The sequence below is a fragment of the Oncorhynchus gorbuscha genome, linkage group LG11 (genome assembly GCF_021184085.1).
Source record: "Oncorhynchus gorbuscha isolate QuinsamMale2020 ecotype Even-year linkage group LG11, OgorEven_v1.0, whole genome shotgun sequence".
NCBI classification, from domain to species: Eukaryota; Metazoa; Chordata; class Actinopteri; order Salmoniformes; family Salmonidae; genus Oncorhynchus; species Oncorhynchus gorbuscha.
Window position 1 is genome coordinate 22,333,442 of NC_060183.1, and position 72,089 is coordinate 22,405,530.

Sequence of the window (72,089 nt, forward strand, 5' to 3'; positions counted from 1 at the left end):
CTCTTTCATACCCATCAATCTAGACTGGGAGTTGATGGCTGGGCTGCTCTGTCAGAAAAGGCTTGTTCAGACCTAGAACACCCCCCCCCCCACTTCCCTCTTTGAAGGAACAGTGAGGTGAGGTGATACGTTCTGAATCCTCTGAACTAGCACGTTTTATTTGATTTGTATTTATTTATTTATTTAACCTTTTATTTAACAACAAATGGTGTTGATCCCAAGTACATAGAATGATAATCAGATGCAACTTAGCTGTTAGTCATGCTTTTCGTGGGAGAGAATGTTTTAGACGGCTCCAAAAATGGGTTTGTGAGAGCTTGTTCAAAAGACAAAGTACACACTTTGCTTCAAGCCCACTATGTAATATAATAATAATAATAATAATAATAATAATAATAATAATATATGCCATTTAGCAGACGCTTTTATCCAAAGCGATTTACAGTCATGTGTGCATACATTCTACGTATGGGTGGTCCCGGGGATCGAACCCACTACCCTGGCGTTACAAGCGCCATGCTCTACCAACTGAGCTACAATTAAGAACAATTAAGAACATAGTACGGGCCTACAATAGTGAACATCATGAAAGAAAAACAACAACTGACGTAGGTCAAGAATGCAGGAAGGGAAAACGAGAGGGCGTGTTTTTGAGGTTCAAAGATGGTATAAGCGAATGACTGTGCCTTTGATGTCTTCTGGCAACTAGACCTCAGACAGACCGACGTAGACAATCTGAGCACCACAGCCCTTTTAAATCTCTCCTTCGTCCTGGCCCCAGTAGTCTCTCCCCCTCCAGTGACAAGCACTTTAATATGACAAGGTTAAACACCTGAAGCAGTTCAGCAAAATGGCTGCTGCGGAGCAAGGGTTAGAGGTCAGGAGGGCAGCTTTTAACACTGTGCTTCTTGGCATTTCGTTATGGCCGTTATGGACCTTTTATGGTCATGGGTCTAAGTGGTTTCGCTTTTCATCTATGTGGGGAATATTTGATATTATTATAAAGTACACAAACACATATGCGCATATAATATAGAGATATTGAGCCATAACAACTATCAGAATTTCAATATTTGCTCTGTAGTAGATAATTTAGATGATTAGAACATTTTTGTAGTGTTTTTCCGGTAGTGCAAGACAGCAGATATCATTCCACCTGTTATTATAATTTTATTCACCATGGTTATATAACATAGTAGACACGATTGTATCGTGGTTTATCATTTATGTTGACCAAAGTGACATTTGGTTCTTGAGTTCACAGTAACTTACCTTCCTGTTGCTTATCACACATACCATATAAGTGACAATGACATGACTACCATGCAGAAACCCTTTTGATATCAGTTTGACACGTTTCCTTGTCTCCTTGCCGGGCAACGATGTGTGTTATTCAATAGGCAGTAAGGACAGGCCGTGTGCTGTGGAGACTATTGTGTGGAACTTAACACTTGACGTAGCTGGGGCTTCTTGTCAGCAGCGGAACTTGATCCTGTTGGTTTGTTCCCAGTGAAGAGCTAAAATTAAGCAATAAGGCCTGAGGAGGTGTGGTATATGGCCAATATACCACAGCTATGGGCTGTTCTTGGATACAGCCCTAAACCGTGGTACACTATATATACAAAACTATGTGGACACCTCTTCAAATTAGTGGATTCAGCTATTTCAGCCATACCCGTTGCTGACAGTTGTATAAAATAGAGCACACTACCATGCAATCTCCATAGACAAACATTGGCAGTAGAATGGCCTTACTGAAGAGCTCTGTGACTTTCAATGTGGCACCGTCATAGGATGCCACCTTTCCAAAAAGTCAGTTTGTCAAATTCTGTCCTGCTTTAGCTGCCCCGGTCTACTGTAAGTGCTGCTATTGTGAAGTGGAAATGTCTAGGAGCAACAACGGCTCAGCCGCGATGTGGTAGGCTACACAAACTCACAGAACGGGACCGGCGAGTGCTGAAGCGCGTCTGACCTGAGTTGCAACACTCACTACCGAGTTCCAAACTGCCTCTGGAAGCAACGTCAGCACAAGAACTGTTCGTCGGGAGCTTCATGAAATGGGTTTCCATGGCCGAGCAGCCGCACACAAGCCATGCGCAATGCCAAGCGTTGGCTGGAGTAGTGTAAAGCTATTGGACTCTGGAGCAGTGGAAATGGGTTTGGCAAATGCCAGGAGAATGCTACCTGTCCAAATGCATAGTGCCAACTGTAAATTTTGGTGGATGAGGAATAATGGACTGGGGCTGTTTTTCATGGTTTGGGCTAGGCCCCTTATTTCTAGTGAAGGGAAATCTTAACGCTACACCATACAATGACATTCTAGATGATTCTGTGCTTCCAACAGTTTGGGGAAGGCCTTTTCCTGTTTCAGCACGAAAATGCCCCTGTGCACAAAGCGAGGTCCATACAGAAATGGTTTGTCGAGATCGGTGTGGAAGAACTTGACTGGCCTCAACTCCATCGAACACCTATGGGATGAATTGGAAAGCCGAATGTGAGCCAGGTCTAATCGCCCAACATCAGTGCCTGACCTCACTACTGCTCTTATGGCTGGATTTCAAGCAAGTCCCTGCAGCAATGTTCCACCATCTAGTGGAAAGGCTTCACAGAAGAGTGGAGGCTGTTATAGCAGCAAAGGGGGTACCAACTCCATATTAATGCCCATGACTTTGGAATGAAATGTTTGACGAGCAGGTGTCCACATACTTTATGTCATTTTGTGGATATTGGCCATATACCACAAACCCCTGAGGTGTCTTATTGCTAGAAACTTGTTACAAATGTAATTAGAACAGTAAACATACATTTTTTGTCATACCCATGGTATACGGTCTGATATACCACAGCTTTCAGCCAATCAGCACTCAGGGTTCGAACCACACAGTTTATAAAGAGAGGGATTTGACCCTGGGGCAGGCAATTAGTCTTCATATCACATTGACTCTAAACACACAGATAGTAATACTGCATATAGCTACAGTAAGAAAGATTAAAACATGTAGAAGATCTTAAAGAGTTGTCTTACTAGGCCACTGCATACATCGGTCTTAAACACAGGAAGTGGGAATTTCCAACGTAACTTGATTTAGCATCATTTCACATACTATAGTTCTGGATGGCTTGATAGAACTTCATGTATTTGAGGAACATACATTTTTTTCTGGTGCTATCATCCATCCCCATAGCCAGCAGTCCTTGAGGTGAGACAGGTTGACTTGTCCTGTCCTTGTCATCCAGACAGATGTCTTCCTCCATCTTCAAAGACCCCATCACCACAGACGCTTAAACCAACGCTTATGGAACCCCTACTGTGCCCTGTGGACCACAAAGGGGGACGGTCACATTACCAGTAGCTAGCTAGGTAACCTCAGAAGGATAATCCCGTGGACCTGGTAAACCGGTCTTAACAGAGCCTACTGTCTTTACCTGGCAACCTCAAGCCGCGCGGTATTGTCTGTTGATTGGGTCTGCACGTGTTCCCTCAGTCCAAGTCCCCTGGGCCATTCATCGTTCTCCAGCTGGAGTGTGTTCATCTCCGTCTGTTGTCTCAACTGCTCTGTAACGAGGATACAAACAAGGGAGAATGAAAAATGGGGAAAGTTATGAAATACTGTGTGTTTTAGTGTACAGTATGCTCTGCTTGTGCTACCTAATACCAGTAGCTAAATACTGATATACTGATATAAACCGCTATAATGATATATAATGATTAGTTAAAAACGGTCTGTTGTCCTCTTTGTTTGCCTTCTCATTGTCCTGGAGGACTGGGATTCTTCACATGTATCTTGTAGGCTGCGTAGATGCCTCCTCGATGTCTATAAACAAACAGTTAACAGACATGCCACCCTTCCTGCTGGCGTGACCTCAGCTGAACCACTTTGCAACCTCAGAGTCACAGAGCCTGGATTGATTCTCAGTTTCTCAGACAGACACCCCACTGATCCAAGCCAGACACCCAGGCCACTACCTCTCCTCCTTATATTAAAACATACCAGCCGCCACTGGCACGGGGCTGGATTTAAGATTTACAGTGGAAAAAGTGTTGAGCTGGTGTGTCTGGAATGTGTGTTGGATCTGGAGTTTTGCGAGGAGTGTGAGAAAACAACAGAGTGTTGTAAATACTGAGGGTAGTCCCAGCCCCAGATGTGATGCAGGCATGGAGAGAGATGGCTGCTGCAACCCAACCCAGTGCTAATGGTATCCCAATGGCAGTCCATCACCCGCTCTCTCTCGCTTTCCAGCTCTTCCTCCTCTCTGTTTGGATTTACCGAGACAGACTTCTGACGCTCTGATTTATTAGTTCTGATTCATCATTTGTCTTGATTTCACCTTTCGTTTGTATTTGTGGGGTTTATAAAGGCCCTATGATAACATGAAACGAATGACGTATTCGGAAAAATTCCAATTAATTTGCAATTCTCTGTAGCCTTATTTTACATCATTTAGGGTATTGTCCTTCTGTAGCTCAGTTGGTAGAGCATGGCGCTTGTAACGCCAGGGTAGTGGGTTCGATCCCCGGGACCACCCATACGTAGAATGTATGCACACATGACTGTAAGTCGCTTTGGATAAAAGCGTCTGCTAAATGGCATATTTTTTTATTTTATTTTTATCTCCCGGAAACAGGATTATCTATAGTGTGGCTATTCTATAATGCAATTAGTTATTTCATTATGGCTATTCAGTAGATTATAGATTTATTAGATTATGTGCATGCGTTTGTATATGCGCTTGTGTATTGTAGATGTTTGGCCTCTGCATGCCATTGTGCCTAACAGAATCCAGAAGGATATTCGGGTAGGCTATAAGCTGCGGGCCTTTACGCAGCCAATCAATTACAAATGTAAGTCCGTCAGTGGGGAGGTGCGTTGCTTAAGCGCTCTCCTCCCTCTGTTTTCTGGCAACAATTACTCCAATGATGAATTCAAAGGTTTGGCCAAAAACCAGACGCGCATGTTTTTTTCCCAGTCACGTAGAGCGGTATTCAGCCACTCGTCAGTCAGTTAGGTTTGTAGGCTAATTATAGGTCTATTTCCCCCTCTTTCTCTCGATGCAGGTGCTTGGTCGGGGTCCTGCTGTTGGTAGCGAGCTCCGAACCGAATCCGTCATGTTGCTGTGCGTATAATTATGCCATGTTAGGTCTATTTGGTCCAGGCCGCATGAGTTAGTCGTTCATGAACAATGGAAGGTTGATTTATTCGACTTCAACAGGTTACATTATTCCTTTTGGTCATAAATCTCAATAATGTCAAGTTTGAATCATTGAATTAATTAATCCTAATATTCATTAATGTATTTTATTAATAATAGCTGGGTACGACTCCCTGATAAAATAAGGCTAAATCTTTTATATATATATATATATATATATATATATATATATATATATATATATATATATATATATATATATATATATATATATATATATATATATATATATATATATATATATATATATATATATATATATATATATATATATACAAATAATCAATTTAATATAGCATATTTCTGAAAGCTAAAATTAGCCTTTGCGTGTTCTGTGTATTTGTTTCTGTCTGGTTATGACTTTGTTTCTTTTTGAGATTATTTTCTGCATTTATTATTTTATCTAATGTTTCGTGTTGTATAAATGTAGATTTGTATATTATGCCTACAAAATAATAACGCTGTATCAAATTAAAGGGCAATAATTGCACTACTGGAACTACAATAAATCCTGAAATTATGTTTACATGTCTTTTCATTTGAACACACATTTTACCTTAGTTTTGAGTGCACAAAAACTATGTGAATATGTGCTTGCGTTCATAATACACAAGTTCTACTGGTTATTACACAAGTTATAGGCTACTATCCCACTGGGCACAGAAGTCAATTCAAAGTCTATTCCACGTTGGTTCAACATTTAATTGAAATTCCGTGGAAACAACGTTGATTCAACCAGTGTGTACCCAGTGGGATGTATACTTTATAGGAATACTTTTTATTAGTTGATCAAACCATATATTTTCTAAAATAAATAAAAAGATTGTTTCCCATCAGCTTGGGCCACTTTTTCTTATTAGCCAAATAATAGTCCTTTCAATTGATGTGTCCAATGAGTCATACTGTAGGTTGTAGTAACATGATATGAGTATGTTAAGTGTTACTTATAAATGGCTTAGGACTTTGAATGGCTCTGTAAGAGAGAAAGAACAATGCACACCAGAGAGATTCATTGTTCACAGCCCTCAAACAGCCTCAGAGGAAGGACCTTAGAGATAGATAGAGGATTCTAAGTCCCAAAATCCAGTATTTGCATGGGCAGCGCCATTGGAGACTTTCACCATTTTGAAGTAGTTAACTTGGTGTGACTTCCTATGGGTTAAGGAAGGATGACATAATATATATTTTTTTAATGTATTTTCACACACACTGGAAAGGCGTAGTGAAATGTGTTGTTTTTGTGCCTTGCTCAAGGACACATCAACACATTTTTCACCATGTCGGCTCACGTATTCAAACCAGCGACATTTCGCTTACTGGCCCAATGCTCTAAATGCTAGGCTACCTGCCAACCAACCAGGTAATCAGGAGTGATCAGCCAATGAAAACATTCCACAACTGCAGGTGGCAGTAAATCGCCAACCTTGGCTTTATAACTGTTCAGACAACACACTATGGGTAGCAGTATGCACCCTTTCAGTTTGTTTATTAACTCATTGAAGTAGTAGAAGAAGAAAATGGACTACTTAAAAAATGGAGATGGTCTTAATGGCGCTGCCCTTGCTCTCAGAGACACCATAATGGGACATATACATACGAATGTCTATGGGAAGGACCCATCAGAAACAACATGGCTGCACTGCTGGAATGACAGTGATGGGCTAAGCACACAGACATTAGTGTTGTTCTCAGTCAAGTGGTGCCAGAAGGAGAGATTATGGCATTCATCCTCTGTGGCATTAACTCTTCTTCTGTTTTGTTTTCTTTCGTTGGGCGAGAAAATGAAAGGAAAATAGCAAATCCACCTGTCTACAGTGGTATGTGCACTGTAACATGTACTGTACAGTATGTCAAATAGTCCAGTTCTGTGATAGACGTTCCGATATCCCTGCCTCAAGTATAACTACAAAAACACAATATTACCTGTTCAAATTAAATCAAATATTTTACATAGATTTTCTATAATTGCAAATGTATTTTGGTTGCCATTCAACCATATGAGAATATACAAAAACTCAAAAGCTTTTATTTTCCACAATAATTAGCATTATAACATCATGTGGAAAGCGGATACAGGTGACGCGGATCATCTCCATTTTCTTTGTTGCTCTGATTGGATCCCATGCGTCCATGATGTTCTGTCAGGGGCAGTGGAGTGTCAGTCACTCTAACACCAACTAGGCCTCAGTCCTCTAACAGAGCCCTGCTTGTAAAACATGACGTGCCCACGGGGGAGATCAGAGCATTGCATGAGAACGCGCACTTGATTTTGTAAATGGGTACTGCTGTCACTATGTATCAGTGCAGCGTGATGGACGAAACGGACTGACACACACACCCATGCCCGTGCGCACCATGTGGGCTAGGAAGACGCCAGTGAGTCTGGGCCTTGCTCAGGAGTATTGTTATTAAAATGTTCCATTGCGTGTATTAAGACAGCCACAGCGAGGACACGTTCCAGTGCTATGACTGCAGGGCTCGCCTTTGTTCTTCTCCCCTAATGCAGACATAATTACAAGCCTTAAAGAGCGTCTACCTTTCCTTTTCTCTCTCTCACACGTCCGCCCCACACCCTGGCCCTCACCCTGCCAGATTACGACAGACATTCAGATCAGGGTTTAGCCATTGATTGAGCAACTACGTGCCTTATAATCAGCGAGGTACATGTCCATAGGCCTTTATTTTCTGTTTCTGTTCATTGGGCCTATTGATTCATTCATGTGTCAAGCTGTCAGTTTCATGTGCAGGAGTACCATATTGGTTGTTCTCCTGTTTAGAGAATCCAGAGTCTAGGAGTAACACATAGTCTAGGAGTAACACATAGTCTAGGAGTAGCACATGCTCATCTACCTAATGTGTACTGATCCCACAGTCTATCATTGTCTTAGCTATTGTTTTAGTCGCAGGAAAACTCTTGCACTATTTTAATTAACAGACTGAACAGATACTGTAGATAATTTGCCATGTTATTGCTCCATTTTAGTGATGCCACAGGTCATTCTCAGGTCAATTCACCAAGGTTTCCTATTCGGAGGCCTTGTGTGGAGCTATAGCAGTGCTCGGTAACAAAGCCCCATGAATTTCAGCTTTGCTGTAATTTTTCTGACTTTAATTTTTCTATGATTTAATTTGTGACTTTGTTCAGGCTGTTTGGCTGAAGGCTGTGTCAGAAGGAAAGGAGGAGACAAAGTCATTCCAGACCTACCCCAGTGGTGGTGTACTCTACTCCAAGTAGGCCTAGGGAGGGATAGCACTGGGTAAGACATGGCCTAAATGAATGGGTCGTACACCAGCTTCACACTATATTTTACCAACACCCTTTGTTAAAATTTTCACTATAATTAAGTTCAGGTACAGGCCAAATGTAAACTTTTAGTTTTGCTGTAATGAAAAAATATATACACCTCTCATCAACAGGGATTTAAAAAAAAACATTGATGAAGCATGTGTTGAAATTTTAACATTGTAAATCTCTCTCGGACAAGGTGACTTTTGTCAATATATTCGCCTGTATTTACCCCCCCAAAAAGTATATGCTAATTAGCCACTAATGTGGCCATCATACAGAACTACAGTACACACATCTGTCGCAAACTTCACGTCAATCACCAGGGCCATGATGATCTGGACGAAACTACAGAATAGAGGCAAAGGTAATGATCTCAGGATTAACCTTCTAATGTTAGCTACATTTGTTCATGAATAAATGGGCTAATTTTGTTTAATTTGACAATTCTGTGAACTGTCTTGGGCAAGTTTAGAAATGTACACAATACCTGTGTACAGTCGTTCCCAAACTGTGGTGCGAGGGGTCGGCAGGGGGGCCTTGGGGAACTCAGTCCGGCTTTAAACTCGCTCTTGAAAGTTGTAATAGTAGAATGCACAAGGTGCAATTTCGAAAATGGGTAGTGCATCGTCAGTTCATTGCATACCTTAAAGAGCTATTTATAACTTATCAGAAATGTCTCGATCAACTAGCCAATGTCAGCTAACGTTTTTTATTTTTATTTTTGCCCATAGATATTGTTGTCATTTTTTAGTCACTCAAATATCACATGAATACACATTAGACATGGCAATATGTATAGAATGGCAAGAAAATGTACTTTAAAACTGCAACATTTCCTTTGTACTCGATGACAAAATGTGTTGAACTGCAAGATATAAGCTTTAAACCTGAAAGAAAAACTGAACAATTTGTGTCATGAACAGTGCTTGACCCCCTAGAATTAGGGGTTAAATGAATTGGTATTCACACATTTGTTTTTGAGGTAGAATTGCTGTCATGTTATTGATTCCACATTACAAACCTTATTTGCTCCTTCTCTCTTCCAGTGTGCCGAGTCTTATCACCTCTCAACTAGGTAAGCTGTTTCAACCTGGAACACTATTCTCCTGCTTTGGTCTGTTTCAGTCAATTCAAAAAGTCCTGAAGATCATAAGTGTGTGAAGGGTTTTGTCCCAGTCCAGCTCTAACACATGACTTAAATAATCAACTTAATGAATCACAATGATAGGCTATGATTTGTTATCAGGTATGAGATGAGCTGGAACAAAAGCTTAAACACACTCCTGACATTCAGATCTGGATTTAGGGGAGTATTAGATTGTATTGACATACAATGCATGCTCCACTCTCAAGTTGAAATTGAACTTGTTCAAGGTGGCGGCTGCTAAGAAGAAGGGAGCAACAGGCCAGAAGACTGCAGCCAAGGCAGCACTGGTCCACACCTTCCCTGTCTGTCGGGTCAGTGAGTAGTATTGATTGGCACTGTATGTGCCTTTAGACTATTGTACTGGCCTGTGTGGTACAGTATTTCATATGTGTAGTAGTTTGTCACATTGTATTGCTTAACGTATTAATTGTGTCAACTTTAAATGTAATCTAAGCCACAGGTTGATCATGTCCTCCATTGACCTTTATAGATGCAGACCCCAAAGATATTCAAGCAGCATTTTGAGAGCAAGCATCCCAAGTCTCCAATGGTCGTTTTACTGGTTGATGTGCAGACCTACAGCTGCGGTAAGACTCATTCGCACACAGTATAGTGTAAACCACAATGCTGTCAGCAAAATGCTGTCCTCACTGTTTAAATTGTATTGTGTATGTCTCAATGCTCTGATCACTCATCGTCTTTGATGTTGTGATTCACAGACACACGATGACCACGATTTGAATGCTGCAACTGAGACGGAATGACGTCGAGGGACACACGCTGAGACCCTGAGTATGACTGGACATGGGAGGGCCAGATATTTGTGACAACGATCTAAAATGGGTGCAGAAGCACACCATAACCCTATTTTATGTTTTGTTATGGCCAACCACCCCTTTAGCTACCCCTTATTCCACACCAGGGGCGCAACTTTCACTGGAGACGGGGGGGCTGGGAGGACATCCCCCCCCCCCCTCTACACACACACAATTCTGAAATTGCACCCCCCCCAGTTTTATAATTGGGATGGGATACAAAATGTATGTGCTACACATCTTATCTCTATAAAGCCACCCTACCCTCATCCATTTTCCATATGCTATGTTTCCTTCAGTTGTTCTTCTCCTGATTTGATAACATCTAGACTCAGTTACACTCTTCTAAGTGTTGTGGTGTGCTGTTTTTGCTACCTTTTTTTTCCACCTGTGTAGTGCTTATTCTGGGGTTCAGACTGTATGCAGCGGTAAATGTGCTGCTTATAATTGTGGCAACATGGACCTAAATTGACAAGATGGGTGTTGATATAGCTGCATATAGGCATGGCATCCTTGTTTAAAATCTGCTAAGTGTGCATTTCTGTTTCCAATTCTTCTGGAGTTGACCCAGTATTTTGTATTAAACCTACCTTAACACATCCAGTTGATTGTCCACTTGTAACTCACACAACAAAAATCAAGATATGCTGTTTTACATGTGTTATTTGTGCTGGTCTAATTAATGTCATGGAAAAGCAGAAGAATCTGTGCTCTCTTAGATAGTCGGCCAATAATAGTTAATATGACGCTCTTCGATGTCCCAGGTTTGTGGCATTGACGAAGAAATTGTTTCATCTTTACTTCACGTCAGATGTTTACACTTTAATGTATATTAGATTTGAAAATAAAAGAGAGCCGCACACTCTAGGAGCTCAGATGCAAAAATGTAATTACCAATGTTTCGACAGCCAAGCTGTCTTCATCAGGGTATATCATCTTCATCGGGGTATTAGATTTAAAATATTTATTTAAAACAATGCAATTGTTGGAGTTCATTGTGTTTGATGTGATTGATGGATGACAAGGTTCATTCTTGTCAAATAAATATTCTTATTAATTTATGAATAAGGAGACATTCTTCAATGAGTTCATCTCTGGCTTTGAATCTGCAGCAGAACAAGTTGCTGATTAAATTGGTTTAATACAGCAATGCATCCTGACACCATGAATTGAAATAGATTTCACCTCTTTCCTATAGTTGGCAGAAATGGTATCGGATTAAATATTAGACCTCCACAAGCTGAAGGAGAAGAGAATCTAATAAAATAAGGGCATGTTGCTAATATCATCTATGTAGGTAGCTAGTTAGCTAGCTAGCTTCTTTGCAGAAAACTAGACTATTCATTGTAAATATCTGACTTATACAGGTATTCTGTACAAGACATAAAACCAAATAGATAAATAAGCCAACAAATACGAGTTAAATTAAATTAAATATGGAACAGTACATTAAAATGTTTAAAATATATTTCGTTTTGGATCAAGGCAACTAGTAGCTAGCTAGCTGACAGCAAATGTGTCATGTGGGAGCTTGCAAGGATTTGTAGTCTCCCATGATGTCTACTTTGATGCTAATTAGCATTTTCGAGGTTGAGAGCAAATAGAGCTGACTATATTGATAAAGTTCACCTTACCCGGGAAAGCCTACACAAAACACAGACCTTGTTTGAAGTGGTTCTAAAATTACCTATAGGAAAAATGAATGGTGACAAAACGATTGGAACCATCTCCATGTTTGACTGCTAGATTGTATGAGTATGACAACAACACTGTGGTACTCTATTAGTCTATGTCCTGTTTGGTAATATGTTAGATATGTTGTGTATGTTTGTTATAGTAATGTTGATATCACACAAAAATGTTTACAGACAGACATCATCATTTTATTCCTTAATATAGTATTGGGGCCAAGCAAAGAAAAAATACAACAAATCATGTATGTCTACTTAGATCATTATTTTATTTTTGAATTGCGTGACAATAGACTACTTAAAGAATCTGGAACTGTTGACAATAAAGTAGAAAAGTTATATAGAGAAAGTCAGAATTTCCCAAATAAAGTCAAAATTGTGAGAATAAAGTCGGTTATATTTCAAGATTCCAGTAGGAAATGTTGGTTAATTGCTTGCATCCCTGGCTGCATTATATGACCTGGCTCTAGTAAGAAGGAAATCGTTGCTCTTTTAACACAAAATAACCATATTATTATAGTATTAGGATGAAGATGTTATGCTGCAGATTGGGTCTTTTCAGGAGGGGCCACACAGACTTGGATGACGTTTTTGGCGTTTGTGCAAAGTGAAATCAACACTAAAGTACGAAATACATATTAGGAACTTAATCATTCCTACTCTTCAGACCTCACCCCTCCCCTAGTCAAGTATTAGACCTGCGCTGGTCAAGTATCACTACTCCTTTTCAACCATCACCCCTCCCTTAGTCAAGTACAACATTGTAATGGGTTTAGCCCAGATCCAGGAAGTGAAGTGGTTGTGTTTACATGTGGCGAGTTGAGTGCCAATGACATCCGTATTAACTAACAACAGTGTCATTGAAATGAATGTAATCATAGCTAATTATGACGATGACCATTCATAATTGCCAGCTACATTTTCCCAGTCTTGTACCTCCACGTGTTGTTGTCGGCTCTTATGTTGTTATTGTTGTTGTCGATTCTTAGCATGCATTTCGGCCAATGGAGAAGCTCATTATTGTAAATAAATTAGTTCAAAGGTGGGCGGTGAGGAGGATAACTGACGCTTGATGAGAGCAGGCATGATAACTGACCAATGCAGAAGTGAGGAGGTTTGAAGAGGAGTGGTGACGCTTGACTAGTGCAGGATAATGCTTGACTAAGTGAGGGGGTGAGGTCTGAAGGGAAGGAACGACCGAATCCTATCGCATGGCATTATGGATGAGAAAAATATCCTGCTGTACGCTACTAAAAATCTAAAAAGTTTTTGACTTTATTCTCGAAATATTATTTCTACTTCATTCTCGGAATTGAATTTCGATTTTATTCTGGAAATATTGCGACTTTCTACTGGAAATGTAGTAACTTTCGAAATGTAATTTTGACTTTATTTTCAGAAATGAATAAAGGAGACACCCTTTATTTTGGAAGTATTTTGAGTTTTTGAAATACTACAGTGCAAAACCCCTCAAAAAAGTCGAAGTACCACACAGCACGTTTTTTTCCCTTCTCTTCACCTGGCACTTAAAGGCTACTCTTCCATACCAATAACTTATGAAAGTAATTCCATAATAATGTCAACATTATACAAAATAACCTATAAGCTTATTTCCAATGGATTTCAGTGTTGGCTCAGTAAAGGGTAGGATAATCTTGGCACTTGATAAAAGGGTGCAAAACGTATCCTTAATGACACGCGTTGCCTCTCATTAACAGCGTTAACAACGGTTAACAGTGGTTAGCAGCGAGTGGGCCTTTACCTTGTAGGCAACATAGGCCTACAGAGCCAAACGGTTTTTATGATGGTTAATATCTAGGCCTAATGATGAAATTTGTGCATGCATCACGGTGCTGTCAAGTTGCGAGCTTTGCTGTGAGAGATGACAGAGGGACGTTCTGGGATATTTTATTCTTCCGCCACCATGATGCTATCATGCTGACAACATTATTAATAGGAGGACAAAACATAGCCTATAGGTAAATCTAGCCTATGGATAGTAGGTAACTAGGCGATTTTCAATGTCACCTTGATGTGCATGAAAGGCTTTGCTAATACATAAGTTGGTTTTCAAACTTTACCTGGCGCCACGGTGAGAATTCCAGCGGACTGACATATTCAAAGAGCTGTCAAACTGCTGAGATGGGATTAAGAAGATGGTTTGCCTAGGGGGCAGGTAAATTCACCAGGATCAGATATTTATATCGTTCATTCGATTGAGTTTGAATTGGTCGTTCTTATTGGAATTATATCCTTTAAAAAAACAGGTATTGGCCTCTTAGGATAACATTTCCATGACTGAATATATTATAGTTATAACGTTTATTATTAGGGGTTATTTATAGCCAACTGTTGGTTATAATTTCGTAAAATACAGGATAACGAACCATACTCTGAAATATGGTTGATAACGCATGTGCCATTTTATATGATTAAGATCAACAATGCACCTGCCATGTTTTCATTAACATGTTATAACTGTCTATACTTTTTTTTAAATAGCCCATGGTTTAGGTTTATAATTTGACTGCCAGAAAGTTTTTTACATTTAATAGCCTACATGGAAAATGCCAAATCCCATTGCAGGCCTGTAATGTCAAAATAAAAATAAACAAATAACCTATATCTGCATCTACTCGAATGAGAGTAAAATATAAATATCCCTAGGCCTATACTACTCGTTGTTTTTGGTGTTTTTGGTGATGCAGTTTGCGGGCTTTACGCCTATTGGCAACAAGTGACCCCTCAAACCCAAAATCCCTGCTTGTCTCAGGGCCTGCATGCACCAACTTCATTAGGTGTCCATTTTCCATTATACTTCTAAAACGTTGTGCTGTTTATGCATTGGACAGTTTTGGAAGCCTAATCTAAACCAATCGTATACCAAAGAATGGCTAATTACACATCATTTTACATAGGAGGTCACCTAATTGATTTGCAAAACATATATTATTGCAAACCATTTTTCATTAAAACTATGCGATTAATGAATAGCATTTCCACTTTGAGTTTACATGGAACGGACCTTTTACGGTAAAAATGGTTCTAAATGCCAATTAGGCTATATTTAAATTATTCATTAAATATAATTCTGAACTTTCTGTTTAAAATAAGTTGTTTATTATGTTATGTAAATCAAGCCACGCACAGTGCATAAAATATTGTTTATCAAATCGTTTAGTGACATTACATCCGTAGCTGAAGGAGTGCATTCAAAAACATATGTTAATGACCTTAATGAGTTTTTCCCGCATGCTCGAGTGACATCGTAGGTGCTCCAGACCAATCAGAGCGCGCGCTGATGGAAGGTAGTGGGTTTGAGGCACACCGGGTCTACATGCAGGAGGTGTCTGGAGAATATTGTGAGGTGTAACCTACAAATGATGTGAAGAAGGATTGCCTTTTATTTCGTTTTTATTTCGTTTCATAGAGCCCTGGATAAACATTTTCTTCGTTTGGAATACATTTTTAATACAGTCAATGTTATTGACTTGATGTTGGATCCAGTTAAACTTTTCTTCGCTATCCGACATTGCTCAATGCATTCCTCTTTAGACCGACGGTTTTATGGACTTCTGTATTAGCTAATGATGTCTATGGGTTTCATGCCTGATCGTTTGAATGCTTCAGACCCCCTCCAAATCCGCATTTTTAGAGTTTGGGTACGAGCACCCTGCGCACCAGCAGCATTCCCAAGGAATCTCTCACATCTACCCCGTTAATGGCTTACATTCTGCCGGACATTCTCAACACGGTAGTCCCTTCTCTCCCAGCGCGTCCTCTTATGGCCGCTCCCTGGGCTACGCCTACCCCAGCGCGGTGAACACTCATCCCCCAAGTGCCTACATGTCCTACCAGCACAACAATCACAGTTTGGCGCACTCCAGATTAGAGGAGACAGGTACGTGTAACATCAATATCTGCTTGTTCGTCATAGGCCTATAACATGTTGTGTCTACAACGCCAGTGTGCAAATGCTGCGCGTGCAATTTTTCGGTTAACGGTAAAAGGAGTATGGAACTGTTCTTTAAAATGTATTGAAATTGTAGGCTGCATATTTTCAGACAATTCTTTGTAGGCTACGGTAGGCCTATAGCCTACCCAGATGTAGATCCTACGTACATTATAAAGCTGTGAGTCTGTACATATTTGAAGTTGACAAAAATGTCAGACTGTCCTAATCAAAGTTGGGTTAAAAGGCAATACATTTAAAAAGCTATTTACAGTCAGTGTTACGGTAATCAAAATGTTTTCTAAATTTAAATGCATTTTTCAGGCATTTGGGGTTGTCTTTAGGCCTATTACTAATGTTCCATAATGAACACAGATGGTGTCATTAATTTTATTGACCATAATTTTCTGCGGGTTAGCCCGATTATGGATGAGTAGCCTAGCTCAGAAACAGACGTTCGTTTTTACTTACATTATTAGTCCAGATTAACAAAACAATTCCCGAAAAAAAAACCTTTCATCTATGCCCAGCACTATGGGGTTGGTCTTTATTTAACACTTAAAAACCATGTATTCTATGTCAGTGGCCTTTGTAGTTTATATTTGTATTGCCTGTATATTGTTAAACGCTGGCGTTTTCATTAAATAGCCTATCTGACATTTGGGCATGCAGCCAGAATTCCAGGCCTGAATTTCTGTGTTGATAGAAATTGTGTACAGCGAATAGGCTTAGAACAAAATATAACAATATATTACATTCAATCTATTCTGAAACCACATAGGTTTCCTGATGTGCAGGTGGGCCTTTATATCTTACCCAGAGATAGGCCTTATCATGAAGTTGTTTGTAAGGCTATAGGCAATGGGTTTGGCTAGGCCTACATTTGAAATTGACCATTTCAGACTAGACTAGCCTATATAAACAAACATCTGAGTCCCTGTGATATAAATATGTCTTCCTCATTATATGTTTGAAATATAGCCTATATCTAATTTTATGATTATACGAGTTGGCTTTCTGTCGCAGTCGAAAGGAAGTTCAAGCGTGCGATAACAACTCTCCTGTAAATCGTTTCTTCTGCGCTGATGTAAAGTGGAAAGTTGTAAATCAAAGTGAGTAGGCTACGACAGACTAGGTCATACTAGGCTACTCTTCAGTGCAGCTAGACTGAAATTTTCTTTTCTATCCACAGACCATGAGAAGTCTACAGTGATTGAGAATGGGGAAATTCGCCTGAATGGTAAAGGAAAGAAAATACGCAAACCTCGGACCATCTACTCCAGTCTGCAGCTACAGGCGCTCCACCAGAGGTTTCAGCAGACACAATACTTGGCCTTACCCGAGCGCGCGGATTTGGCGGCAAAATTAGGGCTGACCCAAACACAGGTGGGCTAAATTAAACGCCGTAGTCAACATCAAGAGTAGGACATTTGCTTTCAAAACGGTATCTTATTTCAGTAGGCTAATTACCAAATTAGAATACATTTGTTTTGCAGTGTTCTATTTCCAGGCCATCCTTACCTTCAGGCCTTGTGCTTTTATTTATTTTTTATTTAACCTTTATTTAATATGGAAAGTCAGTTAAAGAACAAATTCTTATTTACAATAACAGCCTGCCAAAAGGCAAAAGACCTCCTGCGGGGACAGGGGCTGGGATAAAAAAAACAAAGGAAAAAAACATAAATATAGGACAAAACATACATCACGACAAGAGAGACAACACACTACTACATAAAGATGGTTGCATGGTTGCAACACAACATGGTAGCAGCACAAAACATGGTACAAACATTATTGGGCACAGACAACAGCACAATGGGTAAGAAGGTAGAGACAACAATACATCACGCAAAGCAGCCACAACTGTCGCTAGCTGCAGCGAACTGAAAAGAGGAGCGACCCAGGGATATGTGTACTTTGGGGACCTTTAACAGAATGTGACTGGCAGAACGGGTGTTGTGGGGGGAGTGAGGCCTAAGAGGGTTTTATAAATAAGCATAAACCAGTGAGTCTTGCGACGGGTATACAGAGATGACAAGTTTACAGAGGAGTATAGAGTGCAGTGATGTGTCCTATAAGGAGCATTGGTGACAAATCTGATGGCCGAATGGCAAAGAACATCTAGCCCCTCGAGAGCACCCTTACCTGCTGATCTATAAAGTATGGCTTCAGCCTAATCTACATTTTATTAAGTAGGCCTAACAAACCAAATTGTTTTTAACGATTAAAGTGCAGTGCCGACAAGCTATAGGTACCAAACAGCTTATAAATAGTTTTTAAATAAAACATGTATTTGTTTAACTTTTTCCTTATTAATTTCAATCTTGGAATATCCATTGTTCAAATTTGCTTCAAATAAAATCAAAGATCTAAAAACCCTCACATACTTTAACTATGCTGCGAGGCTAGACTATGCGTACATTTGTGCACATATTCAATTAATATCCTTGTTGACAGAAGTGACAGAGAATGAAATATTATGCAAAGCTGTCTAAAATCCTTATGACAAAATGTTTCAGAAATGTTGACATTAAACCTTACAGACAGGTTAACTTTTGAAAATGTAACACTAATACTTCCACAAGTTCATGTTTGTGGTTGATTGAAGAAAAACACAAAAACAACCTTTCCCCTTGGTTGAATGGGGATGGGGGTTAAGATGGATCACGGATCCGTGGGTATTATTGCGGCTTTCTCCACTGCAAGACCAAATTAAACGGCTAATTGGAGAGCTTTGCTGCGTCAATCTCTTAATGCAGCTTTATTCTCTACACATATTCCTAGTCTTATATTACCATTGTGGCTAAAACCTTCCATGAGAGCTGTCTGTGGCTTTTAGCAAATATAACTCAAATTGCAATATTGCGTCTACAAATTGGTCTCATAGAGTGTCAGCACGACATAAATACATTTTGCCACTCTAAAGTATAGGCTTGTGTGTTGCCTTTCTAAACAACAGTGTCTCGCAATGTTTTTCTACAATTCCCACCAATATTTTCGTTAAACTAATGTTAAAACACACTTACATACATTTCCGCAGAAATGCATATACAGTAGTACAATGAGGGCAGTGGCCACATACACACACGGACATTTGTTGTCATTATTCATTTATGTCAGGTGAAATTATGACATCTAAGGAGGAAGTCATGGCAACCATTTCCCTTGGATCGGTAAACATAATGGAAGGCACATAAAACAGGTGGTGAGCATAATGTTTTCCGTCCAACATCTCACCATGCACATCTGTCTCTTATGGAATCAATCTTCAAGCCTTAAAACATTGTTTTGCTCAATATATTTTATAGGCCAATCTTCTCTTCCAGATCTAAATCAATAGCGTTTATATGTAAAAAAAAAAAAAAAGATAGGCAATCCCAGGTTGGCTGAATTAAGCTGTCATTCAAAATCTCTGAAACACACCATCCTATCTGGGTCTGATTTGGATTTGTGTCCTGGTGCCATGTTTGCGAATGGTTTGACCACCTCGGGCTCTGTGGCTTTTATTAATATTTTATACAGTCGTAAAATCGATCAAAATTGCATGTTGTTCTGACTCAGCACAATAAATAGAAATGCAACTGACGTCCCTCCTTTTTACAGCGCTGTATTAAAGCTCTTCAGTGGCTTTTTTAAATTTACTATATTTTTAGCATGGGATTGTTGTTGTCAGACTCATCCATCATTGGCCTCATAAAATGTTGAACAATGGGGGTGCTAGCATTTAATGAACTAGTGAAGTGTCGCTCATCCATTTAGCTGAATTGCAAAATGTGTTCAAATTATAAGACGTTTCAAGAACGAACGCCATCTTGAAACAGGGCCATTTTCCTTTCAAGTAATTATGGACCAAATGTCAATGTAATTTCGAAGTGATAAAATGTGAATATAAATATAACAAGTGCCCTTCAAATAAAAATACTTTCTATTGTGAAGAGAATTGTTTAATGATTGCGTTGGTGGTGGCAGTGGAGTGTGATAGCGTAGGCTGTAAAGTGCGGCTTCCCCCTTCATATTTTATTTTTTCTCATTTTAGGTGAAAATATGGTTTCAAAACAAGCGCTCGAAATATAAGAAAATAATGAAGCACGGCAGCGGACCGGAGGGTGAACATCTCCACAGTACGTCATCTATCTCTCCCTGTTCACCCGGCATGCCCCAACTTTGGGAGGTGTCAATGGCAAACAAAGGGACCCCTATGCACCCCAACAATTACATGAACAATTTTGGTCACTGGTACCCAAACCATCACCAGGATCCTATGTGCAGACCTCAAATGTTATGAGCGAACCATCATAACACATTGCGCGGTGCTGTAAAACACCACACACACAGCCATTTAGAACATTTTAAAGGCCTAAAGGCCTATAGGCTGCCTATACCCAAACGCAAACGTGTTTCGTCTATCAAGTTTGAATTGTGTGTATACGTGTGTTAAATGGAAATTGTATTTTTTTTCTTTTATTGCAGTGTATGTTTTTGGATGAAGATTTGTTATGTAGGCCTATGGTTATTTCGTATGTGTCCACTTTACGCACTGTTCTTTAGATTGGAACGGCTTTCGTGAGAATTGTGCTGGCAGGTGGAAACATGCGTATGATATGATTCCAGCAGGGTACATGCACCTGAATATGTGTGTCGACTGGTTATGACCGTTTTATTGATGTGATTAACAGGAGTGCCCCAGTCCACGTTTGGATCGCTAGTCTCAGCAATTATGAACTCATTATGCATAATAAATGTCAGATTTGTTTGATAAAAACTGTATTGATTCACCGCGTCAATTTTTCTGAAGGTGTCAATAGTTTTTGATCATTTTAAAGTGCTTTGTGTGACATATATAGCCTGTTTGCAATACACCTCAAATTAAATGATGTATGGTGAAAATCTTATAATGCAAACCTATGAAAATATGTAATTTAATAAAATGCACGAGTATAATCACTACGATATTACAGTTATTATAAAACCGCAGGCCAAAGAGAAGTAATAGCATACTGTACTAAATAGTTTACTTCTGCTGTGACATTGTCTTGGCAACGCCGTGACCAGGAGTTGAACTGAGGTTGCTGTGGTCACAAAGTACTAACCACTATACGATCACCGCGAGCTACCAAGGCTGGTACGTCTGCAGGAGATAGTGGGATTTTAACTCCAGCCTGCAGTGACATGGACAAACATGTAAAATAACGGCAGCTGTTCGAGTCAAGTTGGAATGATTCTGTCTTGATATTCTATCGAAAATCTACTCTTTGCATAGTAGCATATATTTCTTAACACTATAGAACCCAAAATGTCTTCATTTGGTAGAGTATTCGAAATACATTATGATTACACTCGTGGTTAGGCCCATAGGCCTACCCGTCAACAACGATATAAGGGCTAGACTTCTTTTAGATTAGTTACGCCTACAATATTGGAAGCCATATTCAATATTGGAAGCCAAGTTCAGTATAATGTATTATGTTCGATTTTTATTTGATTGACATTATGAATATGACAAGAGCCGTGGCATTGGGCTTTAATCTGAATTGCACATTGACTATCAACAATTCGAATATCAAATATTCGTTTTTAAACGTCATAAATTCATAATTGTGTTTCTTATTAATGTAGATTATGCTTGTTTTGCTTGCACGGAATTTCAAAATGCGAGCCCCTCTCCGTACAATTAAGGAGGTCAAAGCTTTACTGTCAGAACATCTGGATGAGTGTGAAATCGTCAGTGCTTCGTTGAATGGACACACCTATTAAGGTCATTTCGACAGTGCTTGTTGAAGAAAGCTTTCATTCGTGCGGGATAATTACCAGCTATTCAAAGTCTACAAAATAGCTCTCTTCATAAGTGGAAGAAAGGACGAAAGTCCACGACGAGAAATAGCCCTTGTCCTAGAGTGGGGACATGGAACATTTACCACCATTGGTACGAGACAGGTGTTCGGCTATACCAGCAGGACCGTGCTAACATGTCACATTAGATGTTTTCTTAATTGATTATGAATAGTAATTAGCCGACATAGTCATGACACCAGTAAATACAACTTTTCCAATAAGGTGAGGACATTTTCACGCAGCCTACGAGAAAATAGACAATTGAAGCATGTTCATTCAATTACAATGGAGAGGGAATATTTTTCTGCATATTTTTGTTTACACCGTGAAATTATAAGAGAACCCTTCCCGTTTTGCAAGGGACGTACAAGGATATGAGGTTTTCCTCACTTTTTCCCCCTCACTTTTTGCCCTGTTTGCCTTTTTGTATAACAAAACAAGATGTATTGAGTAAACGGGAGCAGGCATTGCCACATTTCTAACGGAAGTTTCCCCCTCTGCCTCTCTCTGGTTAAATCCAGGAAGAAAACTGTCTTTGTCATAATAAAATGATAAAATAGGGCATCATTCTATCACGAAGCAGTGGCTGATTAATAGTACTTTGTACTGATTTGTACATTCTGGCGTTTAAACTGTTTAAACATCGGGAACAAGCTATTTATATTGATTCAAACAGTATCCACTGGAGCGAACTGATGTTAATTCAGTATGGTGCAGATTGCGTCGTGGTGAGCTTGATTAATGATATCGAATGCTTACGTTTTGGAAGCAAATAAGTATTTTCTTATTTTTCACTCACCACCTCTTGTTTTCAGGGTCTTGTCAAAAATAACGTCAGTTATGTAAAATCCATCATGAACATTTTAATTTAATTGTAGCGTAAAAATGTAAGATTACTTGAATTAATAATGGCATTCAGGGTTGTTTTTATTCTAACAATATCATATGGTGGTTGTTTTTCAGCGTTTTTTTGTTGTTGATAGGTTTAAGATAAAATAGCTTGTCGAGTCTCTTTGAATGTGATGTCATTTTGGGGCCAAGGCAACGATGACCTTCTGTGACCTTGTTCAGTTCACAGAACACGGCATACTTGAATCATCCTTTAAAGGTTATATGTAAATTAACAATATTGCTCAATTATTAATACAACATTTGATTAAATACAACACGATTTGTTTGCAGAGAATTTTATGAATACCTTTTGAATAACTTTTGTTTTTAGTCTTAAACTTCATTTTCTAATTTTAGCACTATTGGAATCCAATGCTTGATTATAGTTCGTTTTGAACAAACAATATGGAAATATAGAAATATAATAACACAGGATGAAACACTGACTTACTGTTAATTTCCTCAAACTCATACCACCACTGCCTCAGCGATTATTATAGACATAGACTTACCTTTCACAGGAGTCTCCCGATGCCATACAGTAGAAAAAGGGGAAAAAACAAATAGCCTTATGTACCCCCTCCTGCAACAAGAGGAAGAGAACTATTGTGTTTCATTTAAATTTCCTCGCCCTGCATTCTTTCTTTATATACACCCCACTTTCCCTTTATCCGTGTGCCCTGGGTAGAAGAAGAGGAGGCAAGTGTTGCTGAATGAAGTGACGGGGCACCAGACAAAATTATAGGCAATTTCACATCTCAAGATTAGAATAATGGGTGCTCAAATTGGACAGACAGAGTAGGGCCTTTCAAACAGGGCAATTATCAGGCAGATTCAAGGGAGACTCAAAAGACTGTTCATGCGAATGACATTGTAGGTTACAGAAGGGGAAGGGAGAGTGGGAGATGGGTAATGATATGGATAAAATAAGTTATAATGGATCAAAGGCCTGGCTGGCTTATCAGGATCGGAGGTTGCACTGTAAACGCCAATGTGATGTCATTACTAAAACAATTATGATACCCCTTGCACTTATATCTGAGTACAGTTACATAAACTTTTTTAAAACTCAAACCATAGTCACTGTGACCCTGTAGGAGGTCCAGATTCGACTTGTATCAGCTTGAACATGTTAAGTAACGCCCCCCACCAAGCCACGCCCCCAATATAATTTCCCAGTGTGCCTTGCATTTTTGAGTGAATTGTGAAGTTATCAGCCATGACTGCTTGTGTTAGTGACAGAGACATGCAGTACATGGTTGTTTAATTCATTAACTTTCAGTCCTGTGGCCTTCATCAAGTGAGTTCCTAAGCAAATCTTATCATTATAATTATACTCTGTATGACAATACATATCTTTTAAGGCCTTATTTTGAGGCCTAGCAAATTTCTGGTAACTTTCCCCAAATTCCTAGATTTTAAAAAACATTCTGGTTGAAAGATTTCCAGGAATCTTCCAACCAGGATTTCTGGAAAACCTGGAAAATATACACAAATTCTGTAACCAGAACTGCAAGTCACATTCTGCTGGTTTGCAAAGTTATGTGTAATTCCTTTTAGAATCCAGCCAGTTAGGATATCCAACATTTGGAATTTCTATTCACCTGCAACCTGCATTCATAATGGTTGCCAGGATTAGGAACAGTGTGAAGAAACGACCTAAACCATTTAAACTGGAAAAAACATTTCAGTAACGGATACAAAACATCAAAGTAAATTATTGTGTTGGTGTTGTTATTTATCTTTCAGTAGCATAAGATTAATCAATCAATCACTCAATGTACATGAAAAACCAAGATATTAAAAACAAGATATTAAAAACAAATCTACCTGCAGTAGAGCAAGCTGGAAAAAAAGTGAATTTGTTGTCATTAATAAAAAAAAATAGAGTTGATGTGACTTCTCATTGAGTTTTGAGTCCTTACCACCATTTGTTTTGAAGTAACAATGACATTTCATTGACTTTGAGTTCAACTTACTACAAGTATTTGAGTTAAAAATGCCTTGGGGTTTACAGTGTGTCTGGTGGATTTTAATTGCAGGATAGCAATGAGAAGGAAAATGGGGATGTTATTACAGTCAATCCCAGTTGCTTCGGCGGCAGCTGAATAGCAAAGCTGCTTTATGGTGATTATTGTTATTAACTTGAGTGATCTGACATCTAGTGTAATTGTGTGCAGCTTCCAGTTTGGAGAGAATGACCAGGTTTGGTTTCATTTGAGGGAATGGTTGACTCCTGGGCACAATGCTACACTTTGGAGGGATTAGATTTATGACACACACGCGCGCGACACACACATCCATCCCATTGGTCACAAACTGGTTGAATCAAAATAATTTCACACACACACACACACACACACACACACACACACACACACACACACACACACACACACACACACACACACACACACACACACACACACACACACACACACACACACACACACACACACACACACACACACACACACACACACACACACAGAGAGAGAGAGAGAGTGACAAACATCAACCTTTGCACATAACAAAAAGTAAATAAATATGATGAAACTCCCATCAATGTCTGTGCTGGCAGCCTCCCAAATAAATACCACAATCACGGTTTATCAAATCCACCAATAATCACGATCTAACTGGCTTTGGTATCACCACCTTCCATAGCCCTGAGGTCAACTGGGGTTCAGGAGTCCGCAGCTGTCAAGAATGGCTTTCTCATTTAATTTACATTTTCAGCAAAATTGTGCTGGTGAGTGATTCCAATGCAAGGGGGAGATATCAGGATTTGAATACGTGTGGGCAGCTGCAAACAGTCTTTCCATGGCTACATTTGCCATCCTGACTACATGTCAACCCCTAGTTCAACCCATTCCCTGGAACCCCAGAGACCTCTGTGACACTGTGCTGTTGACTGTTACTGTGCTAGGGGAGGAGAAGAGCTCAGGATCCTTGGCACAATTCCTAATGATGGCTGTTCTGATGTGTTGCCATGCGGTGTCACATTCAAGTTCAACAGTTCACGAGCAGCCAGGGCACTTATACTTGCTCAAGTTTTGAAATGATATGGACACCTTTGTCAAAGCTTCGGCCCACACACACCAGCCCAGAGCCAGAAGCCACCCGGTGCATTTGTCTTCAGCAGAAATAGATCCCCTCCCTGATGACATATAAGCAAATAGTGTGTCCATGGGCCACACATGGTGAGGGAGGCACAGAGGGAAGGTCATGTGTGTATATCTGAGATGTCAAAGATAGCAGATACACATGATACACACACACACTATATATAGTGTGTATCATGTCAGCCATTTTGGATCATGAGACTTACAGTAATAACCTAAAGTAAATTAATGTTGCTGTAATTACAAGCAAATATAGTCAGTGATCCTATATGGCTTGACATTGGATGGTAATGACTAAAGTGCTATATGTGGCACTGATTTCAAACTGATTTTGAAAGTGAATAGTTTGTCAAGTGTGTTATGTTGCATAGTGAAATCAATTGAATTTCTGTATTTAAATTATGGCATTTATTCTTATTACAAATTTCAAACAATTGTATTGTGTAAACAACTGTATCGGGGACCCAACATGCAACAGTTAAATAAATATATTTGATTTATTCTAAGCTTACAGAATTATCAAATCTCTCCCAAGTTAAATTCCTTTTGTCTGAACATTCAATATCACATACAAATTCAGTAGGTTCCTTTACAATGAACATAAAATTGTTATACATCTCAAAACGACATAAGGTTGGGGTTAAGCGCAAGGAAAGTATCACTCAAGCCGATTACTGTAGCCTATCCATGCGAATGGAGAAACGGAGCTTCACAATGGAGAAAAAACATCGGTCCTTATGTGAGCAAAGCATAGCATGGCAGATAGGTAAAAACACTGTACTTTGTAAAGCAATTGTCTTCTGAATCTGATTGAAGAAAGCAACGTTCAAAAACCTGTTAATAATCGCTCTATTTTGAATACAGTTCAAGCAAGCCTTGACATATGCAATATGCTGCCATTGGCAACACTTCCTGCTGAAATTATTGCGCTGGCTTAGATTTAGGTTACATAAAATACATCATTAATTTAAATTTACCATAATATCCAAATAGTCAACATATTATGTCCTTCAGATTCCACAGAATGAATTTGCTGTACTCGTAAATAATTTTTGTGCGCAATGGCGCCCATGCGCGGTTTGTATATCGTATGATTTTAGCAAGATACTTGATAATCTTGAGGTTATGTGGTCAGTGTTAGGGCATGCGAATTTAAAAAACAATGAAATAGAGACATCAATTATTGTAGTTTGTGATATGAAGTCAAATTCTTATTATGTAAAAGACGAAATGTTATCTATTGCACAAGTTATGTTATGAAATATCTCTGACACCACCAATATATTACATTGGTGACAGTTTTATTTAAGAAATGTGATAATTGATGTTGAATTTTGCTTATGAGATAATCAAGTCCTCATCTTTTTTTCTCAAAATGTAATAATTCAAGATGTAATTGGTTTAATTTCCTATAGGTCTGTGTACACACTGACGCAATGCAAACACGCACGCACGCACGCACGCACACGCACACACGCACACACACACACACACACACACACACACACACACACACACACACACACACACACACACACACACACACACACACACACACTGAATTACTCCAGCACATAATGGGTAAAAAATATTTGCCGCATTTTCTATCCTCTGATGCTCTTGTTTTGGGTCCATGAGTGTGTCGGTGTTTGTGTGTGTGTATCCCTGAGGCACCCCCCCCCCTCCCCGCCGGCTGTATTCTTCCCTGTTATCTGGCAAAGGTAACACTAGTAAAATCAAGCGACTCCATCATGTCTGCTTGCCTTTCGCCTCCTACAGCCTCTTTGCACGCAGACTAAAAAACCAAACCTGGACCTATACAGACTGCATCAAGCTTCAGGGAGGCAGGCAAGCTGTCACACCGACAGATTTAACTCTTTCCGGATGTTGGCCATAAAATATTTGGGGCAACACTCAGCAAAGAAGAAAACAATTATATAAATTAAACATTTACGGTATATATCAACAAATCTCAGATAAGCAGATAAGCTGCCATGTTTTTCTATTTTGTGTCTGTTAATTATTTTCGACTGGACCAGCGAAATACAGAAGAAACATAATGTATTTATTTGTAGTGATTCAAGTGAGTAAAAACATAAGTTAAAAACACAATATTCAATCGATATCTTTATTCGTTTTGACAGAAAGGCAATAATAACATACTAATTACAACATTAATATAAAAAGGTTCGCAGCACCACAGTGCGGTATTTCTACTCCAAACAAATATGATCTTAGTGGTTCTGCTTTCTATTAACACCTATGTACAGCCTTCGACATTTTGTACAAATCGATATAAATTATGACCTGAGTTTCTGACGCATGCTCTGCAAACTCATATCCACGATTTAATATGGATCAACTCCACGATTTAATATGGATCAACTCCACGATTTAATATGGATCAACTGAACAGTTTTGCCATTACTCTTCCCGTGTTAGTAGGTAAGCTAGCCTACAGAAAAAATGGTTTACCGCGCTTTTCAGGGAAATACCTACTTTCACTTTTGTCAGGTCTACGTCCAAAACAAGCCAGCGCCAGTTTATACTTTTTAGAGCTCTGGTAAGTTCAGTTGATGTGGAAGGGCCTCGTATTAAAACTCTATGTTTAGTCTTTGTTAATAAACAGCCCCAACGCTTTGCTGTGGTACTGGGTGATGCACTGCGCCGGGGTGCTGTAGATGCGATCCCTGTTGGTACCAGTGGTTATTATAATCCTCCAGGTAGGGGGGCGACGAGTTGAGGGGCGGCTGCGGGACTTGGGGCCTGCTGGCGGGTGTGGTGAGAGAGTTATTGTCCCAGACCGTCGGCGATGACGGGGAGTTGCACGCCATGGAATCGCTGGCATTTGGACTGTGGTCAAGGGGAATCTCGCCGTTCTTGTAAAGCTTCTTGAATTTGGACCTCCGGTTTTGGAACCAAATCTTGACCTGTTAGGAAGGAGATGAATGTTATTAGTCTAAAAGTCATGTTCAAACAATGAACATCGTAATTTTGCTAAAGGTAGGCCTCCAGGTCTACGTTATAATGATACCTGGCTCAAGAACATACAACCAAAACGTTTTTTGTGTGAGCCTTTGTTGTAGTTGTCAATATTCAAATGCAATATTTTAATAAACTATGCTTTTTAAATTTTTATTTTATTTTTTACAATACATTGAAACAATAGCGTAGGCTTCCTATTAATCATTTGATATTTACCTGTGTTTGTGTCAGACCGAGTTGAGCCGCAAGTTCGGCTCTCTCGGGGAGGGCGAGGTACTGCGCTTTCTGAAAACGTCTCTGCAACGCTGCTAGTTGGTAGCTGGAGTAAATCGTTCTCGGTTTGCGGATTTTTTTGGGTTTTCCATTCACCATACGAACTTCAGGCTCGGGTTCTTCTTTCACTATAAAGAAAGAAGCAAAAATTGTATCATTAGTTCTCAGTATCAGTTTATGAAAAACATTTAACACCGCCAAAACAATGTAATAATAATAATAATAGTAAGTTATAATCAATAGAAATGGCATGTTATACGTGTAATAATATAGTATTACTATTATCATTATTACATTGGTATATGCTAGTTGAAGTAGCAATAGCAATATTTCCATGTTGCAATGCTAAAATGGAAAAAGTCTCGGTCATGCTCAACCTGCTATAATAACCTCAATAGTCGGTCAATATTTTATATAATATCCCAAAATATCTGGCAAGTGATTCACATACAGTTACTATCACTATAATTACTAACCATAATGGTTTATGACTAGCTGTTAATAACTGGCTATATTCTTCATCAAAGGCTATCAATTAGCACCTTGGTCTCAACTTCAGTATTGTGTTTTACTCTATAGTAACTTGTAATAAATCCCACCTATACAAAATCTGATTTTAACAGTTGAAATGAATTATATGTGTGAAAGCCAAATATGACAGGGCAGGACGCCATTGAATTGTTTTCGCTATCTCTGCTATTTCCTTCTATTTCGTTTAACAGGAATAGTCAACCAATATATGCAAGATGGTTCTCAGGTAGAGCAGACCTATACCACACAAAACTACCCAAGAGACTACCTGAATGTTTTTTTTCTTCACAGTATGTATGTAGCCTATCTCTCCTCTCTCTATTTACGCAAACACGGAAACGATTCAGTTGTTAAACTCCGAAATGAGGCAAAATATAACACAGAAATAATTCAAATATTTTTCAGTATTTACCTGAGCTTTGAGGTGAAGCCTGCAGATGATCTCTGTTGTAATGTCCATATTGTCTGTAGGCATTTGTGTAAGGGTATTCACACTTGGTGGGATAAACTCCAGCACCACCCATTCCATTCAGATTGAATTGGTGATGGTATGCATTCATTTGTTGCCCGTATGTTTGACTCTGATAATATTCGTGATGGCTGTGAGCCGTTTGTCCACTGTAGTAACCCATGTCCGTGACTGACGACTCGGGAAGAGTCGGGGAGTCCTTGGAGCTCGGATGGCAACTCATAGATCCGGGGAGATCGGTCAAAATGCTCGCTATCTTCTTTTCATAAATCTGCCCACTCATCATGGGTAGACAAGAAAGTCCACGATAATTCGTAAATACAGAACGTTTGTTCGGTAGTGTTAAAATAAATCGCAATGAAGAGATATAGTCAGTAGCGCGTCCTAAACGCAAGTCCTTGGAGAGCAAGTCCTCAAACTCTCCTAGCTGTAGTAAGTCCGTTGTGGCAGCGCTCCCCCCCGGTGAAAATGAATTATAGAGCGCTGGGATAGATACTGCGTTTTCATTGGCTCCAGTCAATATTTTTTTCTCTCCCTCTTGGCCTCAAGGCGAAATAGTTGCGCTCAGTATGAAAAACCTACACTTGGCCAAAAGTGCCTAAACACGCATGCCTTTTGGCGAGTCAGGTCTGGCTTTTTGAGGCAAGTTAGAGTTATTTAGCTGTTGACAACATCACTCCAAAGCATAGCAAAAAAAGCTATAAACAAAATTTGCATGGCTTTGCATGATCCTGTGCTTTGGTTGAAATGGAGCTCAAAGAGTACTGGCACTCTTGTGGCCTACTACGTATCCCACTGTAGCCAGAACGTCTGTCTCATTACTTGTCCTTGTTCTTAAGAAGAGCTAAGATACAGAATTAAGACATCGTATTTACTTATTCAAAGGGGGGACAAACGGTGCCCCTAGCCTATCCATTCTCATTCAAAATTAGAAGAGATCAAACGGATAAGGAAACCATTCCATTGATGTCTTTGGGGAAATTATTTTGTTGTGTGTGTGTGTGTGTTTGTGTGTGTGTGTGCATGCGTGCGTGCCTGTGTGTGTGTGTGTGTGTGTGTGTGCGTGTTCCAAAATCTATGTAAATCTCCAAAAACAACAAACTGTTACTGTTATTGTCATTCTGTGAAAGGAGTGCTCATTGATTCGGTCTCAAAAATGACGCGAAGTAAGATGCATGAAGTAACATTACATCCAGGTTCTGTAGTTTTTTTTGGTGATATTATCATCATCCAGGCTTTAGACTATCTTAAGGTTCTAGTCATTTTAAAAACCTTCCATGATATTCTATGCCATTATTTTTTTTAAACAAAAAACACACAAAAAAATGTCTTGTTGAAAGCACGGGCAACACTGCTCCCTAGTGTATGGTTGAATGATTGTGGAGAAAGGTGCTCATATATATGGTACCAGTCAAAAGTTTGGGCACACCTACTCATTCAAGGGTTTTTGTTTATTTGTACTATTTTCTACATTGTAAAATAATAGTGAAGATATCAAAACTATGAAATAACCAAGTAACCAAAAAAGTGTGAAACAAATCCAAATGTATTTCATATTTGAGATTCATGAAAGTAGCAACCCTTTGCCTTGACGACAGCTTTGCACATTCTTGGCATTCTCTCAACCAGCTTCATGAGGAATGCTTTTCCAACAGTCTTGAAGGAGTTCCTACATATGCTGAGCACTTGTTGGCTGCTTTTCCTTCACTCTGCGGTCCAACTCATCCCAAACCATCTCAATTGGGTTGATGTCGGGTGATTGTGGAGGCCAGGTCATCTGATGCAGCACTCCATCACTCTCCTTGGTCAAGTAGCCCTTACACAGCCTGGAGGTGTGTTTTGGGACATTGTCCTGTTAAAAAAACAAATGATAGTCGTACTAAGCACCATCCAGATGGAATGGCGTATCGCTGCAGAATGCTGTGGTAGCCATGTTGGTTAAGTGTGCCTTGAATTCTAAATAAATCACTGACATTGTCACCAGCAGGGCACCCCCACACCATCACACTTCCTCCTCCATGCAGTTAACTCTGATGAACTTATCCTCTGCAGCAGAGGTAACTCTGGGTCTTCCTTTCCTGAGGCAGTCCTCATGAGAGCCAGTTTCATCATAGCCATTGATGGTTTTTGCGGATTGACTGACCTTCATGTATTAAAGTAATGATGGACTGTCTTTTCTCTTTCCTCATTTCAGCTGTTCTTGCCATAATACGGACTTGGTCTTTTACCAAATTGGGCTATCTCTGTATTTTTTAATATTTTTATTTCACCTTTATTTAACCAGGTAGGCCAGTTGAGAACAAGTTCTCATTTACAACTGCGACTTGGCCAAGATAAAGCAAAGCAGTGCGACACAAACAACAACACAGAGTTACACATGGAATAAACAAACATACAGTCAATAACACAATATAAAATTATATATACAGTGTGTGCAAATGAGATTAGATAAGGGAGGTAAGGCAATAGGCCATAGTGGCGAAATATTACAATTTTGCAATTAAACACTGGAGTGATAGATGTGCAGAAGATGAATGTGCAAGTAGGGATACTGGGGTGCAAAGGAGCAAAAAAATAAACAACAGTATGGGGATGAGGTAGTTGGATGGGATATTTACAGATGGGCTATTTACAGTTGGATGGGCTATGTACAGGTGCAGTGATCTGTGAGCTGCTCTGACCGCTGGTGCTTAAAGTTAGAAAGGGAGATATGAGTCTCCAGCTTCAGTGATTATTGCAATTTGTTCCCGTCATTGGCAGCAGAGAACTGGAAGGAAAGGCGGCCAAAGGAGGAATTGGCTTTGGGGGTGAAATATACCTGCTGGAGCGAGTGCTATGGGTGGGTGCTGCTATGGTGACCAGTGAGCTGAGATAAGGCAGGGCTTTACCTAGCAAAGACTTATAGATGACCTGGAGCCAGTGGTTTTAGCGACGAATATGAAGCAAGGGCCAGCCAACGAAAGCATACAGGTCGCAATGGTGGGTAGTATATGGGACTTTGGTGACAAAACGGATGGCATTGTGATAGACTGCATCCAATTTGCTGAGTAGAGTGTTGGAGGCTATTTTGTAAATTACATCTCCGAATCAAGGATCAAGGATCGGTAGGATAGTCAGTTTTACGAGGGTATGTTTGGCAGCATGAGTGAAGGATGCTTTGTTGCAAAATAGGAAGCCGATTCTAGATTGAATTTAGGATTGGAGATGCTTAATGTGAGTCTGGAAGGAGAGTTTACAATCTAACCAGACACCTAGGTATTTGTAGTTGTCCACATATTATAAGTCAGAACTGTCCAGAGTAGTGATGCTGGATGGGCAGGCAGGTGTGAGCAGCGATCGGTTGAAAGAGCATGCATAGTTTTACTTGCATTTAAGAGCAGTTGGAGGCCACGGAAGGAAAGTTGTATGGCATTGAAGCTCGCCTGGAGGTTAGTTAACACAGTGTCCACAGAAGGGCCAGAAGTATACAGAATGGTTTCGTCTGCGTAGAGGTGGATCAGAGAATCACCAGCAGCAAGAGTGACATCATTGATGTATACAGAGAAGAGAGTCGGTCCAAGAATTGAACCCTGTGACACCCCCATAGAGACTGCCAGAGGTCCGGACAACAGGCCCTCCGATTTGACACACTGAACTCTGTCTGAGAAGTAGTTGGTGAACCAGGTGAGGCAGTCATTTGAGAAGCCAAGGCTGTTGAGTTTGCCGATAAGAATGTGGTGATTGACAGAGTCGAAAACCTTGGCCAGGTTGATGAATACAGCTTCACAGTATTGTTTCTTATTGATGGCGGTTATGATATCGTTTAGGACCTAGAGCGTGGCTGAGGTGCACCCATGACCAGCTCGGAAACCAAATTGCATAGCGGAGAAGGTACGGTGGGATTCGAAATGGTCGGTGATCTGTTTGTTAACTTGGCTTTCGAAGACCTTACAAAGGCAGGGTAGGATAGATGTAGGTCTGTAACAGTTTGGGTCTAGAGTGTGTCCCCCTTTGAAGAGGGGGATGACCGCGGCAGCTTTCCAATCTTTGTGGATCTCAGAAGATACGAAAGAGAGGTTGAAAGGGCTAGTAATAGGGGTTGCAACAATTGCAGCGGATAATTTTAGAAAGAGAGAGTCCAGATTGTCTAGCCCGGCTGATTTGTAGGGTCTAGATTTTGCAGCTCTTTCAGAACATCGGCCATCTGGATTTGGGTGAAGGAGAAATGGGGGAGGCTTGGGAAAGTTGCTGTGTGGGGTGCAGGGCTGTTGACCGGGGTAGGGGTAGCCAGGTGGAAAGCATGGCCAGACAGAAAAATGCTTATAGAAATTCTCAATTATCGCGGATTTATCGGTGGTGACAGTGTTTCCTAGCCTCAGTGCAGTGGGCAGCTGGGAGGCGGTGCTCTTATACCCCCCTACCTTGTCACAACACAATTGATTGGCTCAAACGCATTAAGAAGGAACGAAATTCCACAAATGAGCTTTTAAGAAGGCACACCTGTTCATTGAAATGCATTCCGTTCATGAAGCTGGTTGAGCGAATGCCAATAGTGTGCAAAGCTGTTATCAAGGAAAAGGGTGGCTACTTTGAAGATTCTCAAATATAAAATATATTTTGATTTGTTCAACACTTTTTTGCATATGTGTTATTTCATAGTTTGGATGTCTTAACTAGTATTCTACAACGTGTAAAATAGTAAAAATAAAGAGAAAGTATTTAACGAGTAGGTGTGTCCAAGCTTTTTACTGGTACTGTACATATTTTAATGACTGTAGTGACACTATCCACCTCTGTGCATTCATACTCCTGTCGGTGTCACATATGTAATGAATTCCTCCAAGTGGAGTATTCTATTGCATTCTAAACACAACAAATTGAACCCTGCCTGTTAATGTATGAAGTTATGCTACCCCCTTGTGGTGTGTATGTGGAAGGTTCAACAGTATATGTACACTGTTATAAACAAACAAATGTATAACAATTGCGACCTGGCTGGAAACACAACTGTAAGAGGGATAATTCATTACTTTATATAGATTCTTTAATTCTAAGAGACTCGTCACCAAAGAAGAATGCATTGGGTAACCTTGGTTACCTACATACGTAGTCCTCCTCATCCCGAGTGGGACATAAGGACAAGAAGTAGGCCTCGAGGTTACGTACATACGTAGTCCTCCTCATCCCGAGTGGGACATAAGGACAAGAAGTAGGCCTCGAGGTTACCTACATACGTAGTCATCCTCATCCCGAGTGGGACATAAGGACAAGAAGTAGGCCTCGAGGTTACCTACATACGTAGTCCTCCTCATCCCGAGTGGGACATAAGGACACGAAGTAGGCCTCGAGGTTACCTACATACGTAGTCCTCCTCATCCCGAGTGGGACATAAGGACAAGAAGTAGGCCTCGAGGTTACCTACATACGTAGTCCTCCTCATCCCGAGTGGGACATAAGGACAAGAAGTAGGCCTCGAGGTTACCTACATACGTAGTCCTCCTCATCCCGAGTGGGACATAAGGACAAGAAGTAGGCCTCGAGGTTACCTACATACGTAGTCCTCCTCATCCCGAGTGGGACATAAGGACAAGAAGTAGGCCTCGAGGTTACCTACATACGTAGTCCTCCTCATCCCGAGTGGGACATAAGGACAAGAAGTAGGCCTCGAGGTTACCTACATACGTAGTCCTCCTCATCCCGAGTGGGACATAAGGACAAGAAGTAGGCCTCGAGGTTACCTACATACGTAGTCCTCCTCATCCCGAGTGGGACATAAGGACAAGAAGTAGGCCTCGAGGTTACCTACATACGTAGTCCTCCTCATCCCGAGTGGGACATAAGGACAAGAAGTAGGCCTCGAGGTTACCTACATACGTAGTCCTCCTCATCCCGAGTGCGACATAAGGACAAGAAGTAGGCCTCGAGGTTACCTACATACGTAGTCCTCCTCATCCCGAGTGGGACATAAGGACAAGAAGTAGGCCTCGAGGTTACCTACATACGTAGTCCTCCTCATCCCGAGTGGGACATAAGGACAAGAAGTAGGCCTCGAGGTTACCTACATACGTAGTCCTCCTCATCCCGAGTGGGACATAAGGACAAGAAGTAGGCCTCGAGGTTACCTACATACGTAGTCCTCCTCATCCCGAGTGGGACATAAGGACAAGAAGTAGGCCTCGAGGTTACCTACATACGTAGTCCTCCTCATCCCGAGTGGGACATAAGGACAAGAAGTAGGCCTCGAGGTTACCTACATACGTAGTCCTCCTCATCCCGAGTGGGACATAAGGACAAGAAGTAGGCCTCGAGGTTACCTACATACGTAGTCCTCCTCATCCCGAGTGGGACATAAGGACACAACAATCTTCTGCCACTTGAGTTTGTCTTTGGCCACAGATTGGGCCCTGTCCCATGGAATACAGCCAGCAAGACCTGATCAGAGACAACCTACAGGAAATGTATGTCAGTTTTGAGATTAGAGCACATCACTGTAGTGCTGCAGACCATCCAACAGGTGGCCTACATGTCACATCATAAAACTTACATCTCTCTCTCTCTCTCTCTCTCTCTCTCTCTCTCTCTCTCTCTCTCTCTCTCTCTCTCTCTCTCTCTCTCTCTCTCTCTCTCTCTCTCTCTCTCTCTCTCTCTCTCTCTCTCTCTCTCTCTCTCTCTCTCTCGCACGTGCACACAAGCACACACACACACACACAAAGACGTTGTATACTGTATAAACTCTTTCACGTGCCTACTATGGTTCCTGGTGGAATGCTGTGTTATCTAGATCCGAGGTCATTGAAGGCTTCTGTTGGAATGGTTATAGAACAGAAGCAAATGAAAGACTCATTGTTAGTAAGTATCCCAGGCAGACGTTTTTTTTCTGAACTTCCATTGTACAGTAGACCAAGCTGCATAACATATTCTCACAAAGTCGCTTCAAGGAATTATTTCTGTACTTCCCTAGGGTAATGTGTTGAACTGGAGCATCTGGATCTATTCCAGAATAGGACAAAGGCTCGGGCATCTCACTGTAAACCAGTAATTACTGGCTAACCAGGGTTTAGTCCATTGACATACTGGATAGAGCTCACCTTTTGTAGGAGACATTCTAAATGGAGCTGTTTTCCTTGAGGAGAGCAATTTTCTGCCAAACCACTCAAATCCTTCTAAGAGCCAGCTGTGTCATTATGTTAGCCCCCTAGGCCTAAAGGGGTGTCGGTATAATAGTACTGAATCGACTGACCAGCATTAGACAGACTGACTTGAGTTTTTTGGAACTCCTACTACAAGACTTTAGGACTGTAATATGACAATGGTCACATTCAAACCAAATGCGGGGATGTTGATTTTGCTGGAGAAATGACACTTTAAGAAAATACTTTTTGTGCTGAGACAATTGGAGTGGAGCCACTACCTAAAACAAGACTGGGTACGTCACCTGTGAAGTTGAACAGAACGCTCTGTCAGCTCTTTGAAGGATCTATCTACCCTCTATGTCACTCAGTTACTCTCTTGTTCCACACAAAGTACCTATTTAGTTTTCAGCCATTCTTTTTTTCGTTTTTAGTCTGCTTCTCCTCTCGGGAGACTGTTCTGTTCTCATGTTCTCTGCTTGAAGGAAAAATCCTCACACTTGTTGGCCGTTTAGTTAATATTCCCCTATGGTGATGCAGGGGGGAAAGTTACATGTTTAGCTTTAGAACAACAGCAGATTATTATAGAGGCAAGCCTATTTTTCCAGACATGTGGAAACGTGCCGACATGCCTGCAAGTGCACGCAAACACCCACAAGGAGAGGAAATGTGCATACTTACATGCACGCACATGTGCATGTACACACACACACACACACACACACACACACACACACACACACACACACACACACACACACACACACACACACACACACACACACACACACACACACACACACACACACACACACACACACACACACACACACACACACACACACACACACACACACACACACACACACACACACACACACACACTGCAGGCTAAAAAATGCAAGCTTCTTTAGATATTGAAGTGTCCTGGCTACATAGTACTGATCAGATAGAATGGATGGATGGTTAGGTTAGTGAATCAGGGAGCCAAGGCACTCTGGTGATTGGGAGACCCAGCAGTACATCTCTCTATGGTCATTGATGAAAGCCACAATGATGGGGAGGAAAGAGCCTAGTTAAAGCCTGGATAATGTCCTCCCAGGTAAATCCTAGGTAATGTCCTCCCAGATAAAGCCTGGATAATGTCCTCCCAGGTAAATCCTAGGTAATGTCCTCCCAGATAAAGCATGGGTACTGTCCTCCCAGATAAAGCCTGGATAATGTCCTCCCAGGTAAATCCTAGGTAATGTCCTCCCAGATAAAGCCTGGATAATGTCCTCCCAGGTAAATCCTGGATAATGTCCTCCCAGGTAAATCCTAGGTAATGTCCTCCCAGAAAAAGCCTGGGTACTGTCCTCCCAGATAAAGCCTGTATAATGTCCTCCCAGGTAAATCCTAGGTAATGTCCTCCCAGATAAAGCCTGGGTAATGTCCTCCCAGATAATGCCTAGGTAATGTCCTCCCAGACAAAGCCTGGGTAATGTCCTCCCAGATAATGCCTGGGTAATGTCCTCCCAGACAAAGCCTGGGTAATGTCCTCCCAGATAAATCCTGGGTAATGTCCTCCCAGATAAAGCCTGGGTAATGTCCTCCCAGATAAAGCTTGGGTAATGTCCTCCCAGATAAAGCCTGGGTAATGTCCTCCCAGGTAAAGCCTGGGTAATGTCCTCCCAGACAAAGCCTGGGTAATGTCCTCCCAGATAAAGCCTGGGTAATGTCCTCCCAGATAAAGCCTGGGTAATGTCCTCCCAGATAAAGCCTGGGTAATGTCCTCCCAGATAAAGCCTGGGTAATGTCCTCCCAGGTAAAGCCTGGGTATAGTACTCATTAGACAGAATGGATGGCTGGGTTAGGGAGTCAGGGAGTCAAGGCCCGCTAGTGAGTGGGAGAGCCAGCAGAAAGTCTCTCTCTGGTCATTAATGAAATCCACTATGGCTCCAACTCAAGGACACTGAGGCCTCTGTACAGTGTGTATCTGTATGAATCTGAGAGACCAGTCTTGCAAGCCACCCGTGTGTATTACAGTTTTTTACAATCACTAGGACCCATTTCTCAATACTTAGGTCCCTTTTTCAAAACTCTTCACACAGTTCTCCTAACCAACTTTCAGCTTGGCACAGCAGTTCATTTCACCTCCAAAATGCACTAAAACTACCAAAACTCTTCATACATGTCTCAAATCAACTCATTCTTCCATAACACTAGCAAAGGTTGTCACCCAACAAGCACACTTTGTCACTCATAAAACAATGACCTAAAAAACACTAACAACAGGTAGCATTACACAATGCTTCCTTTTGTCAAATTTCTTTACAAAACAAGATTGACACCTATCTAGTGTTTATAATTCACTGCAGTATATGTTACAGGAATACATGAGACATGATGCAATATGCTTCAATATGTTTTATGTCGTTCTTTGGCATTGAGTTAAAATACATTCATTTGTTTATACACCGTCTACCGATACAGATACAGTAGCAATGCTAGTAAATCCTGTGTTCTGCATTTGGCCACAGGTTCTCCTCCACATCACATCTTACGTCATCTTGGGCAATACACCTAGGAAATAATCTTTTGGCATGCCTGATCCATCCCTGGCAATCTTCTGCAGATACAGTATGTCCAGGTATCCAGCATTCATTGCGTCTAGGAGGGACATTTGATCATGTGGATGGTGGTCATGAACCTTCCACCACCATGAGGAAAATGATTCCTCTATGGGGTTGAGGAATAGAGAGTAAGGTGGGAGGAAAAGTGACACCATCCTGGGATGGACTGCAAAGCCCCTGTGACTGCACAGGAGTGGTGAAATGCCACATTGTCCCATACAATTGCAAACGTTGGCCGATTTCGCCTCTCTGCAACCCTTTCCTCACCTGGCACAACCCTTCCATAGAGGTCATCCAGGAATGAAATGAGACGCTCTGTGTTGTATGGCACAACCCTTCCATAGAGGTCATCCAGGAATGGAATGAGACGCTCGGTGTTGTATGGCACAACCCTTCCATAGAGGTCATCCAGGAATGGAATGAGACGCTCGGTGTTGTATGGCACAACCCTTCCATAGAGGTCATCCAGGAATGAAATGAGACGCTCGGTGTTGTATGGCACAACCCTTCCATAGAGGTCATCCAGGAATGGAATGAGACGCTCGGTGTTGTATGGCACAACCCTTCCATAGAGGTCATCAAGGAATGAAAGGAGACGCTCGGTGTTGTATGGCCCAATTAGCGGTTTGTGTAACAGCAGTCCATCAGAGGATATTGCTGCACACATTGTGATGTTGGCACCCCTCTGGCCCCTGACATCCACCGTGGCTGTTTTCCCAATCACATTCCTTCCTCGTTGAAACCAGACTCATCCACAAAGATGAATATGTGGGGTGTTCGCCTGGCGTCAATCTCCATGACTCTGTAAAATAAATCCACAAGGCAACATAAGAGTTAGGCTATTACGGTAGTTTACATTATTCGTAAAAACATGCCATTGTGTGCCTCTGCCCTGTTTGGTTTTTGTTCAAAACCAGTTCTGTATTTTATAGTCATCTTACCTGGACATATTGAATCCTGAGTTGCTTGACTCGTTCAGAGTTCCTCTCAAAGGGGACAGTGTACAACTGCTTCATCCTGACTTGATGTTGTTTCAGGACTCTAGAAATAGTTGTTTACATTGTAAATATTTCCAAATGTAATGTTGTCTGCCAACACTCTGTCCCAAATCTGTGTGAGTTTTATGCCATTGTTTCTGATGCCCATATCAATGATTGCAGTTCCCTGCACAGCAGTGAAAATCCTACCTCTCCCGCCTGTGGGAGGTAACCGTTGGGTCCTAAGCAGAAATACAAAAACAATCACACAGAAGTGAGTTTGGAGGCTTTGCTCAATTTACTTCTGTAATGTGCAGTTCAGTCAGATGCCCTTGCAGAATGCACATCTTACCTGTTGTTTTGCCGGAAATGTCTCACACATAGATGCCAGTGTTGAGCATTGCAGATTTGGCTGCACTCTCAGACCAGCCTCTCTCATTGATAGACCATGATTTATTACATGATCAATTATAGTAGCCTGCTGAAGGAGTCAAATACCTAATGGGAGCCAGATGTTGTGACAGAATGCATGAACGTGTGCACACACACACACACACACACACACACACACACACACACACACACACACACACACACACACACACACACACACACACACACACACACACACACACACACACACACACACACACACACACACACACACACACACACACACACACACACACACACACACACACACACACACACACACACACACACACACACACACACACACACACACACGCACACAGTAGACTAAAATATGCAAGCATGACCGCACACACAGTGTACACCAGGGATCATCAACTAGATTCAGCCGCGGGCCGATTTGTTCTTGAGCGGATGGTCGGGGTACCGGAACACAATTACAAATCATTTGTAGACTGCAAATTGACCGCAAGAAGCCAAAACAAATAGGGTATGATGTTTGACTGAAACATAATCATTTAAAACCTTGCTTATATTTGCATATGATCACTTTTCTCTCTTGTGTGGGAATACTTGGGAACATATTTCTTAAATTCAAATCTCTTGGAGATGATTTCCTGGTGTTGTGCTGTATTTTATGTCCTACAATGGAATAAATAAATAAATGTATTACATTTTTTGCTGTGAAAACTTGGGGGGGGGGGCAAATAAAACCTGGTCCGTGGGCTGCCAGTTGGGGAAGCGTGGTGTACAACCTGCAGTGAATACTGTCTAAAAGTCCCCCTGATCCCAGTGGTACCACCCCCACATGTATAAATCACCAGAGTCAAAGGCCCACTCGTATTGACCATCTGCTGACAGTCCTCTTTCTGTAAGCGTTTTCAAGACTTTTAACACACTTCCGCTCCCAATATTCCCCCACAGTCCAGTCCATTTAAGATGACCCTTGGAGTGTGTGTGTAAGCGCATACATGCGCGACACACACAGTCTTAGAGGCAGGTGCATGCAACTCTCCATGACATCACATCCGCACAGCCCTGTGCTTTGAAAGAGGTTGTGACTAGCTTCAGAGGAGATCGAGAGAACCTATTGGATTTCAATCAAGGAATATGAATGGGCACTCTCAGCAGATTAATCCAAATATATCTGATCATTACATGAGAGATAAACTGAGTGGGTGTAGTTGATGATAAAGGAAATATTAGCTAGTCTATTCATGACTCACTAGAGGGTACTCAACCCTGGGGGTATAAACTATAAACAGTGGACCTCTCTGACCCCTACAGCATTCCATGCTAATCAACATTGTAACTGTAATTGTAATTGACATAACCTTTTACTGCAGTGGGCTAATTCAGGGTCACACGAGTGTTTCTTGGTAGTCTTAAACAAATCTACATTGAAACAAAGCCAAAGTATACACCTCACTCACATGGTTATGGGCTTAAAAAAAAGAGAAGACACTGGTGTGCTTAGGGGTGATGTCCTGTTGGAAGGTACACCTTCGCCCCCGCCTGAGGTCCTGAGAGCTCTGGAGCAGGTTTTCATCAAGGATCTCTCTGTACTTTGCTCCGTTCATCTTTCCCTCAATCCTGACTAGTCTCCCAATCCCTGCCGCTGAAACATACCCACAGCATGATGCTGCCACCACCATGTTTCACCATAGGGATGGTGCCTGGTTTCCTCCAGACATGACATTTGGCATTCAGGTCAAAGTGTTCAATCTTGGTCCATCAGACCTGAGAGTCTTGTTTCCCGTGGTCAGAGTCTTTAACGTGTCTTCTGGCAAACTCCAAGCAGGCTGTCATGTGCCTTTTACTGAGGCGTGGCTTCCATCTGACCACATCAAGGCCTGATTGGTGGAGTGCTGCAGAGATGGTTGTCCTTCTGGAAGGTTTTCCCATCTCCACAGAGTAACTCTGGATCTCTGTCAGAGTGACCATCAGGTTCTTGGTCACCTCCCTGACCAAGGCCCTTCGCCCCCGATTGCTAAGTTTGGCCGGGCGGCCAGCTCTAGGAAGAGTCTTGTTGGTTCCAATCTTCTTCGATTTAGGAATGGAAGGGGAAAGGGAGATACCTCTGAATCAGAGAGGTGCGGGGGTCTGTCATAATCGACATCCACGTCTTCGAGAATGATGGAGGCCGCTGTGTTCTTGGGGACCTTTAATGCTGCAGAAATGTTTTGGTACCCTTCCCCAGATCTGTGCCTCGACACAATCCTGTCTCGGGGCTCTACGGACAATTGCTTCGACATCATGGTTTGGATTTTGCTCTGACATGCACTGTCAACTGTGGGACCTTATATAGACAGGTGTGTGTCTTTCCAATCATGTCCAATCAATTGAATTTACAACAGGTGGACTACAATCAAGTTGTAGAAACATCTCAAGGATGATCAATGGAAACAGGAGGTAACTGAGTTCAATTTCGAGTCTCATCGCAAAGGGTCTGAATACTTATGTAAATAAGGTATTTCTGTTGTTCATTTGTAATAAATTTGCACCAAAAAAAATAAAACCTGTTTTCGTTTGTCATTATGGGGTATTGTGTGTAGATTGATGAGGGAAAAACATATTTAATACATTTTAGAATAAGGCTGTAACGTAACAAAATGTGGAAAAAGTCAAGGATTCTGAATACTTTCGGAATGCACTGTATGCCAATTTGCTGTGAGAAGTGCCAACCCAGCATGCTGGACAATGTCACTGTCTCCCAGTGAAGCATTTCTTCTTGAAAGACCAATAATGTCTGGGCTGTCTGTCTGTCTGTCTGTCTGTCTGTCTGTCTGTCTGTCTGTCTGTCTGTCTGTCTGTCTGTCTGTCTGTCTGTCTGTCTGTCTGTCTGTCTGTCTGTCTGTCTGTCTGTCTGTCTGTCTGTCTGTCTGTCTGTCTGTCTGTCTGTCTGTCTGTCTGTCTGTCTGTCTGTCTGTCTGTCTGTCTGTCTGTCTGTCTGTCTGTCTGTGCCCAGGCTGTGCCCATGCTGCCAGACTGCATCTTTTCCCTTTGGTTGTCCAACTTGTCCCTTCAGTAAGAAGAGTCCCTGTTGTTCCCACTTTGGCGGAATGAGCCTCTCTCCATCTTTTCTGTCTATCTAATCCCCTTTCTTTCTTTCTTTCTTTCTTTCTTTCTTTCTTTCTTTCTTTCTTTCTTTCTTTCTTTCTTTCTTTCTTTCTTTCTTTCTTTCTTTCTTTCTTTCTTTCTTTCTTTCTTTCTTTCTTTCTTTTTCTGTCTCTCTTCATGACTCAAACACATACACACTTACTTGTGTGCACACCTAAGCTTGCACAAACACACACACGCACACATATAGAGGCATCAAACCCTCCAACATCCTGGCAACTCCGGCCCAGTCCGCAAGAATGCATAATCTATTCTGACTGGAGCCCTACTGATCCCAGAATGGCTGGAAACAGCTGTTGAGGAAGTGATCAAAAGAAAGAGAGAGAGAGAAAGGGAGTCTCCACTTCTTTACGTCCTCTTTGTTCCCTCAGCCCCTCCAACTCCTCTTATTCACAATTGCCTCTTTCTGAGTGGGAGTTTGGCTTGCAAGGGAGGGCCGTGGAAGGCAATAAGATGACTCAGCACTGGCTGTCTCTAGAGTGGTGCATTGATTTCTGAGCGATCGCTGGGCTTCTCCAAACTTAATGGCATTCCAAATTTCTCTAACAGCAGTTAAGGAAGATCTTCAGAGGTTATAAAGATACAACATCTGACTACAAATCCCCAGACCAACCCAGCACTCCATGGTTTGAACTTTGAACCCCTACTGGTTTTTATAGGCTTTGACCTCTCACCCTTAATGGTCATCCACCACTCCTATTGGTTATTGGAGAATTGTGAGCATGTAGCCTCGGTTACTATGTGGTGGGTTCTCTCCTTGAGGGTCTGTGCACAGTCGAGATGCCCTCCCAGTGAAGGGCTAGGAAGCCGCACCCTGGCTGATCAGTCTCTGTTTGTTTTGGCTGGGGTTAAGACACTGAGGGGGACTAGATGAAACAGTACCCTCTGCTTATCTCCATGACATCAGCACCCGGTTTATCTCCTCACAACACATCTCTGGACGGGAGTTAGGCTACACGCTTTCCCATGACAAGACGCCTGTTTACACTAGAGCCCTGCACAGGCACGACATTTTAGGCCCACACACTTGACTACGCCTCAATGACAGAGGTAGACAGGAAATAATGACAGGAACCATGACAACGTGTTCAATCTGGAGGTGTCTTTGTGTAGGTTTGTGTCAGTCTTAGTTAGTTAGTCACCCAAACATATTTAAAAAGCTCTTTTTGACTGAGTTCTGTGCAAGGGAGGAAAATTACAGCACAGTCATGTGAAAGGTTTTCTTTCACACACACCTTGTTATTTGTACGTTTTTGCAAGTTAACATCGACTGTGTGGAGACTAGAGGTGTCATTTCTCTGGGAATGTCTCAGCACAGAGGGGTTGGAGGAATTACCATTCCTCCCCCTTTCCCACCTCAACCGCCTACACAAAACCCAGCCAAACTGACTCCACGATAGGCCACGATAGGTCAGTGTTTCTCAACGTTTGGTTTGTGGACCGTCCGGCCCCAGTCCTTCAGATGGGTCAGCTGACAGAATTGAGTCCATTACAAAATACAGTTACGTTTCAATCTAAGTGGTCCTCTCCGTGAGGGGTCAGCATAGCTTGGGCTCTAGCACAAAAAAAGTTTGAGGAACGCTGCAGTATATGACCATCCAAATTAGGGAACACACATCTAGTGAAGTTTATAAGCAGCACTCATCGGTGTCAGCCAACAATATCTCTGAGCTTTGCTGTGATAAAGCTGCATAGCCCGAGCCCTCCTCTCCTTTCCTGCCCAGTCACATACTGTGTTAAACATTCCCAAGGGAGTGATTGACATTCTGGAAGCCTCCCCGGAGTCCACACTGAGTAGGACCAATAGACATACCATAGATACAGTATTTATGTGTATCTCTAGGCAATATATTTTTTTATTTATATGTTATACTTAATATATACACAGACAGGAAGTACAGTATGAGGGATGACTTGTGGGTTGACTGAGATCTCTTAATGGGTCATCCTATATTTACAGTAGGGCTTACATCCTTAATATAATTCCATTGTGCTTGTGAAATTTGAGTAAGCTAATGCTCCTGCTGACTGTAAGAAGTACTGTGTCACTCGGTTGAATAGATATGCAATATTACTCTTAAGCACCTTTAAAGAAACATGTTCTCAGTCACTGAAAGGATTTCAAACTATAATACAGACAACAAATTGGAACTAAATTTTATTTATTTGCCTGTAATTCCATAAATATTACATGTGGTCTTTGCATAAATAGAATGACCATTGTCTACAGTATGAACTGTAAATAAAACCTAAATTGAACCATAAATAGACCACTGTCTACGCTGCCTAAACTGAAATATCTAAACCGCTACCTACCACATACTGCAGTATATTGTTATCGGGCCAGATAGCCGGTGAGAGACAGTGCCACCCAGTCGGGCCTCCATGTGTTTGTCTTGCTCAGTGTCCCCAAGGCCCCCCAGCACTAATGAATGGATATTTAATGATCTGAGAGAGCCATTCAATTGAGTGGAAAATGTGCAGTTCTGTGGAGCGCGGCTCCCCCTGTCACAGGAAAACAAAGGCCTCACTCTGCATTCACACACACCCAGGAGAGAGAGTGTACTCAGAGAGTGGGGAAAAGAGGCTGAACATACACATAGTCACACACATACAGTGAGTGGAGTAGAGAGGATCCAGTTGCTACGATTGCAACACTTCACATTCCAGATCCTGTTAGCCTAATCCTACTCAACCTTCTGGAATAAGGAGTGCATTCATAAAACAATGCGGCCATATTGGATTTAGGACTGAATAGGGATTCATAATACACGATTTTCAGAAGTGCTTATTTTTTAAGGTGAGACACGGTAATATTGATATAATAAGCAGATCATACTTTACAAGAAACGTACTTTGCATGCGGATCAATAATGATATTTAGCACTATCTTACAAGTTACAACAGAACTTAATGAGGGACTTCCTATTTTTGATTTAGGATCGGATATCTTGTGCTACAGTCAAATCTACCCACACTAACTCAAATACTTCCCTTTTCTTTATTTGCTTTGAAATATCAGTTTTAAATAATACAATACCCAAACCATGCAGAGAATAATATTTTTGGGATTCACTTAAGTTTATGAATATTAGGAAAATACAGCAGATCCAATCTGAAACATCTGCCCACCCCATCTTGCAATTAACATGGACCCAAACCAAAGGTTCAACCAACCAGTTAAGGCTAGAAGGTATCCAGCTTTTGCCAAATTAGCGTCAAAGGTAGATTTTTTGGGGCATTTTAAGCTAACCCTATCCCTAACCCTTTTCCTAACCTTAACCTAATTATCCTAACCTGCTACATTCATTATCCTAACCTGCTGCGTAAGTTTCCTAACCTGCTACGAAATGTAAAATATGATGTTAAATTGACAAAAGTTGGATCCCTTCTAGCAAATGACCCAGCAAAACTAAGTCAGTTATTGAAAGACAACATGAGAGAAGATGTGTTCAATAAAAACCCACCCTTTTATGCCTGTGTTTTTATTTATGGGTCACAAACACCCTCTATGGGCCCCATGTGGTCACTGAGGAGCCTTACGACACACTCTATCAAAGCAAGACAGGAAACAGGAAGTGTGATCGGAAGTGCTCTGTGTGTTTATGAGAGGAGCAAGGAGCTTGACCAGGTAACCATGTTTAACTGTGCAGGGGGCCAGGGTCAGCAGCAGCAGACATCTCACAGACGTCTAACGGTGAACAGACAGGAGGGGGGATTTAAAAGAAGGAGATCCTGTGAATCCAGGGGGTGCTCCAGCACTGTCCTAGCTGGCTGGATTCACTTCCACCCCCCCTCTATTTGTGTCATTATTCACTGGCCCATCTGCTAGATTACATTAAGCCTCATCGCAGTGACTATACATCACCTTTACTGCACGATAACTCTATCCAATAGCCAGGTGGATTAGAAGAATGGACACGGTAAATAGGATAAAATGGGGGTGGATACGAAAATAATTACCTGGCGAAACATTGGTAATATCTCAATGTGACAGCTTGAGTTATGGGGACGATTGTGGAGAACCACATAGTAGACCTCCTTTCACAATATCATTAGCTTGGAGAGGAAAAGACCATGTGTGAGCTACTATAAACAACAGACCTATCTGTATTTCCTCTACAGTCTTGTCCTTCCTGTGGGTTACCATAAAGGGTTTCCACGAATCAAAATGGTCTGTCTCGTAAAACATTCATGAAAACAAACATTTGCTTTTTGGTCTTAATTTAAAGTTAGGGTTAGGAATAAGGTTAGCAATGTGGTTATGAGGGTTAGGTTTAAAATAAAATTTTAAGACAATAAATTGTAGAAATATAAGGGGGTTTATGACTTTGTGTCTGAGGTAACTAGTGACAACCACCATAAAGGTAATGCAGAACTTGCCCTGTCCAAAGACATCTGAGCCCCTAATGGAGAATGTTTAGGTTTACTCTTACAAAGAGCTCTCCTTTGGTAAACATTACAGGCAAGTGTCAGTGTGTAGAGACAGCAAAGTCGTTAAGTGTGAAGTTACGAGTAGGAGTAACACCTCCCAAGGGATGAATAAAACCAATGAGTGCCGTTTAAGAAATCTTGACCAAACCATTACTACAGGTTCTAATGTCTTGGGTGGACTTTTTTGTTGACTGGTTCTATTTTCTTAAGTGGAGTATTTTCTTTTAGCTAGTAGTTATCTGCCCAATGTATATCTATGGGAACAGGCCACCTCAGAACTGTTATTGTGTCTCAGGGCACTGTGAATGGGAGATCGCCTCTCTAACACCTAAACAGAGTGGTGTTGTGACTGGCCTTTGGCTGAAGGTCAAGCAGATGTCAAGCTGGAGAGAGAGTGAGATAGCCTGTTACCCTGTTCTCTCTCTCTCTCTCTCTCTCTCTCTCTCTCTCTCTCTCTCTCTCTCTCTCTCTCTCTCTCTCTCTCTCTCTCTCTCTCTCTCTCTCTCTCTCTCTCTCTCTCTCTCTCTCTCTCTCTCTCTCTCTCTCTCTCTCTCTAAAAGTAAATACACAGCACAGTTAGGGCTCTATTCAATCTGTATTGCTGAAGCGTTACAGATTCCACGATAGAAATGTAAAGATCATTTCCGATTGAGACGACATATGCAGCGTTTACCATGAATGCTGTCTCCACGGGAAGATTGGCCTTTAAAGGGGCAATCAGCAGTTGCTACGTATATTTTGGGACTTATAAATGAATGGTATATAGCCAATTATTCTTGAAGAATATAACTTATAAATGCTTTGTGCGCTTAGTTCAAATGTCACACACCATCATAAACCCAAAATACAAGCTTGTTTTACTTCCGATGTTTGTAAACAAAGTATACGTAAACGAACGCTATATAGCCTCACAACATGGTTAAAACTATCATTTTGATATCATGGAGGGTCAGTCCTGGCACCCATAGCTCTGTTTATGAATTTGAGAGTGGTTACATTTCTCCAGCCATATCCCTCAGCTTTTTGTCGAAATGGGGGCAAATGGACTTCAGCGATCCAGATTAAGATGAGCCCTTAACGTGCACATGGCTAAATTTAGCTTGAAGAATTACTCTTCGTGGTAATGTATGTGTATTTGACCATTTCTCAAACATTTCCTACAGTCTTGTAATTATTATTGCCAGCAATTCTCTAGCTCTGAAATTGCACCCTACACAATATGTTATCACACTTCTGGGAAATCAGCCAGTTCAAACTCAGCCTCCCTAGAGACTGTATTTTCTTTATCACTCCTCCAAAGGAACTAATACATTCACTGGACCCGCTGCATTTCAGCAATGTTGTTTCGACGGTTAAAGGAATGTTTGCTGGGACACACTCCCCGATTTGCTGATTCGATTCAGTGCTGTTGCAAAGTATCTGCAGCACACATTTGAGATTTTTCCCTCCCAGAAATATGTACTGTGACACTCCACAACATTACAACACTCTACAACATGATTTGCAACGTCATCAGAAATATCTTAGTATTGGAAGAAGGTCTTTAAATAGGACTACCAATTATGAATTACAGTTCCCCCTGCTGCCAATAGCCTACTCCATGTTGTTAAATTGACAGAGGATGGAGACTGAATGAATCAGTGCTGAGTGAATTCTTTGAAAATTATAAATTCCAGTCGGAAGTCTGCTTCCTCTTGCATATTGAGCAGTTGTACTACATTAAATGTGACAATGACTTAATGGCATGCAGCCCTCTGGCTCCAATTCCATGACATTGGTAAACCAGGAAGTTTCAAATACTGTCAGATTATACATTTGTCTTTCATGGATTATGGCTATATATATTCCATATGGGTTGGAGTAACAGATGTTTTGTTTCCAAAGCCCAGTACTGTAGATGTGCCCTCTCGCCGCATGTCTCTCGGTCTATCTCTGAAAGCTCCAAAACAGGTGCCCTTGGATAGTGGAAGACTATGCACTACCCCACCCTCCACCTCAGGGTATACATTCCTATAGCTAGTCATTCAGCTCATGTAAAACTTGAGGAATATCCTGTTGTATGGGCCCCAAACCTTTTCCGCACTTCAGTCCCACCACAGACAGACATACGAATGCTCATGCATGTATGCGCAGACACACATGCGTGCACACACACACACACACACACACACACACACACACACACACACACACACACACACACACACACACACACACACACACACACACACACACACACACACACACACACACACACACACACACACACACACACACACACACACACACACACACACACCACATTCTGAAGATTTAACAAGAGATTAGAGAGGGAGAAGACAACCTCAGGAACCATGAGAACCTATAAAATGTGATTTCATCATGCAGCCAATGGGACTAGTATCATATAACAATAGCTTACTATTGAATGCATATAACACATGTGATATGTAGATGGCTATTCAAACATATCAAACCCAACAAATGATCACCAGTTTTTCTCATGGACCAACATTGATTACAGTTTTTTCCAACTGCTTACACACAAAATCTTTTCATGCCACATGATTTTTGAAACCTCTCACTCAAAGTGCTTTTTATTTTTTATTTTGTATTTTTATTTCACCTTTATTTAACCAGGTAGGCTAGTTGAGAACAAGTTCTCATTTGCAACTGCGACCTGGCCAAGATAAAGCATAGCAGTGTGAGCAGACAACACAGAGTTACACATGGAGTAAACAATTAACAAGTCAATAACACAAGAGGAAGAAAAAAAAGTGGAGTCTATATACATTGTGTGCAAAAGGCATGAGGTAGGCGAATAATTACAATTTTGCAGATTAACAATGGAGTGATAAATGATCAGATGGTCATGTACAGGTAGAGATATTGGTGTGCAAAAGAGCAGAAAAGTAAATAAATAAAAACAGTATGGGGATGAGGGTAGGTAAAAATGGGTGGGCTATTTGCCGATAGACTATGTACAGCTGCAGCGATCGGTTAGCTGCTCAGATAGCAGATGTTTGAAGTTGGTGAGGGAGATAAAAGTCTTCAACTTCAGCGATTTTTGCAATTCGTTTCAGTCACAGGCAGCAGAGAACTGGAACAAAAGGCGGCCAAATGAGGTGTTGGCTTTAGGGATGATCAGTGAGATACACCTGCTGGAGCGCGTGCCACGGATGGGTATTGCCATCGTGACCAGTGAACTGAGATAAGGCGGAGCTTTACCTAGCATGGACTTGTAGATGACCTGGAGCCAGTGGGTCTGGCGACGAATATGTAGCGAGGGCCAGCCGACTAGAGCGTACAAGTCGCAGTGGTGGGTGGTATAATGTGCTTTAGTGACAAAACGGATGGCACTGTGATAAATTGCATCCAGTTTGCTGAGTAGAGTGTTGGAAGCAATTTTGTAAATGACATCGCCGAAGTCGAGGATCGGTAGGATAGTCAGTTTTACTAGGGTAAGTTTGGCGGCGTGAGTGAAGGAGGCTTTGTTGCGGAATAGAAAGCCGACTCTTGATTTGATTTTCGATTGGAGATGTTTGATATGAGTCTGGAAGGAGAGTTTACAGTCTAGCCAGACACCTAGGTACTTATAGATGTCCACATATTCAAGGTTGGAACCATCCAGGGTGGTGATGCTGGTCAGGCGTGCGGGTGCAGGCAGCGAACGGTTGAAAAGCATGCATTTGGTTTTACTAGCGTTTAAGAGTAGTTGGAGGCCACGGAAGGAGTGTTGTATGGCATTGAAGCTCGTTTGGAGGTTAGATAGCACAGTGTCCAAGGACGGGCCGGAAGTATATAGAATAGTGTCGTCTGCGTAGAGGTGGATCAGGGAATCGCCCACAGCAAGAGCAACATCATTGATATATACAGAAAAAAGAGTCGGCCAGAGGATTGAACCCTGTGGCACCCCCATAGAGACTTCCAGAGGACCAGACAGCATGCCCTCCGATTTGACACACTGAACTCTGTCTGCAAAGTAATTGGTGAACCAGGCAAGGCAGTCATCCGAAAAACCAAGGCTACTGAGTCTGCCGATAAGAATATGGTGATTGACCGTGTCGAAAGCCTTGGCAAGGTCGATGAAGACGGCTGCACAGTACTGTCTTTTATCGATGGCGGTTATGATATCGTTTAGTACCTTGAGCGTGGCTGAGGTGCACCCGTGACCGGCTCGGAAACCAGATTGCACAGCGGAGAAGGTACGGTGGGATTCGAGATGGTCAGTGGCCTGTTTGTTGACTTGGCTTTCGAAGACCTTAGATAGGCAGGGCAGGATGGATATAGGTCTGTAACAGTTTGGGTCCAGGGTGTCTCCCCCTTTGAAGAGGGGGATGACTGCGACAGCTTTCCAGTCCTTGGGGATCTCAGACAATATGAAAGAGAGGTGGAACAGGCTGGTAATAGGGGTTGCGACAATGGCGGCGGATAGTTTCAGAAATAGAGGGTCCAGATTGTCAATCCCAGCTGATTTGTACGGGTCCAGGTTTTGCAGCTCTTTCAGAACATCTGCTATCTGGATTTGGGTAAAGGAGAACCTGGAAAGGCTTGTGCGAGTAGCTGCGGGGGAGGGGGCGGAGCTGTTGGCCTAGGTTGGAGTAGCCAGGCGGAAGGCATGGCCAGCCATTGAGAAATGCTTGTTGAAGTTTTCGATAATCATGGATTTATCGGTAGTGACCGTGTTACCTAGCCTCAGTGCAGTGGGCAGCTGGGAGGAGGTGCTCTTGTTCTCCATGGACTCCACAGTGTCCCAGAACTTTTTGGAGTTGGAGCTACAGGATGCAAACTTCTGCCTGAAGAAGCTGGCCTTAGCTTTCCTGACTGACTGCGTGTATTGGTTCCTGACTTCCCTGAACAGTTGCATATCGCAGGGACTGTTCGATGCTATTGCAGTCCGCCACAGGATGTTTTTGTGCTGGTCGAGGGCAGTCAGGTCTGGAGTGAACCAAGGGCTATATCTGTTCTTAGTTCTGCATTTTTTGAACAGAGCATGCTTATCTAAAATGGTGAGGAAGTTACTTTTAAAGAATGACCAGGCATCCTCAACTGATGGGATGAGGTCAATGTCCTTCCAGGATACCCGGGCCAGGTCGATTAGAAAGGCCTGCTCACAGAAGTGTTTTAGGGAGCGTTTGACAGTGATGAGGGGTGGTCGTTTGACTGTGGCTCCGTAGCGGATACAGGCAATGAGGCAGTGATCGCTGAGATCCTCCACATCACCTGCGGAACAGAGGAGGAGTAGTATGAGGGTGCGGCTAAAGGCTATCAAAACTGGTCGCCTAGAGCGTTGGGGACAGAGAATGAAAGGAGCAGATTTCTGGGCATGGTAGAATATATTCAGGGCATAATGCGCAGACAGGGGTATGGTGGGGTGCGGGTACAGCGGAGGTAAGCCCAGGCACTGGGTGATGATGAGAGAGGTTGTATCTCTGGACATGCTGGTTGTAATGGGTGAGGTCACCGCATGTGTGGGAGGTGGGACAAAGGAGGTATCAGGGGTATGAAGAGTGGATCTAGGGGCTCCATTGTAAACTAAAACAATGATAACTAACCTGAACAACAGTATACAAGGCATATTGACATTTGAGAGAGACATACAGTAATCAACAACAGCTAATCAGCTAGCACAACAACAGCAGGTAAAATGGCATAGGCTAGGCAGGGGGGGGTCGGATTAACTACACACAGAGCCTGAGTGCGGCTGGGGCCGACAGATAAAACATAAACAAGCAGAATGGAGTACCGTGATTAATGGACAGTCTAGCATGCATCAGCTGTGTAGCCAAGTGATTAGTGTCCAGGGGGCAGCAGTGGATGGGGCAGGGAAGCTGGACTGGCGAGTGTTATCCAGGTTAAAAACAGTTAGCAGTGGCTAACAATGACTAAATAGCTTATAGCTAGTTAGCTGGTTAGCTTCTGGAGGTTCTTGAGTGTGTTCTAAAAATTCAAAATAATGGCGATTCCATATCACATTGGGTGAGGCAGGTTACCGGAAGGTATAAACAAATAAAAAATCGAAAAGAGAAAGTAAATAAAGGTCCAGTGAGTGTTTGGGACGCGGCAGTTAGTAGGCCAGGGCTAAACAAGGTAGCAGTTAGCGGACCGGGGCTAAACAAGCTAGCAGTTAGCAGGCCGAATTATCAAGCAAGGACGTCGCGATGGGGTGAGTCTGTTTATTCCTCTTCATGCGGTGACATCGATAGACCGGTCGAGGGTCCGGATATTGTAGCCCAGGAGTATGCTTCGGTGGTAGCACAGGAGCTCTGGCCGGGCTAGCTTCAAGCTAAGTGGGTGGAAACGCTAGCCAGGAGTAATCATCCGGGGTTGCGGTTAGCTAGATAGCTAGTTGTGAAGAATCCAGCTGAAAATGTTCTGTTTGCGGTGGGAATCCGGGGATAAAAAATAATAGGTCCGTTATGCTCTGGTTAGAGTCGCGTTATTCGAACTGGCGAGAGCTTTCCGAGCTAAAGGTTAGCTGATGACCGGTTAGCTGAAGACCGCTAGCAAAGTAGATATAAGTACTTTAGAAGAAAATAGCTACATTGGGTGAGGCGAGTTGCAGGAGAGTATTTAGAAGTTGAGGTTTAACAAAATGTTTTAAAAGATATGCGAAGTGTAACACAGCAGTGTGTTTGGACAGTATGTAATGCCTATCTGTCAGCAATGGGCAGACGGAGTGAGGATTCTTGCATCTTGTTCAGGCGACTGCTCAGTGCAATAGGGTACAAGGCATTGCTTGGTCTGACCAGTCTGGTTGGTCTGACCAATCTGAATCTATGCTTCAAGATTGTTTTGATCTTGTGGACTGGAAAATGTTCTGGATCGCCTCTGAGAATAGTATTGACATATACACTGACTCGGTGACTTGGTTCATCAGGAAGTGGATAGAGGATGTTGTCCCCACTGTGACAGTTACAAATTATCCAACCCAAAAACTGTGGATAGATGGCAGCAATCGGGCAAAACTGGAAGAGCGAATAACCACATTTAACCATGGCAAGGTGACTGGGAACATAGACGCTGTACAAACGCCGACGCAGGCCCCCTCCGCTCACGTGGACTGTGTGCTCTCGTTCTCCGTGGCCGATGTACAGTTGAAGTTGTAAGTTTACATATACTTAGGTTGGAGTCATTGAAACTTTATTTTCAACCACTCCACAAATTTCTTGTTAACAACTATAGTTTTGGCAAGTCGGTGAGGACATCTACTTTGTGCATGACACAAGTAATTTTTCCAACAATTGTTTACAGACAGATCATTTCACTTATAATTCACTGTATCACAATTCCAGCGGGTCAGAAGTTTACATACACTAAGTTGACTGTGCCTTTAAACAGCTTGGAAAATTACAGAGAATTCTGTCATGGCTTTAGAAGCTTCTGATAGGATAATTGACATCATTTGAGTCAATTGGAGGTGTACCTGTGGATGTATTTTAAGGCTTACCTTCAAACTCAGTGCTTCTTTGATTGACATCATGTGAAAATAAAATAAATCAACCAAGACTTCAGAAAAAAAAATTGTAGACCTCCACAAGTCTGGTTCATCATTGGGAGCAATTTTCAATTGCCTGAAGGTACCACGTTCATCTGTACAAACAATAGTAGGCAAGTACAAACACCATGGGACCACGCAGCCGTCATACCGCTCAGGAAGGAGACGCGTTCTGTCTCCTAGAGATGAACGTACTTTGGTGCGAAAAGTGCAAATCAATCCCAGAACAACAGCAAAGGACATTGTGAAGATGCTGGAGGAAACAGGTACAAATGTATCTATATCCACAGTAAAACGAGTCCTATATCGACATAACCCGAAAGGCCGCTCAGCAAGGAAGAAGCCACTGCTCCAAAACCGCCATAAAAAAACAGATTATGTTTGCAACTGCACATGGGGACAAAGATCGTACTTTTTGGGGAAATGTGCTCTGGTCTGATGAAACAAGAATAGAACTGTTTGGCCATAATGACCATCATTATGTTTGGAGGAAAAAGGGGGGAGGCTTGCAAGCCGAAGAACACCATCCCAACCGTGAAGCACAGGGGAGGCAGCATCATGTTGTGGGGGTGCTTTGCTGCAGGAGGGACTGGTGCACTTCACAAAATAGATGGCATCATGAGGAAGAAAGATTATGTGGATATATTGAAGCAACATCTCAAGACATCAGTCAGGAAGTTAAAGCTTGGTCGCAAATGGGTCTTCCAAATGGACAATGACCCCAAGCATACTTTCAAAGTTGTGGCAAAATGGCTTCAGGACAACAAAGTCAAGGTATTAGTGTGGCCATCAAAAAGCCCTGACTTCAATCCTATAGAAAATTTGTGGGCAGAACTGAAAAAGCATGTCCGAGCAAGGAGGCCTACAAAAGTGACTCAGTTACACCAGCTCTGTCAGGAGAAATGGGCCAAAATTCACCCAACTTATTGTGGGAAGCTTGTGGAAGGCTACCCGAAACGTTTGACCCAAGTTAAACTATTTAAAGGCAATGCTACCAAATACTAATGGAGTGTATGTAAACTTCTGACCCACTGGGAATGTGATGAAAGAAATAAAAGCTGAAATAAATCTTCCTCTACTATTATTCTGACATTTCACATTCTTAAAATTAAGTGGTGATCCTAACTGACCTAAGACAAGGAATTTTAACTCGGATTAAATGTCAGGAATTGTGAAAAACTGAGTTTAAATATATTTGGCTAAAGTGTATGTAAACTTCCGACTTCAACTGTAAGTAATTTAAGTGTGTTAACCATTGCAAGGCTGCCGACCCAGATGACATCCCAAGCCGAGTCCTCAGATATTCAATATTTCAACCATTGTTCCTGTACCCAAGAAAGCGAAGGTAACTGAACAATCAACCCGTAGCACACTTCTGTCATCATGAAGTGCTTTGAGATACTAGTTCATGACCATATCACCTCAACTTTACCCGACAACTTAGACCTACTAGAATATGCATGCCACGGACAACACAATTGCCATTGCACTGCACACTGCCCTATCCCACCTGGACAAGAAAAAGTACTTATGTAAAAATGCTGTTCCTCAACCTCAGCTCAGACATCAACACCATAATACCTCCCAAGCTCCTCACCAAGCTCAGGGCACTGGGCCTGAACCCTTCCCTGTCCAACTGGGTCCTGCACTTCCTGACGGGCCGACCTCAAGTGGTGAAGGTAGGCAACAACACCTCCACCATGCTGATCCTTCAGTACTAGGGCCCCACATGGGTGCGTGCTGAGCCCTGTACTACCTGTTCACACACGACTGCATTGCCACACACATCTCCAACTCAGTCATCATGTTGGCTGACGATACAACAGGGGTAGGCCTGATTACCAACAATTAGGAGACAGCCTCAGGGAGGAGGTGAGGGCCGTGGCGGAGAGGTGCCAGGAAAAATAATCCTCCCCTTCAAAGTAAACAAAAAGGGGATGATTGTGGACTAAAGGAGACTTCAGAGTGAGCAACCCCCCATCCACATCAACAGGGCCACAGTGCAGTGGGTCAAAAGCTTCAAGTTCCTCGGCATGCACATCACTGATGACCTTAAATTGTCCTTTCACACAGTGTGGTGAAGAAGGCGCAATATCGCCTCTTCAACCTCAACCCATAAAACAGTCACCACTAGCCGGCCTCCGCCCAGTACCCTGCCCTGAACCTTAGTCACTGCTACTAGCCGGCTACCACCCGGTACTCTACCCTGCACCTGTCTAGACTTGACAGTTCATTCAGCTTCAGTATTCTGGTCATAGAATTCTGGTCATGGAATTCTGAATGCGTCATGTGTCTGCGCCTACATTTAAATGTGTCCACCGTGTCTACGATTCCCTTTTCCTGCTCTATATTGAAATGCCAGTATGCATTCTAAAAAGGGCTGAATACGCTAAATATGATAATAACACAACAACTGATGCAAGTAGCTAACCACTGTAGCTAACTAGCCAGCTAACCTCTATCACTTGGCACAAGCATTTCGCTACACTTGCAATAACATCAGCTAAATATGTGTACGCGACCAATAAAAATGTGATTTGATTTAGCTAGCCAGCAAGCCAGCATGCAATACTAAAGGGATTGCAAACATGTTAGCATAACTGTAGCCAAACCATTTTTTTTATTTGAAATATTAGCTAGCTGGCAAGCAGTTCTGAGTGTCAAGTGTAGACACGACCTTAGAGACTGCTTTGCCCTATGTACGTAGAGCCATTGAACACTGGTCACAGCATTTTTTCTTCTTCTATGTATACAGTATACTGTATTCTAGTCATGGCTCATCCTATATAACTACTGCTGTACACACCTTTTCTATTCATATAATGTCTATACACACCATTTTATGTATACAGTATATATATATACAGTACCGGTCAAAAGTTTGGACACACCTCCTCATTCACATTGCCAAGAGCGTGCAAAGCTGTTACAAAGGCAAAGGGTAGCTACTTTCAAGATACAAAGTTAATACTTTGTAGCGCCACCTTTTGCTGTGATTACAGCTGTAAGTCACTTGGGGTATGTCTCTATCAGTTTTGCACATCGAGAGACTGAAATTCCTCCTTGCAAAACAGCTCGAGCTCAGTGAGATTGGATGGAGAGCATTTGTGAACAGCAGTTTTCAGTTCTTTCCACAGATTCTTGATTGGATTCAGGTCTGGACTTTGACTTGGCCATTCTAACACCTGGATATGTTTATTTTTGAACCATTCCATTGTAGATTTTGCTTTATGTTTTGGATCATTGTCTTGTTGGAAGACAAATCTCCGTCCCAGTCTCAGGTCTTTTGCAGACTCCATCAGGTTTTCTTCCAGAATGGTCCTGTATTTGGCTCCATCCATCTTCCCATCAATTTTAACCATCTTCCCTGTCCCTGCTGAAGAAAAGCAGGCCCAAACCATGATGCTGCCACCACCATGTTTGACAGTGGGGATGGTGTGTTCAGGGTGATGAGCTGTGTTGCTTTTACGCCAAACATAACGTTTTGCATTGTTGCCAAAAAGTTCAATTTTGGTTTCATCTGACCAGAGCACCTTCTTCCACATGTTTGGTGTGTCTCCCAGGTGGCCTGTGGCAAACTTTAAACGACACTTTTTATGGATATCTTTAAGAAATGGCTTTCTTCTTGCCACTCTTCCATAAAGGCCAGATTTGTGCAATATACAACTGATTGTTGTCCTATGGACAGAGTCTCCCACCTCAGCTGTAGATCTCTGCAGTTCATCCAGAGTGATCATGGGCCTCTTGGCTGCATCTCTGATCAGTCTTCTCCTTGTATGAGCTGAAAGTTTAGAGGGACGGCCAGGTCTTGGTAGATTTGCAGTGGTCTGATACTCCTTCCATTTCAATATTATCGCTTGCACAGTGCTCCTTGGGATGTTTAAAGCTTGGGAAATCTTTTTGTATCCAAATCCGGCTTTAAACTTCTTCACAACAGTATCTCGGACCTGCCTGGTGATTTCATGATGCTCTCTGCGCTTTTAACGGACCTCTGAGACTATCACAGTGCAGGTGCATTTATACGGAGACTTGATTACACACAGGTGGATTGTATTTATCATCATTAGTCATTTAGGTCAACATTGGATCATTCAGAGATCCTCACTGAACTTCTGGAGAGAGTTTGCTGCACTGAAAGTAAAGGGGCTGAATAATTTTGCACGCCCAATTTTTCAGTTTTTGATTTGTTAAAAAAAGTTTGAAATATCCAATAAATGTCGTTCCACTTTATGATTGTGTCCCACTTGTTGTTGATTCTTCACAAAAAAATACAGTTTTATATCTTTATGTTTGAAGCCTGAAATGTGGAAAAAGGTCGCAAAGTTCAAGGGGGCCGAATACTTTCGCAAGGCACTGTACATTTACATTTACATTTAAGTCATTTAGCAGACGCTCTTATCCAGAGCGACTTACAAATTGGTGCATTCACCTTATGACATCCAGTGGAACAGCCACTTTACAATAGTGCATCTAAATATTTTAAGGGGGGGGGGTGAGAAGGATTACTTTATCCTATCCTAGGTATTCCTTAAAGAGGTGGGGTTTCAGGTGTCTCCGGAAGGTGGTGATTGACTCCGCTGTCCTGGCGTCGTGAGGGTGTTTGTTCCACCATTGGGGGGGCCAGAGCAGCGAACAGTTTTGACTGGGCTGAGCGGGAACTGTACTTCCTCAGTGGTAGGGAGGCGAGCAGGCCAGAGGTGGATGAACGCAGTGCCCTTGTTTGGGTGTAGGGCCTGATCAGAGCCTGGAGGTACTGAGGTGCCGTTCCCCTCACAGCTCCGTAGGAAAGCACCATGGTCTTGTAGCGGATGCGAGCTTCAACTGGAAGCCAGTGGAGAGAGCGGAGGAGCGGGGTGACGTGAGAGAACTTGGGAAGGTTGAACACCAGACGTGCTGCGGCGTTCTGGATGAGTTGTAGGGGGTTGATGGCACAGGCAGGGAGCCCAGCCAACAGCGAGTTGCAGTAATCCAGACGGGAAATGACAAGTGCCTGGATTAGGACCTGCGCCGCTTCCTGTGTGAGGCAGGGTCGTACTCTGCGGATGTTGTAGAGCATGAACCTACAGGAACGGGCCACCGCCTTGATGTTAGTTGAGAACGACAGGGTGTTGTCCAGGATCACGCCAAGGTTCTTAGCGCTCTGGGAGGAGGACACAATGGAGTTGTCAACCGTGATGGCGAGATCATGGAACGGGCAGTCCTTCCCCGGGAGGAAGAGCAGCTCCGTCTTGCCGAGGTTCGGCTTGAGGTGGTGATCCGTCATCCACACTGATATGTCTGCCAGACATGCAGAGATGCGATTCGCCACCTGGTCATCAGAAGGGGGAAAGGAGAAGATTAATTGTGTGTCGTCTGCATAGCAATGATAGGAGATATATATATATATATTTATTTTTTAATTTTGGGATTATGTGCACATTGTTTTGTATTGCTAGGTATTATTATTGAACTGTTGGAACACAGTCACTTCGCTGCACCTGCGATACCATCTGCAAATCTGTACACGCTATCAATAAACTTTGATTTCTTTGGATTGTAAGAGTAATAAGCTCTCCAGATGCACTGTACTGTACATTACCACCTTTCAATTCCTCTACGTTTTTTCTAAGGAAATTGTTTTGCTGTTCTAAAAATAAAATTAGTTTGGGCCAATTGTGTCAGATTTCTGCTGAAAAAATTGTTGTTGAAAAAAAGCGTCTCCTCGGTATAGAAAAAGTTGTTATTTAATACTTAATATTATTAACTCTAGTCAAGTACTTAAGTGGCAGATGCCAAATCTCATGAACTAATTACATAAACTGAATAGCATGCAAACACAACTAGACCTAGCCGTAAATCTTAGTTATAAAGCAAATAATAAATGTTTTAAGTTACATGATATGGCTTCCTATGGCGATTCGTGCACGTTTGCGTGCATATTGAGGCCTGGTGCAGGGCCGGTGTCTGGACAAATCTCAGAATATGAGATACTGCATTTCATATCAGCACAGTGAGAGACTTGGCTGGACTTTAAATAGACGGCAGTGTCTTCCTCCCCATGCAGCCGCTGTAAGCAACATACTGGCCACATAGCAACTGAGAGCTCCATGGCAACGGATGGCTCTCTCGCTGAGGTGCTGAGAGAACTTGGCTGGCGAGCTTGCTGTGTTTCCTATTCCACTAATGACCATCGACCACTGCGTTCGTGCCTCAAGTCGGTCTGAATTCATACTTACAGTATAACGTACGATGTAACCAAAGGCTTTATTATTTTTCTCAAGCTCATTACTGTTATTGTCTGAGGTAGCCATTTTGTAGGCTACTGTCTATTGTAAACTTCTTTCTAGGTGGATGTTTTCTTTTCTTTTTTTCTCTTCATTAATGAGGTGTCCTCTCATTTCCATGGCCATTTGGTTGATCCGTTTGCTTCCATTTACATGGTCTCCAGTCTATTTACAATTGACCCAGGCATGACGTAACTGAAGGGAAGGGCAGGAGCCAAGGGAGAGAAGAGGAGTATATGGAACAGGCCTTCCCTCTTTCCTTAGTGCACTTCTCTGCACTAGACCCAGCCCAACCACTACCAGATCATGCAGGTCACCCCTGATACAAGTCATTATTCAACGTCCATCCATGTCTGAAGACGCCAGGAGATGATGTAAACACCGGCCACTAGGGACAACAGTGACCGCTGTTAGCTTCAAGTAGGCTTTAGTTTTGCTGGGGCATTGTGGATGGGGATGGCAGACGGGCATAAGCATCTGGTTCCAAAGGTAGCATGTTTGAATCCAGTGATAGAAAGTTGTTTTTGATCTTTTTCTTTTAAGTCTATCCCAAACCTTAATCCTTACCTTAACCATTCTGAGTTAATGCCTAACCTTAAGAATTCAGAGTTAATGCCTAACCTTAAGAATTCAGAGTTAATGCCTAAACATAACCTTAGATCAATACAGAGAAGTAACCAAACACTTCAACATTTGACATTTGGAACAACGTCCAACTTTCACCTTTGAGAAACGTGGATGAACTTTTAATTCTGGCGTGAGACTGTGAGATCTTGTTGCACAGATACACTTGCTATATTCATTCCAGCCATCACATGTTCACAATCAGGAAGTCCTGATACCATACCCTCCCCCCACCCATGTCCACCCCCCTGTCCACCCTCTACTCCCTTTGAAAGTGTCTCCTAAAGAAGACTTTATGTAGTCATTTGGGACTGAGTGAACCACAAAGCAAATTCCAAACGAAAGCGGGAAAACATATAGAAGTATTACAACCAAGAGGTAAAATAGAGAAACAATGAGATGGAGGAGTAATTATTGTTTTCCCGAAATATGGGAATGGAGGGGAAACTGGGAGATAAATGTGCTGTTTGTGATATGGGGCAGGGGGTCTCTAGGTGTCATGGCAGTTGCAGTAAGCCCTTTGTCCTGAAGTTCAGAGAAATTGGTGTTGGCTTCCATTTGGGTCTGGGGAGCACACATTTAAATCAAATCAAATACATTTTTATTTGTCACACACAGTTCACAGCAGGTATAACTGTCATGTTTTGTCATAGATTGTCATGTCTTGTCCCTGTGCTTTCTCTTCTATTCGTTTCCCCTTGCTGGTCTTATTAGGTTCTTTCCCTCTCTCTCTCTCTCTCTCTCTATCGTTCCGTTCCTGCTCCCAGCTGTTCCTCATTCTCCTAACTACCTCGTTTACTCTTTCACACCTGTCCCCTATTTTGCCCTCTGATTAGAGTCCCTATTTCTCCCTCTGTTTCCGCTTCTGTCCTTGTCGGATCCTTGTTTGCTGTACTGTGTCCTTGTTCCGTCCTGTCGTGTTTTTGCCTTCATCAGATGCTGCGTGTGAGCAGGTGTCTCTATCAGCTACGGCCTGCGCCAACCCGAAGCGACCTGCAGTCTGTGGCCGCTTCTCCTGTTGTTCCCCTCTACAGACTAGAGGATTTCTGTTATTCCTGTTTGGACATTACCTGTGAAAGAATTCAGGATTAGTCGTTTTCTGTTAGGACTGGAATAAACTCTGTTTCTGTTAAGTCGCTTTTGGGTCCTCATTCACCTGCATAACAGAAGGATCCGACCCAGAATGGACCCAGCGACTACGGATCCTCGCAACTCAGCCGTCGAGATCCAGGGAGCGATGCTCGGCAGACACGAGCAGGAATTGTCTGCTGCTCGTCATGCCGTTGAGACCCTGGCCGCTCAGGTCTCCGACCTCTCAAGACAGTTTCAGAATCTCCGTCTCGAGCCACCAGCTACTTCCTGGTCTTCTGAGTCTCCGGAACCAAGAGTTAATAACCCACCGTGTTACTCTGGGCAGCCCACTGAGTGCCGCTCCTTTCTCACCCAGTGTGATATTGTGTTCTCTCTCTCTCCAGCCCAACACATACTCAAGAGATAGAGCTCGTATCGCCTACGTCATATCACTCCTTACTGGACGGGCTCGGGAGTGGGGCACAGCTATCTGGGAGGCAAGGGCTGAGTGTACTAACGAGTATCAGAACTTTAAAGAGGAGAGGAGTTGGGTTCCATCTCGGGACGTGCTGGACCGTTCGTTGATTGATGATTTCCTCCGTTGCCGCCAGGGTTCCTCCTCGAGTGCGCCAGGAGGCGCTCGGTGAGTGGGGGGGGTACTGTCATGTTTTGTCATAGATTGTCATGTCTTGTCCCTGTGCTTTCTCTTCTATTCATTTCCCCCTGCTGGTCTTATTAGGTTCTTTCCCTCTCTCTATCTCTCTCTCTCTCTCTCTCTCTCTCTCTCTCTCTCTCTCTCTCTCTCTCTCTCTCTCTCTATCGTTCCGTTCCTGCTCCCAGCTGTTCCTCATTCTCCTAACTACCTCGTTTACTCTTTCACACCTGTCCCCTATTTTGCCCTCTGATTAGAGTCCCTATTTCTCCCTCTGTTTCCGCTTCTGTCCTTGTCGGATCCTTGTTTGCTGTACTGTGTTCTTGTTCCGTCCTGTCGTGTTTTTGCATTCATCAGATGCTGCGTGTGAGCAGGTGTCTCTATCAGCTACGGCCTGCGCCAACCCGAAGCGACCTGCAGTCTGTGGCCGCTTCTCCTGTTGTTCCCCTCTACAGACTAGAGGATTTCTGTTATTCCTGTTTGGACATTACCTGTGAAAGAATTCAGGATTAGTCGTTTTCTGTTAGGACTGGAATAAACTCTGTTTCTGTTAAGTCGCTTTTGGGTCCTCATTCACCTGCATAACAATAACAGGTGCAGTGAAATGCTTATGCGCTAGCTCCCTCGACAATGCAGTACATTAGTCAATAACAATAATAACAATAAAAATAGTCAAGTCAAAAATAACAAGTAATAAAAGTAATAAGAGGGGTAGTATGCATAGTGAAAATGGACTGTATTTACAGTTATGCAGTGGAATAAATAGTATATGAAACAAACTGCAGTGTTGACTGTGTGTGTGCGTATGTGTGTGTGAGTTCTGAGTGCGTGTGGGTGCTTGTGTGTGTGTTTGTTTATGGGGACGTGTTTAACTATACTTGTGGAGTAAACAAACAAAATTTCGAACAACTCGGGACATTTTGTTAGGTTAAATGCTATTTCTAGGGGGTTTAGGATTAAGGTTAGAATTAGCGTTAGAATTAAGTTTAGGGTAAAGGTTAGGAGCTAGGGTTAGGTTTAGGGTTAAGGTTAGATTTTCAGGTTAGGGTTAAAGTTAAGGTTAGGGTTAGGGTACGGGTTAAGGAAAATAGGATTTTGAATGGGACAGAATTGTGTGTCCCCACAAGGTTAGTTATACAAGACTGTGTGTGTTTGTGTGTGTGTGTGTTTGTGATACTCACGGCACGGCAACTCCAGGAGAAGCGCCGTGAACAACATCAGGACCTTTTCCTGGCCTTCGACACTGAGCAGGGAACTACTTTGGGGCATTCTTCTTAAATTTGGCTGTCCAGGCATATTTGCCAACATCCTTTTTCCAGTTCCATGATGGGATGATGCCTCGGGTGGCCATAGGAGGGCAGGAGTCAGTGCCCTTTGAAATATGTGTTGGTGTGAGGCAGGGGTGTGTGCTGGCACCTGTACTCTTTAACATCTTCCTCCTATGTGTTACCCAGCTTCTCCACAAGGAGCTTGAGGCCAGAAGTGGGGTTGCGGTGGACTTGGAAACCTATTCAACATCAGGAGGCTCCAAGCAAGCCCCAAGGTTTCGACAGAGCAGGTTCTTAAGCTGAAGTATGCTGATGACTGTGCTCTCGTGGCCCACACTCAGGAAGATCTTCAGTCTATCCTTGTTAGCGGCTATGAACATCTATAGCAGGATGGGACTGTCTATCAACACCACCAAGACAGAGGAGGCCTGCCAATGGAGATCCATCCCTCCAACCACCATACCTGTCTTCACCATTGAACACAAATCACGGAAAATAGTCTCGTCATTCAAATACCTGGGCAGCATTGACTTTGAAATCCAAAACAGGATTAAGCAAGCCTCAGCTGCCTTTGGGAAACTCAGATGCAAGGTCTTCCAAAACAGGGATCGCCACCTTCACAGTCACCATAAATCAATGTCACGCCACGATCTGTCTTTGTGATTGTCTCCACCCACCTCCAGGTGTCACCCGTTTTCCCCATTAGTCCCTGGGTATTTATTCTGGTGTTCCCTGTTTGTCTGTTGCCAGTTTGTCTTGTCAAGTCAACCAGCGTGGTTTTCCGTGCTCCTGCTTTTTCTTATCTCTCTTTTGCTAGTCCTCCCGGTTTTGACCCTTGCCTGCCTTGACTCTGAACCCATCTGCCTGACCATACTACCTGCCCTGACCTCAAGCCTGCCTGCCACTCTGTACCTCCTGGACTATGACCTTGTTCATGATATTTTGCCTGTCCACAACTATTCTCTTGCCTACCCCTTGGACTATAATTTATATCAGAGATTCGAATCTTCTGCCTCACGTGTTTGCACTTGGGTCAGGCCCTGTGCCCTTATAATCAAGCCGTCTGCATCAGCACACTTCTTTACAGCTGTGAAGCCTGGGTCACTTACAGGCCTGACCCTGCAGGCCTGACACTGCAGTCGCCACAACAAGCAGCTTGAGCGATTCCACATAATATGCCTGCAGCGCATCCTGGGAATCACCTGGCATGACTGTTTGCCCCATACATAAATACTTGCTAAGACCAACTCTAAGACTATGCAGGCCATGGTCACCCAACACCAACTGCACTAGCTCGGACATGTCGGAATGTCTCAGGAGCACTTTACATGGAAGATCCTGTTTGGCCAGCTACACCTTGGCCGGCGGTCTGCAGGGGGGCAGATGAAGCACTTCATGAACCAGCTGAAAACATTGCTGAAGAAGTGCAGCATCAAACCCACAGACCTGGAGGAACGCAGCTTCCGACTGTTCCACCTTCTAGCAGTTCAGCCAGAGCGGTGTACAGAGGTCAGAGGAGGAGCACAAAGACACAGCCCCCGCCAACACAGACAGCATACTGCAATAAAGTTTGTGGACCTTGTATTGGTCTCTACAGCAACCAAAGAATTCACCATTAACTCTGAAGTGGAAGTCATCATCGGATACGATGGACTAGCATAAGCAAGTAAGTGTGTGTGTTTGTGTGTAAGTTTGTGTGTGAGGGTTGGATGTGTGTGTAGTCAGTGCAAATAAGGTGCAATAGTCTCTAAGGTGCAGGTCTGTGCAGGGAGACAGCTAGGGTTAGCTATTCAGTAGCCCAATGGCCTGTTGGTAGTAGCTGTCTCAGAGCTTGTTGGTCCCAGACAAAATGCTCCAATATCGCTTGCCTGATGGTAACATAGTGAACAGTCCATGGCTCTGGTGGCTGAACTCTTTGAGGATCTTTCGGGCCTTCCTCAGACACCGCCTGGAGTAGATGTCCTGGAGGGTAGGAAGCTCGCACCCAGTGATCTATTGGGCTCTCCACAACACCCTCTGTAGAGCCTTCCAGTTGAGGCTGGTGCAGTTGCCTTGACAGGCGGTAATACAGCGGGTCAAGATGCTCTCGATTATTCAGCTGTAGAACTTCTTGAGGATCCAAGGGCACATGCCAAATTTCTTCAGTCGCCTGAGGTTGCTTGTCAGGTCATGTCACCTGTTATGTGCACGACAAGGAACTTGAAGCTTTTGACTCTCTCCACTGCAGCACCGTCGATGACAATAGGGGTGTTCTCCTGCCCTGTTTCCTGTAGTCCACAATCAGGTTTTGCTGACGTTGAGGGAGAGGCTGTTTTCCTGGCACCACTCTGCCAGGGCTTTAACCTCCTCCCGGTAGGCTGTCTCGTCGCCGTCGTCAAACTTAAGGATGGTGCTGGAGTCGTTCATGGAAACACAGTCATGGGTTTATAGTAGAGATCTTCACTGGTCCAAAAAGTTGGACCTGGAACTCGAACGGACAGGAAAACAATCATACCTGGACCCAAACTGACAACTCAACCTAGACCGACCTGTACACTAACAGGTCTGGATCTAGACCAGACCCGATTGGACCCAAGTGACAAAAAAATGATATTTTGGTCTTTTGGTCTTTTGGTTATCAAATATGTCTTTATATATTGGCTAGGCCTTCCATAATGCAACAAATTCACCTTATTAACAGCAGGTAGTCTAGTGGTTAAGAACATTGAGCCAGTAACCGAAAGGTCACTGGTTTGAATCCCCTAGCCAATTAGGTGAAAAATTTGTCGATGTACCCTTGAGCAAGGCACTTAACCCTAATTACTCCTGTAAGTGGCTCTGGGTAAGAGCATCTGCTAAATGACTAAAATGTTTAATGTAAATATGCTATTGCTTATCCTGAGCCGTGGTCAGGTTCATTTGGGTCCACTTGGTCTATCAGCTGTAGTTACATAGACCCAAGGCCTGATGACAATCAAACAGGACCTGAAGCAACAGCGCCTCTTCAACTTCATGAGGCTGAAGAATTTCGCCTTGGCCCCTAAGACTCTCACGAACTTCTACAGATGCACCATCAACTGGTACGGCAATTGTATTGTCCGCGACCGCAGGACTCTCCAGAGGGTGGTGCGGTCAACCCATCGCATCATCGGGGGCACACTGCCTTCTCTCCAGGAAATCTACAGCACCCAGTGTCACAGGAAGCCCAAGAAGATCACCAAGGACCTCAGCCACCTGAGCCACAGCCTGTCCACCCCGCTACCATCTAGAAGGAGAAAACAGTACAGGTGCATCAAAGCTGGGACCGAGAGACTGATAAACATCAAAAGTAACAGTCAGTATCTGGTGTGGCCACCAGCTGCATTAAGTGCTGCAGTGCATCTCCTCCTTGTGGACTGCACCCGATTTGCCAGTTCTTGCTGTGATATGTTACCCCATTCTTCCACCTAGGCACCTGCAAGTTCCCAGACATTTCTGGGAGGAATGGCCCTAGCCCTCACCCGCTGATCCAACAGGTCCCAGACGTGCTCAATGGGATTGAGATCCGGGCTGTTTGCTGGTCATGGCAGAACACTGACATTCCTGTCTTGCAGGAAATCACGCACAGAATGAGTCGTATAGCTGGTGGCATTGTCATGCTGGAGGGTCAGGTGAGGATGAGCCTGCAGGAAGGGTACAACATGAGGGAGGAGGATGTCTTCCCTGTAATGCACAGATTGCCTGCAATGACAACAAGCTCAGTCTGATGTTGTGACACACTGACCAGACCATGACGGACCCTCCACATCCAAATTGATCCCGCTCCAGCGTACAGGCCTCTGTGTAACGCTCATTCCTTCGACGATAAATACAAATCCGACAATCACCCCTGGTGAGACAAAACCGCGACTCATCAGTGAAGAGCACCTTTTGCCAGTCCTGTCTGGGCCAGCGACAGTGGGTTTGTGCCCATAGTCAACGATGTTGCCGGTGATGTCTGTTTGTACTCGTGTACTTGTGGCTCGTGAAATATTCAGCCCCTTTGGCATTTTTCCTAATTTTTTGCCTTACAACCTGGAATTAAAATAGATTTTTGGGGTGTTTGTATAATTTGATTTACACACCATGAAGATGCAAAATATTTTTGGGGTGGAACACACAAGAAATAAGACAAAAAAATGAGAACTTGAGCTTGCATAACTATTCTCCCCCCCAAAGTCAATACTTTGTAGAACCACCTTTTGCAGGAATTACAGCTGCAAGTCCCTTGGGGTATGTCGCTTAAAGCTTGGCACGTCTAGCCACTGGGATTTTTGCCCATTCTTCAAGGCAAAACTGCTCCAGCTCCATCAAGTTGGATGGGTTTCGCTGGTGTACAGCAATCTTTAAGTCATACCACAGATTCTCAATTGGATTGAGTTCTGGGCTTTGACTAGACCATTCGAAGACATTTAAATGTTTCCCCTTAAACCACTTGAGTGTTTCTTTAGCAGTATGCTTAGGGTAATTGTCCTGCTGGGAGGTGAACCTCTGTCTCAGTCTCAATTCTCTGGAAGAGTGAAACAGGTTTCCCTCAAGAATGTCCCTGTATTTAGCGCCATCCATCATTCCTTCAATTCTGACCAGTATCCCAGTCCCTGCCGATGAAAAACATCCCCACAGCATGGTGATGGCAGCATCATGCTGTGGGGATTGTGTTCTCGAGGTGATGAGAGGTGTTGGTTTTGCGCCAGACATAGCATTTTCCTTGATGGCTAAAAAGCTCAATTTTAGTCTCATCTGACTAGAATACCTTCTTCCATATGCTTGGGGAGTCTCCCACATGCCTTTTGGCAAACACCAAATGTGCTTGCTTCTTTTTTTCTTTAAGCAATTTGCTTTTTATTTCTGGCCAAACTTCCATGAAGCCCAGGTCAAGTGGTCCTATGGACAGATACTCCTTCAGGGTTATCTTTGGTCTCTTTGTTGCCTCTGATTAATGCCCTCCTTGCCTGGTCTGTGAGTTTTGGTGGGCGGTCCTCTCATGGCAGGTTTGTTGTGGTGCCATATTCTTTCAATTTTTTAAATAATGGATTTAATGGTGCTCCGTGGGATATTCAAAGTTTGCGGCATGATGGATGCATGTACTCATGTGGTTTTCTCCATACCCTAGTCCTCCCTCAGTGTGAAACAGAAGGAACCGGGATTCATCAGACCAGGCAATGCTTTTCCAATTCTCTGGTGTCCAGTGTTGTTGATCCTTAGCCCAGGACAATGACAGTTTCTTGCGTTTTGCTGAAAGAATTGGAACTCCGTAAGGTTGTCGGCTTCCATACCCCATTTGTGTCAAGGTATGACTTGACACAAATGTTGTGCATTATATTATGGGACTTTGGGCATCAATGCTGTACTGGACTGTCAGTTGACTAACTGTAGCCAGTAAGTTGCTCTGCACAATTCGTGTCAGCCTCTTTTGTTCTCTTTGATCAATGACTCGTTTTCGGCCACTGGCTCTCCAGATGCATTGAACTGTACATTACCACCTTTCCCTTCCACTATTTTTTTTCTCAAGTAATTGTTTTGCTCTTCTAAAAAAATATTTTGTTTGGGCCATTCGTGTCAAATTTCTGCTGAAGGAAATGTACCTGAAAAAAGGGTCTCCTCAATATAGAAATAGTTGTTATTTAATACTTAATATTACGAACTCTAGCCAAGTGCTTAAGTGCCTGATGCCAAATCTCATGAACTAATTGCACAGACTGAATATCATGCAAACACATCTAGGCCTATGCGTAAATCTTTTTTATAATGCAAAATATCAATGCTTTTTGTTACATGATATGGATTCCTATGGCGATTCACGCATGTTTGTGTGCATATT

General features: G+C 42.5%; 2 protein-coding genes and 1 long non-coding RNA gene across 3 annotated transcripts; 1 reads left to right on the forward strand and 2 right to left on the reverse strand.

Moving 5' to 3' along the window:
• Positions 1-2,799: 2,799 nt before the first annotated feature.
• Positions 2,800-23,505, reverse strand: LOC124047589. The gene is made up of 3 exons (XR_006841113.1): positions 23,341-23,505; positions 3,427-3,556; positions 2,800-3,315 (listed from the first exon to the last, which is right to left on the reverse strand). It is a non-coding gene; the product is annotated as an uncharacterized LOC124047589 (long non-coding RNA).
• On the forward strand, positions 15,497-20,870 carry LOC124047587 (homeobox protein Dlx4b-like). The gene is given in 4 exon segments (XM_046367904.1): positions 15,497-15,779; positions 15,781-16,054; positions 17,298-17,491; positions 20,142-20,870. Coding segments are annotated over 4 exon segments (756 nt in total). The 5' UTR covers positions 15,497-15,740; the 3' UTR covers positions 20,391-20,870.
• A 4,492-nt stretch (positions 23,506-27,997) lies between the features above and the next one.
• LOC124047590 (homeobox protein Dlx3b-like) lies at positions 27,998-30,672 on the reverse strand. Its single transcript, XM_046367905.1, has 3 exons — positions 30,155-30,672; positions 29,155-29,339; positions 27,998-28,883 (listed from the first exon to the last, which is right to left on the reverse strand). The coding sequence occupies exons 1-3, from the start codon at positions 30,495-30,497 to the stop codon at positions 28,572-28,574; spliced, it is 840 nt and encodes a 279-aa protein (XP_046223861.1). The 5' UTR covers positions 30,498-30,672; the 3' UTR covers positions 27,998-28,571.
• Positions 30,673-72,089: the final 41,417 nt, after the last annotated feature.

What these genes read in the sequence shown, in the direction of transcription:
- LOC124047590 (XM_046367905.1), bottom strand. Translation starts at nt 30,497, where the DNA reads ATGATGAGTGGGCAGATTTATGAAAAGAAGATAGCGAGCATTTTGACC. An exon ending in GGCTTCACCTCAAAGCTCAG is followed by an intron (nt 29,340 to 30,154) that starts GTAAATACTGAA and finishes CTTTCTTTATAG; the next exon opens with TGAAAGAAGAACCCGAGCCT. An exon ending in TCGGTCTGACACAAACACAG is followed by an intron (nt 28,884 to 29,154) that starts GTAAATATCAAA and finishes CCTTCCTAACAG; the next exon opens with GTCAAGATTTGGTTCCAAAA.